This window comes from Rousettus aegyptiacus, unplaced genomic scaffold, assembly GCF_014176215.1.
Source record: "Rousettus aegyptiacus isolate mRouAeg1 unplaced genomic scaffold, mRouAeg1.p scaffold_m13_p_2, whole genome shotgun sequence".
Classification (NCBI taxonomy): Eukaryota; Metazoa; Chordata; class Mammalia; order Chiroptera; family Pteropodidae; genus Rousettus; species Rousettus aegyptiacus.
This window is the reverse complement of record NW_023416295.1, coordinates 117,670,200-117,731,147: the sequence shown is the minus strand read 5'-3', so window position 1 is coordinate 117,731,147 and position 60,948 is coordinate 117,670,200. Positions and strand designations below refer to the sequence as shown.

Here is a 60,948-nt window from a genome sequence, read left to right as displayed (position 1 = left end):
GATAATGAGGTTTAAATGAGGTCGTCTTGGTGGACCCGAATCCAATGACCAGAATCCCTATAAGAAGAGAAGATTAGGACACAGACATACACAAGGGAAAGACCATGTGAAGACTCAAGGTGAAAAAATCATCTACAAGCCAAAGGGAGATAGCAGAAGAAACCAACCCTGACAACACCTTGATCTCAGACCTATTCTCCAGAAAAGTGAGACAGTAAACTTTTGTTGTTTAAACCACCAGTCTGTGGTACTTTGTAGTGATGACCTTAACAAAAATACAATTTTCTAAAAAAAAAATACTTGCATAGATTTACAAGGCAAGTGGTTGTAAAATAGTACTCCGATTTTAGACTTTTAGACTTCAAGGAATCACAGTACTGTAATAGACACTATGAGTGCCCCTCTACCTGCCCCCCCAACCTAAGTGCACCCCCACTGACTTAGGACAGAAGCACCTGCTCTCCTTGGCCTGAGGGTTTTCTCATCCCTTCCATGGCAGAAGTTGCCAGGAAGTCGATGCTATTGATGTTCATTCACTTTACTCCTCATCCCAGCATCCTTCAGCCAGTAACCGATGTGAGCTCCCACAACCCTCAACGCCTGAGATAAGCACTCCCAGAGTTTTCCCAGCTGTACTAAGCTCCCGTTAGTAATAATACACCTCTTTAGTGGCTACTTCTCTGACTAATCTCCAAAGTAGATGCATTGCTATAGCTATTTTCAGTATGAAAAGCATCCTCTTTCTTTTCTCTTTTTTCTAACTTCTCTTTCAAGTTCCATTCAGGTGGGTGGTAGAATGAAGTCAGTGGAGAGAATGCTTGCAGTCCAGACAAAAAGGTGTTGATGTGCTGTAATACACCTGTTGGGGTTGGCCCTCCGGCCCTTAGGCCACTGCCCTAAATTCCTGTCCCATTTGCTAATTAGAATTTCTTAAAATACTAAGTTAAAATAATTTTATTCCTTCTGGTATGCCTCATCTTCTTTAAAATAAAGCAATTTTAGGAAGTAAGGTGGAAAATAACAATAATAGTTACAATTATTGGGCTCTATATGCATAGTTTCACATGCTTAAAATTATTTAATTTTCACAATAACCATTTGAGACAACATAATTATTATCTCTATTTAACATACACATCAATTGTAGCTCCGAGTAGTTAGGTAACCTGGCCAGGATCACAGAGTTACCAAGTGGCAAAATCAAGATTCAAACATTTTCTTATCTGACTCAAGGGTTAGCTCTGTTTAAAATGGACACTTACAATGTCCTTTTTCAAAGTATCTTTGTGGTCTTGTTAAGATTCTTAAAGAAAATCCATTGTAGAAAGATGTGTGAAGACTGACTCATTCAGCCCTAGGAAAATATGGTAATATACTCTAACACATTTGACCTTGTATCATCCCCAAGTCTGAGCGTGAGATGTTCAGCAGAGGCCATGGAAAAATGAGTTCTAGAATTACCCGGTGCCTTGGACCCATGGGAAACCGAAAGGCAAAGACAGAGCAATGTTCTTTAAAGCAGGTTCGATTTGGCAGAGGGAGAAGCATACAAGATTTGTTAAATATTTATTTTAATTTATGTGAATAAAGAAACTGAAGTATGTGTTGTGACACATGGTATTATTAACACACATGCAAACATGTACCCATGCACACACATGAACCACACATATAGCATATTTTAACTGTGACTTAGATGAAATTTCATTATCAGAGACTAGGAGTTTAAAAAAGGAACCTGACACAGGGAAAAGGAAGACTTGCTGGCTGGCTATGCTGCTCTTCAGAGAGAAGACAAGGGAATTAGTTGCCACAGAAAATTTGAAAATCATTGAAGAATGAGCGGAAAATAATCTTTCTCCTTCGATGGAATTAATAAAAAACAATAGCTAAATGTCTAAAAAGTTATTTTGTAACTTGTGACTGACTTGTTTAAGATTAAGTAGACCTGAAGAGAACTAAGATTAATGTGTTGTGCATAGCAGAAAATATCTGCAATTTTTTGCATGCAATTTTTATGAATGAATGAATGAATGAATGAACATAATCATTAAAGTTGCAAAATGAGGGTTGGGTTATCATATGCTTTTTCTAGAAGCTTCTCTAAAGTATTCAACTTCTAAGTTTTATTTTTATTATATTATTTAAGTAGTGACTAAAGAAAACTGTACATATTGATATATTAGTCTCTACTGTCCTGTGTTTTTATATTTCTTTAAATTATAAACACAAATCTGAAAGAAAATTTTTTCCTGGTCCCCACATTTTGATTCTGAATGATGAAAGAAACTGACATGTTCTTAGATCATGAATCTGTGATGGTTTTAAAGTCTTAGCAGCTGAAATTAACAGTAATTAATTTAAGTGTTCAGGCTAGGGTGATCGCTTATGCCAGGTTAAGATCTTTAATTAGTAAAGCACTTCAGATGTTTCATCTTTGTAAAATTACAAGCTAAAGTTTATAACATTACTGGTTCTTTCTGAAACTAAAATGTGAGTATTGTCGTATAAACCTATTTTCAATTTTCTTTGGTTTCTCCAGAACCTGTATGGTTTTACTTGAATAATTGTTAACGGGAACATCAAATGCTAAGGTACTTCCTGTGGGCAAAATTTTCCTGAGTGACATACCCAAACTCTGACTATAATTGAATTTATAAGGGTAAAGCTTCTATATTTTTGCATAATGTGTGGCATTTTGTATTTAGTTTACATTTTCTTCTTCAAATTACAAACTCTGAGTTTTACTTAATTCATCTTTTTAAAAAAGTAACTTGAAGCAAAACAGGTATTCTTCGTTATTGGCTGTATATTCATTCAGGGACCAATCTTACTATCTTTCCTTTTATCAGTAATTATGGTGGGTCCTTTATCTCCACATTGCCTGACTCATACCTGATAACATCTCCAAATCATGGTTACACTAATATAGCTTGCATATATCAGGTAATTGATTCCACCTTTTAGAGTCGCTGAGTCACAACACTGTAGTCACAGACTTTTTTGCTTTACCGCATAACGGAAGTAGACAAATCATTTCAGCAACCTTGCCCTAAACTGTCTCTGTGTGAGCTGAATGTAGGTCATCACAGATAGGGCTATGATGCAGGATGCCATGATTTCAGGATACACTGCCTCCTGCTTTCCAGATTTAATCTTCATCTCTCTAAAAAATGCCCTTTTTTCTCATTATTTTAATGAAAATTCACCTTCAACATAATAGAACTAACATTTTGAATTAAATACTTTTGAATATATGAAAATATGAAACACCTTTACAGACCTTAAGCCATTGAATCTTAAATTTCATAGATAAGAAACACAAGCTCAAAGAAGCTTAATCAGTTTGCTCAAGCTTATTATAATCCAAAGCCAGTGGTTCCCAGACTACATGAATATCAGAATCACCTGGAATCACATATAAATTTTCAGGCCCCATCTCTGGCTAGTTTCATGGGTGGGTTATGGGTAGTCTCCCTCTATAGTCTATTATATGCTATTTGTGGCTTGTTTCTATTTTCTAGATGAATTTCAGCCAAGAAAAGAAATTAAACCCAAAGCACTGTATTTTTATAAGCTAAGGAAGATGTGAATGATACAATAAATTTATAGTAGCTTATCTATGTGAATGATACAATAAATTTATAGTAGCTGCCTTTTTTTTCTGAAATGGATCTTATCAGAAAATGATATGGAAAGAAAAGCAAAGACAAGTGTAGTGACTGCAGTGGTAGGTTTGTAAACTGTCCCAGGGAGGTAAACGGAGAGGAAGTACTGATTTATCATAGCATTTGCTGATTTTCATGGTATAAATACTCCCACATGGCCAATTTCAAACTACTGATGGATTAATAACCTGCTCACAAAATTTCTGAATATTTAATAATTGGCCCCAAAACCAGCTCCAGCATACTACTAGATGTAGAATATATTGGGGAGAAATTGAACTATTTCCCAACATCTATATTGTCCTTTAGATGGTTCAAATTGGTTATGAACTCCTCAACTTCATTCTGTTGGCCTCATGCTCTGACTTCCAAAAGGCACCTGAGTGACCCCCAGTCTTCATCTCTCACTCAGTTTCCAAGGACATACTCTGATAGAGGTCAGGGGCACAATGAAGGCATGGATGGGACTAGCAGATGAAGCATTTAGTGGAAGAAAAGTGGATGTCATCTTTAAAATGGCTGGTCTTTCCCTCTTACCTGCCTTATAGCAGGAGTAGTACTATGAGAGAGTTGCCTTCTGCTTGAGAGAGGCTGCTATCCTTCACAGGCCTGGCAGGACTACAGTGGGAATGAAATATGAAGTAAGGTTTAAGGAAGCTTGGCTCTTAACCTGAGAGAGTAAAAGGGCTGAGTCTTTCTGTCTTTCCACTCATGATAGGAGAAAGACACACACAGTAAAAAGCAGAGTGCAGGTCAACATTAACGTGAAGCTGAGCAACAAAGGGCTGAAAGTACCACTGCCCTGCTTTTTGACCACAAGTTAAGCTGGAGGGACAGACTGGCTTCTCAGAGCTCCCGCATCACCAAGTCCAGTGGAGCAAAGCCGTAGCTAGTCCAGAGACCATGATTTTCCTGGAGTAGCCTTTGTGTAGCCAACTCATCTAGGGAAACTGAGTGACGAAGGCAGTTTGACAAAGCCTAGCCCTGAGCGTGCTAACATGTCTAACACCACCACGTGTAAAAGTACCAAAACACATTTCAAAATCAACATAAATGATTCCAGGATCACTTGCATTTTAGATTATTTGTTCCTATGATAAACTTCCAGAAGTCAGGATAAATATTTTCTGGGTGTCTACAACAAAGGAACAAAATCCATCCTTGAGCTTCCTGGATAGCCAACCACAACACTGCTCTTTATAAGGGCAAACTTGTTTTGAATAACTCACTTTCCTTCTAGTTGCACCTATTTGTACACTTTGTCCTGACTACAAAGGTAGGTGTTTCGTTTATCTTCTAAGAAAACAAAGTTAAAATTTTAACTCCCAAATGAATCAACCAGAGAACTGAATCACAGTAAGACACGATTTTAGCATGCCAGAGTAAGGCAGCGTGGGTAGATTTCGAGTAAGAAGACCTAGATTTAATTTACCAGCCATGAGAGCTTGGTCCAGTCATTTAAGAGTAGTTTCCCATCTGCAAAATGAGGATATTTGTGCTTAAATTTCATAACATTTCCTACCATATACTAAGTAATTTATCATGTTCTTTAAATCTCAAAATCACCCTTCGAGGCTTAAGAATTCGGATTCCCACATAATCAACCAATGAGAACAGAAATGAACACACAAAGCCTCCAAATGTGTATTTGTGCATTTTTATCTGGGTTCTCAACCAGAAACACAAGGAAATCTCATCATATTGGGTGAAGATAAGGGAGAGGCAGTAGGTGTGTGCATTTTGGAAAAAAAACTTCCATTGTGATTCTGATATTCTATCTTCAGTCCAGCTTGTGGATATACCGATTTCAACAAAAAGACCAAACCACCAGTTTATAATATTGACTTGGATGTATACTCTATGGAGGGTTGGAATGCACTACAGGAGGATATGAAACTTTTATGATAATAGAAATACAACGCATTTTGGTTGTGGTGTTGGTTTTACAAATATAATCATTCTTTCCAAACTCATTGAGCTGTAATTTTAATGATTGCAGTTCATTGTACATGAAAGTATACCTTGGAAAAATTGATTAAAACATTGAATTAACAATCCAAACTCCTAAATGCTAACAAATCTCATGGAATGCTTCTCAAGTAAACTACTTATCTACTAATTCAAGTGCATATCCTTTAAGTTGCTCTTAATATAAGTGATGAAACAATACTGATCCCTCTCTCTTCCCTGGGCCACTGAGTAGGGCTTTCAAGATACAGTCAGTAGTATACTACAAGGATAAACTGTCAGATACTAAGTTAATGACCTTGACCTCATGAGAACCATACCCTAATCCATCTTACACCCAATAGGTCAAGTTCATGTGAAGTGAATTATTCCAATGGATGAACTCAGACTTTATAATCTATAGCTTAGGTAAGATAGACTGTGAGTTATACAGTTTCCTAAAAGCTACTTATAATTCCCTTCTATACTGTAGATCATTGGTCAGTCATCGAAAACTCTGTCCTAACCTACTAAACTAATCAACTTTTAGTTCCAAATTTATTTCACAACTAATATGCCTCAGTACATATTAGCACAGAAGCCAAGACAATTTATGCTCTAAAATCCAATTATACAGTAATTTCTACCTTTTATTTCTATCTTCAGTGATGTCTTTATCAGCAATTTTAAAATGTCAGTGGGATGTATGCAAATACTTGTATGCCCACAGTTCTTTATAACCTCGTAACATTAACAAACTAATATTGTGAATCAGATCTGTACAAGCACTTTTGACTTCATTAAGAACTTTAGAACAGATTTTCCATTTGTTTTCTAACCAATAAGCATGAATATTCTATATATTTTATTTATAGTACCTTCTATATATTATTATAAAAATTGTTATGTATTGTTTTATGAAATCCATTTTTTAAAAAATTAATCATGATTTGCAAGACAACAGACTATAGCCTATGAGTATAGAAGTATAGTTAAAAGTTTGCATTAAATTTTTTAAAAACAAAAAAAATAAATTTTTAAAATATGACTCTGTCTTGCAAATTCTTGCAAAAAATCCTACATTTGTGCAAAATATTGTGGACTTAGTTTCATTGCATTTGGATTGCTGCAAAAGAAGTATAACACTTCACTAACTTGTTATGAGTAGAATGCTTCTAAAAGATAAGTATTTGTTCCATGTAATAACATTCTGGAGAAGTCAAAACCTTGAAATAAACAGAATTTAAACACTTGATCAATTTTTATTTTGAAATGTCTACAAAGTTTTAGTTCTCCATTATACAAATAATTTTTCGAAATTTCAACATTATTCAAATATAAGCCAGTCCTTATACAAATAGAATACACACAAAGATCAAAAAATACATATTCTCTCAGCAAACTTTGTCACATAAATAATAAAAATATATACAGCTGGCACTTTCAATCTAAAATAAAATTATATTAACACTGTAATCACATATAGAAGGTACTAAAAAAAACACTACAGAAAAAGTTAAAGGAACAAAAAGTTCATTTTATGATCTCTACAATTATAAAGCTACATAGAACCAATTTTAGGGAAATATATACTTCTCACTTGGATCTTAATGTTTACTTCACTTTGCTCACTTTTTAGAATATTCTCTGGATAGCTGAAATTCACAATTCTACCAGCTATTCCTGACACCCAATACAAAAGAACATGTGAAAACTACATAGTCTAAGTCTTTCTACTTTGGGATGAATGTAAAAAGAATTATCTAAAAGTTAAATTTGTATGAACCTGTGTTAAAATTTTCCAAGTAAACTAAATTAGCTATTGAAAATCAAATAATTCTTTTTAGTAAGAAATGTTAGAAAAAAATCCAAAACTTGAAAAGTCTTAACAGAGTAAAGCAATAAAGAAAAACTGTGCCAAAGGTTCCCTAGATAAAAGCAACTCGACTAGGTTTATCTTTAATTATGTTTTGCCCCAGAAATTCTCCTTCCTTTTCTGAGCTCGTGCTAGAGTTTGAAAAGCTCGGAGACTAGAAGCTGCAGAGCGAGCAGAAATCTCGGATAATCGGTCCTCATCTGCAATGAAAGAATTACAGTCAGTGCGAAAAATCTGTCTTCTAAAAATATTGTTTCATAACATTAACAAAAGAAAAAGCATCAAGCTTTGTAACATCAGTGTTGACTCTGACAGAAAAAAGTAATCTATTAAAATGTAAGATATTAATTTTTCAGGATAGCTCACAATAATTTTCCAAGTTTACAATATTCAGAAATCAAACATTTTAATGTTAAATAAGCATTCTGTTTCCTTCTTGAAATCCCACAATGCCATTACCTCAACACACGGCTCATGAGTTCAGTATTACTTGGAAATACTTCATCATCATACTGTCTTGTCCTACTTTAAAAAGCACAGCTGTTCTAAGCAAAAAGCTTCTTAAAACTTTGTAAAAATAAAATGCCATAACTTAACATGGTACTTACATCACATTTCTAAAATAATCTCACTTAATATGTAGAAATAATATTCAACTTTAATATGCTGCCCTTTATTGCTGAAATTGCTTGTTCTGAGTACACAAATCTATTATAAGATTTCTTGTAAACACTGTTCTTCCATTAAAAAAAAATAGAACTGGATTCAAATTGTCAAAATATTTGCATTTTAAAACAAAAACTTTTTTAATTCACTAAATTCTGAAAAAAGTCTCAGACTTGCTAAGAGGAAAAAAAAAAACCTTTAATGTGCATGGACTTAAAATACATAGGTATTAATTCAAATTTACTTTCAAATTCAAAATTTTTACTTCAGTATTGTCATATTTCTAAGAATGAATTAAAATCATAATTTCATTGTTCACATCAAGATTCAAAATTCTTCCTGCCACTATTGGAAGCAAATGGATTGTCAGAATGAAAACAGGAGGAAAAAAGTTCATTTCTCATAATCATATATTTTTTTGAGTTGAAAATTGGCAAGTATAGGCATTTAGAACAAATGACTGATATAATGCTAGGCCAAATTCCTGAGCCCACACCTGGACAGGGGGTAAAAAAGAAAGAGTATTAAACTTGGTGTGATGTGAGGCACAATCTCTTATCATCTGTTTGCCCTAGAAAAGATTTTCCAAGGCTTTAGGTCCCAGTTTATTCACTTATAAAATGGGGATAATTTCACCCCCTCAAAAGATTTCGAGGACCCAATGAAATAACATCTGTGGAAGTACTTTGTAAAGTATATAGTGCTAATCAATTATAAGATCATTATACCATTATAAACTACCATATAATAAAACTGCATACTTTTATGTCATTTCACTATGGAAATACCTTCATCATTAAAGGCTTCATGCTGAGATAACTGGAAGTTGTTCTTCTTTGCTTTTCCCACTTAAAAAAAAAAGGCAGACAGGAGGTGAACACACAATATAAATATTATGCTTGACTGTTAAAATGTACAGCTGAAACCAGATTTTGTTAACCAATGCACCATAAAATAATTAATTTTTTTAAAAGACAGAAGAAATTATCTTTCAAAGGTACTCAAAAGTATATCCTACTTATAGTAAACCCTAGTAAAAGAAGGCTGTCAAAAATCCTATTAATTTTAAATACTTAATAGAAATTACTATTAAAGGACCATTCATTAATTTATAATTTGCTTATTATTAACAAATATGTAAAAAAACAATGGGTAACCTTCTCAATGATAATGTTGATCTATTCTAACCTTAAAAGAATGTAGTAGGTTTCTGTTTAAAGATGGTAAATAGAATGCATACATTTATAAAAATGACAAAAACCCATAGGAAAGAAAATGGGAGACAGGAACATAGCAACAAAATTTTGGAAAATGAAAGGGTAGTGAATGTGTTATTATTATGATATGGAAGCAAGGTGAATCCTTAAGCAGGGAAGGGAAACCAAGAAGGAGCCACTTTGTTCCTCTAAGGGCTCAGCATTTGGGAGTATTGAGTAGTACTGAAAGTTGGAGTGAATGTAAGACAGGATCAGAAAAGTGGTTTAAAGCCTTTTTACAAACAGACTGTCAAGTCCTTCTTTAAATTTGCACTGGTGGGTAATTGCCCCTCTTTCACAAAAGGAATGGAGGTTTTGTCTCTAAAGGTTTATCAAAGCTACTCTGACTAAAGGACACCAGGTTCAACTGAGGACAAAGGTACCAGATTCAAAACAGGGAGATTATACATATCATTTACGTTCTGAAAGAGATAAAACATGCCATTCGTGAAATAAAAACAGGATGCCACACAATGTAATATATATATAAATATGCCTTACACTAAATTGTACACCTGCAACTTAGACTGCATTTCATTAACCAATGTTACCATAATAAAAAAAAATTTTTTTTAAATAGAAATAATACTTTCTGAAAGAAGGGGGGTAAACAACAGGATGCCGTATAAAAGGAATATGCAGTGTTAAAAAAAATGCTTAGAAATTAAAAATATAGCAAAATTATTTTTTAAACTAAAAAGAATAGGTAAAAGATAAAATTTAGTAGCCCTTTCAAACGAAAATAAACAGAGATGGCAAATAGGAGAAGTAAGATAAGAAAGTAAAACCATGGTCAACATGTCCAACATTTGAAGAATGGGAGTGCCAGAAAAAAAGGAAACAAAGTGGAGAAGAAATTACTGACAAAATAATTCAAGAAAATTTCCCAGAAGCGAGAATCAAGTTTCCAGACTGAAAAGGTCTACTGAGTACTAGCAAAATGAATAATAAAAAAAGAGTCATTGTAAAATTTTAGAGCATTAGGTATAAAGATCTCAAAAGCTTCCAGGAAAAAAAAAAAAGCAACATATAAAAGATCAAAAATAAAAAGAGCATCAGACTCCTTAACATTAAAAGTGAAAACTAGAAAAGAGCAGAGTAATGCTTAATAAAACTAAAGGAGAATAATTTATGACCTTTAATTATACATCCAGACAACATTTGTCAATGTCTGAAGACATTTTTGGTTGTCTTCAAAAAGGGGTGCTACTGGCATCTAGCACATTGCCTATAGGTTTATGGGAAAGAACTTGAGAGACATCTCATTTATACAAAAGTGAACTTGGGTATAGCATAACCAACTGTTCCAAAGATGAGATTTTTTCCTATTTAAAGAGATTTATTACATTAACTAAAAAACTAAATAACATAATTTATTAACATATAGTACATACTTATAGCCTTTGTACCTCTCAGTATAAGACTTTCATTTTAAAAGACAAAAAATTAAAACCACAATAATTACCATTATGCTGAAATTCTGGATCTCTCAGAGAGCCCTGAATTCGGCGAGAGGGATGCCAGTAGGAAGAAGGACAGGGTGGAGAAGGAGACTGTACAGGAGTGTTTGTTGGATATTCTGGAATTTTTGAAACTGGAAGAGTTGTCTCAGCAAATTTGGGGTTATTGGTTTCGGAATCTTCCCTCAAAGGCAGGGGATCAATTGTTTTTATACCAGCAGCTGGAGAAGTCAGGAGGGCTACTGCATGACTTTCTTTCTAAATGAAAGAAAAAAAAAAAAAGATGCATATGCATGTGTGCATATACAAATAAACCAAAGATTTAAACACAAAAAAAAGTATTATAAAAGCAGTAGGAATAAGTATGGGGAAAACTTATGTAATTTCTATATGGAGATTTTATAAGCCTAACAACCAATATAAACATATTTAGCTATATAAAATATATAATCATTAAAAAAAAATCAAATGAGAAAAATATATAATTTGTATGGCTTATCATAAATTATCACTGCTACATAAGTATTCCTTTAAAATAATAAAAGACAAATCTAATTAAAAAGGAGAAAAAGTATATCTATAAGCAATTCATATACACACAAAATACAAGTGGCAAACATTCTACCTCGCTTATAATCAAATAATTTCAAAAGAAAAGCAACGAGAAACTAATTTTTCACTTCCTAAATTACACAGATTACTTTAAAAAAAAAAAAAAAAGTATAATACCCAGAGCTGGCAACAATATAGAAAAACTGGCACTACAATGTCGTTGGGAGCCTAATCTTTTGGGGGATGTGGAAAAACACAGCAAAAGCCTTTAAATTTTGTGTTCTTTGACATCACAATAATACTTGAGGAGTATTTACACAAGAAGAGATAATAAAAATACGAACAAAAATGTAGCTAAAGAATGAATTTCAAAATAGAAAAATTAAGAAATAGCAATAGGCATGTAGTTTTTAAAAATAGATTTCAACAATAAGCATCTGATTAAAACAACTGTGTTATTCTCCATTAAAAAAAAAAACTATGGTATAACTATAGATTGTATATCACGTTGTCATTAAAAATTTGAAAGAAATGGTATTTAATAATATAGAAATGTTTACAATACATTGCTAAGTGAGAAAAATTGATTATAAAATCTTATCTACAGTGTAACAAATGAATACACTATATACCTAAATAATTCAAAAATTCAACAGTGGAAGTCCCTGATAGTAGGTGTGACATCATTTTTCTTTTTTATTGTGGTATTTTTTATTTTCCGCAAAGATAATGTATCATTACTCTAAAAGTCCCTGTGTACAGTCTTACTTTTTGAGACTATAAACAAGTAAAATCAAATAATAGTCCCAAACTTTCCTGATTACTTGTAATTGGTGCTTTTAGTTATTAACTTTGAATTTATCAATGCGATATTCAAAACACTGCTTTCTGACCTTAGGCATAATTTTCTGCATCTTCACTTTGAACTTATTGCTTCAAAGTGAAGATGGTCTCAGGTCTTATCCAACAACCATATTTTAAAATCAAGATTTAAGATAAAAACCACAAATCTTTCTCTTGCTTCCCTTTTTAAGTATCACTTAGGACAATTGTTCTGATTTTTTATTTTTCTACATTATACATACAGCATTTGAGATCTCTGTCAAATTGGTTGTACTATTGTTAAAAAGACCTGAATGAAATCTGTAGAATACTTTTAACACAGAGGATTCCCAGGTTTAATTTAACTGACTTTGTGATCTATTTTTGAACTTAAAGCCTTATTGGCCTCACTACTTCCACTCTCTCCAAGTACAGTCCATTCTCCACTGAGCAGTGAGTGATTTTATTTACCATGTAAATCAGAGATTTATAATTGCTTTGTTGCTTCAAATCTTCCAAGGGCTTCCCAGTGACATGAGAATAACATCCCCAATCTTTACCCAGCCTCCCTTTTCCAATCTCATTCCCTACCCTCTCTTCCCTCTCCAGTCTCCTCCAGTCACACTGGCCTTTTCACTTTCTTTAAGAATTCTCACTGTTGTACACTTACGCTGCTGTTCTTTCTACCTGGAAAACAATCTGTGCCCCAGATCTCTTTGTGGGCACCTCCCTCATTAGTCAGGCCTTAGATCAAATGTCACCTCCTCAAAGGTGCCTGTCCTGATAGCCCAAAGTAAAGCAGCCTCACCCACCCCTTGGAACTCATTTGTGGTTTTAATTCACAGCACTTACTACTATCTGAAATTTTCTTTCTTAAAAATTATTTGTCTATTTCTCTCAATGAAAATATAAGCTCCACAAGGACAGGGATTTTGTCTTGGTTACCAATAAATCCCCAAGCCCTAGACCAGTGCCTGGCACATACTAAGAGCATATTAAAAGCTGAATTGAGTAAATGAAAATGAACTCCTGATACTCCCCTCAAAGCCAGTTCCTGTCCAGTTCTCTTACTCAGTGAATAGCACTCCCTATCAATCCTTTTGGGCAAGCCAGAAACCTATAAGGCATTCATGGTTTCTTGTCCCCTTTATCCAACCGAACACCAAGGCTTGACATTGATTCCCTTACACAATTCTTCAATTCCATCCACTTCTATCTATGCCCACCCTCCTTAGTCCAAGCTATCAACATCTCCTACCTAGACTACTGCAGTGGCCTTTTACAGGTATCCACAGTCTACTCTTGTCTTCCATGGCAGCCGGAAGGTCTTTAAAATAATTTCAATGGCTTGCCACTGCTTTTGAGATGATGATAAAAATTCTCAACATTGCTCTTTTCCAGCCTCATCTTGCACCTGCTTCCTGCCACACACTATACTGGTCTGTTTCTCACAACCCTGCATTCTTCCTCTCCACAGGATCTTGGCACATGTGTCCCCACCCTTTTCACCTGAGTAACTCTTTCTCTTCCTCTCTATCTCAACTAAATTATGACTTCGAGAAGCTTCCTGACTTCCAGGACAAGGTCATTTCCTTCCAGAACAATACTATACATATCTTTAAAATTCTTATTAGTTTTAATTTTACCTTTTTTGGGCTGTAATTCTTTGATTAGTGTGTATCTCTGTAAGTTCTGTAAGTTCCATAAGATCATATACCATGTCTATTTTTACTATCATTACTGTATGTGTGTAAATGGATTGAAAACATCTGAATGAATGAATGAACGAACTAACAGACACTGGGTTTTGAACATCATTTATAAAATGTGTAAACAGTACTTGATGATTAGAACAATACCATGAGACTGCTACTCTAAAGTTTTGAGAGACAGTATTGTTCAGGGGTTAAAACTGTGGGCTCTGAGGACAGACTGCCTGGAGCCAAATTCTGCCCCACCATTTGGCAGCCAATCAGAAAAAAACAACTCAATGCTTCTGCCTTACTAAAAATATGACAACAGCATTGTCTCTACACATGAAACACAAAATTTTCTAAATTCTGAACCTATCATTTATTACATATGACTAAAATAATCATTTCCTGAAGAAATGTTTTTCCCAAAAAATATAAATATTTACCTTCCTAAAATCACTCTTTGAAATTTCTAAACCATCCTGAGAGGACATTCTTTTCCTCTGTTCTGGGACCGGAGGCTTCACTTTAGATGGAGACACTAAAACAGCACCACCTGGAAAAATGCCCAAGATGATAAGTCTCAATTAAACTAAACTTTCATGTAGAAAAGGCAGGTTAGATAAGGACTACACAGTGTTTGCCTATTACCAACAGTTGGAGTGGTAAGATCATGATGAGTCCTTTGGATTCCACCACGTTCTCTTAGCTTCGGAGTGGGAAGCCTGCCTCCTCTTCCTGAGGATACAGAAGAATCCGACCTACAAATTAAAATAATCTATTATGATGCGTTTCCTCCAGGAAGTATTATCAAAAATACTTTGCCATCTTTATGCAATAATAAAGTATGAAACTTTTAAAGTAAGGTCATTTTGTTTCTAAAAACATAAACAAATCCATATACACATAAGAGTGACTGAATATTGGAAAAGAGGGAAGATCACTGCAAGTCAGCAACAACAGAGCAGAGGATTCGTCCATTAAATCAGGGCCTAAGTTCCGTATTAGCTCAAAACTCAAGAATGTGTGATAAGGGATTTGGACTATTGACAAAAAGCACCATTATCAGTGTAGATGTAGAGAATCACTCCCCAAAGAAATCTGCATACAACAAGAATTAGCTATTTGCCAAAATTACTTATTTTAATATTATAAAACATTATCTTTTCTTTCTTCTTTGATATAACCAACTGGTATTAAAGAATAACAGCCATTTTCTTTAAATCATAAAGAAAGTCATTCTTCTAGACACATTTAAAAATATAGCAAATTATAATTAGCAAGATATAAATGAAAATAACACTGACTACTTCTCCCCAAGTAGCTGTGTTCAAGAATTCAATTACCAATTAGTGATGATTCAAATACCTGACTGAATCAAATTAGAAACCATACAGAATGCCTACTTAGTAACACTGAAGTAAAATCTGCTCTTTATTAGTCATAAAACCAAAAGCATTAACCATTATACTTAGTGACAAAACAAAATACATATTAGCCATGTACAATTATGTTGCTATATACTGATTAATTCAAAACTCTCACCCTTCTTTTATCTTGTCTGCCTTAGACTTTTCATGTACTTCCAGCTTCTCTAACTCTCCCACATAAACCTGGCTGTCCTTTTCTCTTTCCTCTTCCTCTTCCTTTGGCGGTTTCTGTATGTCTTCATTGGTGTTCTCTGCATCCCAAGCCAGACGCCTTCTAACAGGTATGATGGGAGCATCTGACACGCCCAAGTTCTCTGCGTTATTTTTCTGAAGCTGTTCTTCCAAGACTGGTCTTTTTTCTTCTAGTTTTGTAGGACATTTCTGCAAGGTCTTATGGCTTGTAGGATCTCTGCATAACAAAATAAGTTTTATTTTAAGTTTAAATAGTCTGTGGTTTCTAGTTGATATTAATTTTAATGAGTCCATCATTCTCTTCCATTATTTACAACTGTATGTTTTCCAGATATTGCCTTGCCCAGACAATGAAGAAATCTAATTAAAAGTTCAATTTACAGTATAACAAAAGTTATGATCTGGAGTTTCTATTAAAATACTTCAAAATAAAACATATTTATCTCTTCTTACTACCTTCACGCCTGCTCCACTACTGACTCATATGTATCCCCTAAATTGGCATTTATGCACATAAACTTGCACCCCCGCTCCCAGGTTTAACTTGTTCGGTTACTCAGTTTGTGCACAAACTCAAGTGTACTTATGGATCTAGTAAGCTGATTCACATTTTACACTTTAGATAATCTTTTCCAGATATTGTTAAATTGATTTTGTGATGAACTTTTTAAATCAGATGCCACATAATTAGAATTTACAGTTCAATTTGGTATGTATGACTATGCTAATATACTGTAACAAAAAACTTTTATTTGCTACAAATCAGTGTGCTATTTCTCTTATAATTAAATGGTGTTCACTTTAAAATCCGTAACAGCAGAGAACTCTCCCACAAGCAGGACCTAATTTCCACAATAACCATGAAAATTATGAATAAATGATAATGAATATGTACTAATAGCTTACTTTTAAAGTTCTTTTACAGTTACTGTACAATCATCCATTTTCTACTTTTGTTAACAAGGATATTGTAAAATCCAGTCTTCCAGAATTACATTATTATTATTTTACACACGATTGTATAAATCAAGTATGTATAGCTTTCAAAAAATAAACTAAAAATAATGAAATATAATAAATGCTGGCATATCTCCATTTGACTGGAAGACAAATTTTGAGTGTCATGTCATTTTCCTACATGATCTACATAAGCTGCAACATTTCTTTTCACCATCAACAAAGAACATCTTACCCAGCAAGATCCAATGCTCTAATGTTGCTACTAATGGTTCCTTCTGAGCTTGTGGTGGAGGAGACATCCCAACAGAAGTTTTTATCAGACAGAATCTGATTCAGATGGTCCCGAGAAAAATGTGTTCCCTGAACTCGTTTCCTATAAAACTCAGCCTTCTCTCGAAGTTCTTTAACCTATAAAAGAGAGGTTAAGACATCATGTATTACTGTAAACGTTCCTTTGCAAATATCACCAAGTAGCTTATCAAAGACATTGCACACATACAGCCAGAGACTAAGGAGAAATGAAGGCAAAAATAGCCACATACATTCATCAAACTGTGCATTTTAAAGCAGAAATTAAAACAGTCAAGCTAATGCACAATGCAGTTATTTTATTTCAGGCCAGCAGGCAGGAAGAAATATGTAGCAACTAAGAAAAATACTGACGCCTACTTATTTCAACTGAAATTACACAAGTACTCTATGCATTATTAGTTTTTTAAAAACTCAAAAGCAACCAACCTCCGCATACCACATGGCATTTAGAGAACCCTAGGGGAGGAATACAAAAACACACTTAATGACAGGTTAATGCCATAATTGAATATTAATGGAATCAATGAAATACCTTATTATTCCTTCTAAACATATACCAAACTTGTCAATCAATTTTTTTAGTATTGTAGTAATATTTAATTCAATAACCAAGATATCTTAATATTATTTGAAAACCAGACATATTATTGCATAGCTGGGATGGTGTCCATGACAGGTAACTTAATTACTATTCCTATTTCCTTACCTCTGGAAGATTACTGGCAGGTCAGAAATCCCTAGGCCCAGTCTTAATTTCCCGGTTTTATATAGAGCTGCTACTAGAATAGAAGCCCCCACTGAGAGAGTCAAGAGGCTTTCCCTTCCAGATTCCTCAGCATTTCCTTGGAATCAGCAAAACCTCAAATTTTAAAAAATGTATTAAATACATGGTAATTTTTAATCTCACAAAATAATAATTGTAATTCAGTCAACAGTGATAGAATCCAAAAAAAAAAAAAAATGTTCTGATGAACTATAAGGTGATTTGAATTTCCTAATATGCAAATAACATTTTCATGTGAAATGGAGCCTTCTATACTAATTTGAAACTTTCATTTTATGCATCATACTGCCACCTGCTGGCTTCCCTAAATATAATTCCACAATGTAAAAAACTTACATTGCATCTTAAAATTCTGTCTAAAATAATGTTATAAACTGAAAAATTTAAATAAAATAATCTTTATTCTCAAAAAAAGTATAATATTTTCTATCATAAAGATGGAATATTCACATTAAAAAGATATCTGGACACTGCTAAAATTCCTTTTCTTTCATATAAAGACAAAAAAGCAAATCCTGAAACTTGGCATTGCAAAAGCAATTGGAGAAACATGTCCTCGGCAATTTAAGACACTATTGAATGCAAAGAAAAAGTGCTACAACTCTAGAGAATTAGCCAAAGCAAAGAACAGCATCCACCATGGCAATAAGAAACCATATAAACCTCTCTAAAGGACCAAACCTGGAACATTCCTAAAGGATAATTCAAAATATTGTTTTCTTCACTGCCAAAAAAACTGAGCCATGTTCATTTATTATTTCTGTCAACTCCTATACTTTAAAGAAAGTTAGAGTACTGTAAGTTCTCAACTAATATTTCTTTCTTTGCCTTTTCATATAACATGATGAGATGCCGTAAGAATGTAACTCTTATTTATATCAATTAGCCTAAGGTAAAACTGGTTTTATTATATGAGTTTTTGCTTAAAGTTGCAGAACCTCTGAACAATATTAGGTGAGTATTTCCTATAGTGTTTTTTAATTTAACAGGTAGAACTGAGACACATGGGTTGACTCGAACTACTAACCAAAGTATCCTGAATGCATGGGAACCTTGTTTAAAGTGCCTTGCTATAATCTAGGTTTTTTTTCTGACACATACCCCCATGTTTCAAATGTTTCATAGCTACTCCACCACCTACAATGACAAAACCTGTAAGCCCTAGCATTGCTTCTTCCTTTGTGCTCTTAAAGTCCTTCTTGTATATATCCATTAGTACTTATTTCATCCTACTGGAATGAATTGCTCACGTCATTCTCCCCTATTAACCTATGACTTGAGATGAGGAAGAATGTAGCATTTAAACACTGTTCTGAGGGTGGACTAAGTGCTAAGCCTGAGCTAGAAGGCTGGTAGCCAAAGATAAGCAAGAAAGTCCCTGATTCAATATGCTCACAGTTTGGTAGAAGAGGCAGACCTCTTCTATGATAAATTGTTATCATAATATTGGTATGGTTTATACCATAATAAACAAATGAGATACAAGTTCAAAAGGGAGGTCTATCAGTCCCGTACTGCACGTAGGGTGGAGTGGAAAGTGAAGGAGACTGCATTCTATCCATGTGGAAGTACCTTGCTGTTTTATAAATGACAAGATGAACGAATATCCCCTCTACATGCCAGTAATCCAGTTTTAACTGACATCAACTTTTGCAGGATGAAAAGGAGATACGGAAATACTGTAAAACTTTGGTTTACTCAGTTTTATAATGATGTTTGAAACAACATTTTAAATTTGCTTTATCAGAAATTTTTATTAATAATCTTAGTTCTAATATTGTTTTATAAATACATAATTTTAAATTTCTATAATCCTACACTAAGATGAAAAATTAGGAGGTTTATATCTCCCAAAGTAAGGTGTTCTACTAGAAAGAGTAAAAAAAATGACAGTATGAACTCAATTATTAAGAGCAATCCCTACAGCCAACAGCCAGAGCCATTAAAGAGGACATAAACTACTCTAAACTCAAAAGAACACACATACCTCTTTCCAGGTAAAGTAATGTCATCAGATTATATTATATAATAAGCACCACAAGTAGAATGTTTTCATTTATGAATTTCTTTTCCCAAATTAAGAAAATTAAATCATTTAAAATGTATAAGCAGAAAATTCAAACTCAGAAAATGGGGGTTGGGATAGAAAAACTCATTTTTCTCAAAAATCAACCTCCTAAAATGAGGAGTCATCTTATACCTAGTAGTCCTTCCAATGTCTGTCAAATTACAGAATGTTTCTTAAATGTGGAACTTTATCTTGAAATAAAGTCCTATTTGTGAAAGACGCATTTAGAAAAAAATTACCCAGAGAAAAAATTAGTGGTCATGAGATGGGAAGAAGGTTGCGGGGATGAGTGGAAAAGGTGAAAGGGATTAAGAAGCACAAATTTCCAATTAAAAAAAATAGTCACCAGGATAGAAAGTACAGTAGCAAAGGGAATATAATCTATAACATTGTAATAAAATAACTGTATGGTGTCAGATAGGTACTACACCTAACAGGATGATCAGCAGATAAGGTACATAAATGTATAATTACTATGTTGTACACCTGAAACTAATATAATACTGTATGTCAACTGTAACTGAACAAAAATTTTTAATTACTTCAACCAGTGTAGTTTAATTAGATTATCTAACAATTATGAAAAAAAAGAAATTTAACACAGATTCAGTAGTTAGTCTGAGGATGACACCTAACAATTATAATTGCTGATTACATTTAAAACAATCCTTTAAGTGAGCATTTTAAAAAGCAATAATGCCAGTGATTATATTATGGAGATAAGAAATATACAATCACTGGACAAATAAAACCAACCACCCAAGTGTTATATGACTAGGTACTTGGGACTTAGTAAAAAATACCCAGTGACTAGACTATAGATTTTCAAAGTACAGTATCTCAAACAACATAGAATGAAATGAAGATGAAAAGTCATTAGAAAACTCTAACATGACTTGAAAAATGGGTTAATTCTGATAACAAAGTCATTAATATCCAACTTCATTTGAAGAGTGTGAATAATAATCCTTCACAAAATGTTAGGAATGGGAAAATGGGGGAGTACCTTATATTTAGATACTTCATAAGCAGCAACACGCAGTAAATGTCTTCCAGAAAAAAAAATCTAAGACTTAAGTAAAACATAGCCCATATTAAATGTCTATGATCCAGGTCAACTAAAACTGTTATCATTATCAGTGATCACTGACCTCTTTACTAAAAGTTCTTATTCTTTTCTAACTTCAATTTACTTTTTGAATTATTTTGAAGTCACGGCAAACCATACCACTACTTTAAATATTTATAATCACCAATAGCAATGAATAAAACAAACCCCCAAAAGTCACATTACCAAGATATAACAGAAAATCTTGAAAAGACAGGTCTTAAATTAACAATAACAAAAATGTCCTCTTCTATCAGAACAGGATAAGGACTGTCCCCTTATAACTTCAGATACTGTCAGTCCATCAACTGTTTTGATATGGGATCTAAATATCAACTCACCTTAGTTTAAAGAAGTCTCAGAGACTGAGAGATAATTTTTCCACAACAAGGAGCTTCTAAAGAACAAACCTAGCGAAGCACCTAAACAGGACAGGCCATTTATTGGCCACACTAGCCCTCTATGGCCACAATCTGTATCCTGTCTTTTCCCCTACTTTTCCTTATTCCCCATCAGACTCCTCAGACACAGAGCTCCTTGCTAAGGTCTGGCATGGTCATAAACTGCTCCGAAGTTTAGCTGACTCAAATCATTTCTTCCATCATGGCTACTTTTAATGTTCACATTTATAACTTGAATTTTGCCCCAAATAATATCTAGAACAGCTTTGAGCTTTGTCTCTTACTCTGCATATACTGCCTCTGAGCCATGCTCAAGTAGGAAAGTAGAGAGGACCAAGAGCAGCCACGGAGGAAGAAATCAAGCAACCTCCTTAGTTTAGGAGCACAGGAGTCACCAGGACATGGGTCTGAGATCTGCCAGTGCAAAGAGCAGCAGCGCAAAGTGCCAGTGACTTCACCCAGAAGCTGATTACATGTAATTGCTAGCCACGGTTTTAAGTATGGAGCTAAATAAAATATTCATTCCCCATTCAAATTATCCCTCTCTTTACAACGTTAAGGGGAGGGAGTGTTTACTGTTGTCTTATCTAAACTGTTTTAATTTAGCTAATCCACACAGAAAAGACAGAAAACCATGAAGATGTAGTTTAAAAGATGCTAATTATACAATTGCCAAAAAAGCTCTACTGTTTATCCCTTGACTATAAGAAGCTAATACTAAACACAAGGATTATCCTTTCCCTCAAACCTTTCTTTAGGATCCTCTGAATTTCCCCCATATGTCAAGGTGTCCCAACACTGTAACTCAAACTTCCATCAGTACAGGCCACTCCTTCCTTGTACTTACAGACTGTAAAAGCACACATTGACAGGGGATACCACTGTCAAACAAACTAATCATGAAAATTAACTAATCTTCAGTTGTAAGGGTGGAGGTCTGGATGTTATAAAATAATCAAATCTATCATGCTACAATTCTAAAAATTGACTTTATTAATACAACCAAATATTGATTGTAAAAAAAAAATTTAACTTTAAAGACTATAATAAATATTAATCTCTAATATTTTAAATAATCTAATTCATATTTTTAAAAAGTAAACACACTGATAAATTATATCCTAATACATACAACTTTAAGTTCCTGATACTTTTAAGGTTATTATTGTATTATACATCTTTAAACTGTAGTCTCTGTTACTCAATTAAGCTTATTGTGAAATTAAACTGACATAGGCTCAAAGAAAATGGGGGATTACTAAACTCGTGTCGACTCACCTGATTTGGTATGTTTTCCTTCACACGTGTCCAAGCCCCAGCTTTATATAAATACTGGGCTGGGCTCAGAAACTTTGCTCTATATTCAGAATTCACCTTCCTAGCAGAAATGAAATGAGAGTAAATTACACTAAACTATTTCAACATGTCAATCATCTAAATACTATGCTTTTTATCTTATAAAATACATACCCAAGCCTTTGATGTCTCCATGAAGTGAGCTTCTTTTTAGGCTGGTTTAAGTCTTTTGATTCCATCTCTGCTTCTAATTTTAAAGGATCATCTATCTTATTACACTAAAATGAAAATAGTTTAATCTTTTTATGCTTAAAATATTTTATACATTAAAGTGAAAGCATAAATGTTATAAAGTATACTTAGATACTGTATTACAATTCTGTTTGTAGAATTAAGCTTTAACAACTAAAGATAACATGGAAATCACAAGAAATCAACAAGCAAGTTTTGAAACTAGTATATCTAGTTAGTTTTTTGAAGTATAGCTCAGGATATAGGTTTATTTTCTAACAATAAAAATTTTAGATCCTTGTTAGGAAAAAAAATTTTTTAATTAACAAATAAACATTTAAATAAACTTCATGTTACTACCTACTGAACATTGATCTAACATTTGTCCTTGATATTCTACATTTGCATTTAATTGTGTTACAGTAATTAATGTAAGGTCCCAACGAATAAGTTACCACTTTGATTTACTGAATAACAACTCTTTTCTCTAAGAACATCATAGGTCTAAAAATATATATAACATTTTACTTTTAGTCATAATTTCTATTTTTAGAACCCATAAAATATCAGGTATGACATTCCAGGAGATTAAAAAATAGGACTTATATTTACTTATAATTTACAATAATTTTAACCTGATATTGTAACTTAAATAGCTATAATATCACACAGAAGCAAGTGTTTGTATATCCTAAGGTAAATCATGTGAATTATAATATGATCTGACATGCTAAAACTTTTATACATATGTGTATGTGTATTCATGTTTGATTTCCATTATTTGACTTAAAGTATGTATTTCTGTCACTACTGTTACCCTGGAGCTCATATTACTGTAAGGCCAATCATTTAATATTAGATAGAGCAGACTTACCTACTATATTTGCTAAGCATTTATCACACTGTATTATATTTAGTTATTTATATCTTTGTCTCCCCACTAGCCCAAGAGCTGCTTAGGGCTTAGTGTGGTTATCATTGTACTCTAAGTACTTAACCAGTGTCCAGCTCCTATTGGGTACTCAATGAATACTTGGCATTTAATGAACTAATTAAAAACAAAAATCTCAAGCAGTGGTAAATAAAAGAAAATGAGTAAAATCTAAATTGAGGATTTTGTTTTGTTTAAAGAATTAATAAATACCTTCTTTTCAGGAGATATTGTTTCAAAATGTCCGTTCTCTTTCAAATCATTTCTTAATTTTGGTTCTTTCACTGGAGATAAACCCTTGAAATTTCTTTTGTATTCAGTTTCATGGATGATTGAGTTACCTTTGAATTGTGGAACAAATTTGCTTTTATTGTGGAAGACCTTCAAACAAAAATTACTGTAGTTTAGTTTTTTGTGGGTTAAATACAGAACTTAGTTTTCCAATTCTTTAAAAATGCCAAATACGAAGTTGAATAAGATATAAAAAGGCAAAATTATATATAACTGCAATTTTACTTCACATGACCAATTAACATCCAAAGGGCGACAAAAGCAAAAATAACAAATGGGACTGCATCAAACTAAAAAGTTTCTGTACAGCAAAGAAAACAATCAACAGAGTGATGAGACATCCCATGGAATGGGAGAAGATATACGTAAACCTTAGATCTCATAAGGGTCAATGTTCAAAATATATAAGGAACTCAATAGCAAGAAAACAATCCAATTTAAAAATGAGCAGAGGCATAAAAACAGACACAATGATCAAAATAATGGAATAGGGAGTCCAGATATAAACCTATGCACTTATGTATGGCCAATTAATTTACGACAAAGGAGTCAAGAATATACAATGTGGAGAAGACAGTCTCTTCAATAAATGGTGTCTGGAAAACTGAATAGCCACATGCAAAAGAATGAAACTGAGCCACAGTCTTACACTATATACAAAAATCAACACAAAATTAATTAAAACTTTGAATGTCTAAGACCTGAAACCATAAGACTCCTAGAAGAAAACACAGGAGATAAACTCCTTGACACCAGTGTTGGCAACAATTTTTGGATTTGACATGAAAAACAAACGCAACAAAAGCAAATATAAATAAATGGGACAGAATCAAACTAAAAAGCTTCTGTATACAAAGGAAACCATTGACAAAATAAAAAGGCAACCTCTGAAATGGGAGAAAAATATTTGCAAACCATATATCCAATAAGGAATTTATATTCAAAATAATAAAAAACTCATACAAGAGAAAAACAACAATCCAATTAAAAATAGGCAGAGGAACTGAATAAATATTTTTCCAAAGAAGACATATAATGGCCAGGAGGTACACAAACAGATGATCAACATCATTAATCATCAGGAAAATGTAAATCAAAAACACAATAAGATAATCACCTCACGTCTGTTGGAATGGCTATTATTAAAATTAGAAAAGATAACAAGTGTTGGCAAGGATATAGAAAAAAAGGAACCCCTATATACTGTTGGTGGAAATGTAAATTGTTAGAACCATTATGGAAAAAGCACAGAGGTTCCTCAAAAAATTAAAAACAGAACAACCATATGATTCAGAAATCTCACTTCTGGGTATATTTCCAAAGGAAATGAAATCAGTATCTCGAAATGATAGCTGCATTCCCATGTCCATTGCAGCATTATTCACAGTAGCCAAGATATAGAATGAATCTACGTGTCCATCTATGGATGAACAGATAAAGAAAATGTGGCACAAGTACACCCACGCATACACTAGAATAATATTCAGCATTATTAAAAAAGAAGAAAATCCTGTCATTTGCAACAACATGGATGGATGAACCTGAAGAACACTTGCTAAGTGAAATAAGCCAGGCACGCAAAGATAAATACTGCGTGATTTCACTTTATGTGGAATCTAAAAAAGTTGACATCATAGAAGCTGAATAGAATGGCAGTTGCTAGAGGCTAATGCGTGGGGGAAATGGAGAAATGGTCAAAGGGTACAGTTTCAGTTATGCAGGCAAATAAGTTCTGGAGATCTAAAGTACAGCATGGTGATTATAGTTAATACTGTACTGTATACTTGAAATTCACTAAGTAAGGGTAAATCTTAAGTGTTCTCACCATAAAAAAAAAAAAAAAAAAAAGGAAAGGAACTATGTGAGGTGATATGTTAATTAGCTTATTGTGGGAATCATTCATAATGTGTGCATATATCAAAATATCACATTGTACATGTAAAAATATAATTTCTATTTGTCAATTATACTTCAAAAAAGCTAGAAAAAATTCAAAGGTCAACTTTCTAAACTCATTATTATGTTCTGAATAATAGTTATTGTAGTCAAATAATGCTTAAGACATAAGAAATAATGAACCATTATCTTTTCTTTCCAAAGTTCCCTACCCCTCTCCCAGTCTGGTAACGAGATTAGTAGAAAAGGCATATTTTAATAATATGAACACAAACATTAGCTTTACGAGGCAACTCTGTTGTCAGCTCTACAGGTTTTTTCCCTCCTTGACATGAATTTTTTTCTTCATGCAACAACAGAAAATAACATTTTGAATATCTGGTATGTTCATTTGTTCAGTTTTTGTTTCTCTGCTTGCTTATTTTTAGATTAAGGCAAGGAAAAATTCAGATAATTATGGTTCTATGTTTAAATGATTCCTTTTATCCTTAATATTTCACAATATTATTTCCATTTTATGGTACATTACTACTGATTACAAGGCAAGCAAATGAAAAAAGATGGTGCTCAAATAAGGTACCTTATTGCTTGATAACTATGAAGAGCACATCTTCATACAGATAAAATCCAAACGGTATAATTCAAGTACTTTTCTGCCAAAAATTGCTCCAATTCTTTTACAGATTAAGACATCCTTTCAGAAAATGGGTATCTGGTAAAATAAACTGAACAGCTCCTTTCCACGTTCCCCAACAATAAGGATTCAAAGTTTCTGCCACAGAACCCTTCAATCTACAGACCCTGAAACTGATATGCTTTGAACCAACAAAGAGCATTTTTCCCCCCAAAATTTCTTTGAAACCCTCACTAATGAAAGCAATAAAACTACCAGTGAAGGTATTGCTAGTGATTTATTTTATATCATACTTCTGATCCTACAAAAAGAACATTTCTATACAATACTTTCACTGAAAAATGTAAAAGTTGTCAAAGGGGCTTTAATTTGATTCAGCTCTAAAAGTTGAAATACTCTATGAAAACTGAAGAATTCATAATTTTTAGGTCATAAGAATGTTGCAGGTACTATCCAAGAATACTTGTAAGCCAGCGAAAGTACTGATTCTATTTACTAGGTTCATAAAGGATATGTATCACCACTTAGTTATTTTATATGTTCCTAAGATGTTATATAAATTTCAGTTTTTAAAAAAGCTGAATAATGAGTAAGCCCAAAGCTTCCACAATGTTTAGAATCACTGGTATTGCCATCTGAGTATAAGATGACGGATGTTCTTGCCTTGCTGAATCTATTCTCCCAGTCCTTAGGGGCATATAGTGAATGTTGAGACACAGGAGAAATGAATGTGAGGGTGTGTGAAGGTGTATATGGGTGCATGTGCATATGTATGTATGTGTATGTTTATAAAGAAAAACAAAAATATCAGAAAAAACAAAAATCTAAGCCTCTGGGGATATTTTAAATAAAAGTATTTCTTACGTAGGCCAAGGAGTATGTTTAAGAACATAAATGAGAGTTAAGAGCCTAAGAACTATCTAGAGGAGGATAGTTGTAAAACAGAATATTTATTAGTCATGGTAGTCCAATATTGAAATTGTGCAAGGGTGCAATAAAATCTAATATCACATTTAGTTATCATTATAACTTTCAAAGATTATATAGTTAAACTGTCAGTTCCTATTACTGCTCGTTTGATACAAGGACAAAAGAATATATCTTGTGTTCCTTTCAATATATTTTGTAGATATTAAAATAAATATCAAAAGCAGTTAGAAAACAGAAAACATGTAATACATTAGTCAACTAAACACATTTTAGGAGAAACCAATTTAATAATTTTTTAATAAATAAAAAATTCACAGTATGCAAAAACTTACCTGTCCCTCAGTTTTCTTTACCCTGTCTCATATTTAGTATATGTGATGGATCTGGCAACAATGATCATCAGTAGCCTAGGACAGTATAATATTACTACTATAAATCACAAGTAATAGGATGACTTTAGCAAGACTCTAATTCTCACTTTCTAGAACCTACCTCCAGGCCTGCTTGAGTATCTAATTTCTTTCAGCAATTAGTTCTATGTAAATCTGCATGACTAGATTAGATAATGATATTCAAAAATGTATTACATCCATTAAACTACCTGATTGGCTGCAAAAACTGGAGCAGTTTCTTTAGGGGTTTTCCAAACAAACTGCCTTTGGTATTCAGAATTTCTCAAGATATTATGTGAAGGAACAACAGTCAATCCAGCTTTCTTCTGCAGAAGTCTATCCAACTGTTAGGGAAAAAAATCCCACTCAAAGTCATTAAAAATTTCTATTCAAACTTGATTTTACTGTGGTAAAAATAACACAACATGAAATTCCCCTTAACAAATTTTTAAGTGTACCTATAACTACATACACATGTTGTACAACTTTATTAAATTGTTACTCTCCCTTTAAAATTGTCAAACTAAAATTCCTTTCTTAATATTGTCAAGGAGTTATTATGCACCCCAGAAAAAGATTAACATCATCTCAGTTCTTTCCTACCAACTATTCATAACTAATTCTATTATTAAAAGTCAATAGCACCTTGCCTCATCCACACTTTGCTTCTAAGAAACCCCCCTCCCCTACCCACCAGACTTACACATCACCTTCCTTGATTTCCCCTATGCCCCTGGCTTTCACAAGCCACGGGTTCTTCTCCGACACTTCTAAGTGCTTCTCCGTGGTTCCATATGAAATGGGGAAGCACAGTGGAATGGAGAAAAATGTAGGAGGGAGTAAAATGTCTGCACAGATCCCTGCAGCCTCTGCTTATGTGCTCACGGGAACCTTCTGCAAGCCAGCTATGACATAAGAGAGCAGAACTGCAAGGTCTTTGAGATCCAGCCAAAACCCTCCTTCCTTTTGCATTTCGTCAATGGAGATTCTGTTTTTTTGTTGCTAGTATACAATAAGAAATTGAAAAAAGCCTAGGAAGAAGTCAGCTCACCATCCCTGCCAGAGGTAATGGCCTACTCCCCTTCTCTGTCTCAACTTGATCTCTCCCTTAGGACTCAGGTGCTGATATATGATGAATAAAATCCAGAAGCAGGCTGTCCACCCAATGAAGGGATACCTTAGTATAACAGTACAAAGTGACTATTAAGAATACAACTAATTCACAGTAACTAAAGTCAATGACCTCTTATTAACTATTCTATAGACATGAGAACAGAAAACAATAGAAAAATTTTAGGCACAAAATGAAATATTACTGAAATGATAAAATCTGCAAAGAATTCTATGCTTTCATAACAAAATACAATGAATATACTTACCTTATTATCTGTGTTTCCTGAGGGAAGCTTGGTAGAATGTTCCAGTTCCACATTTTCATTAACTGGTATACTGTTTGCTATTACATCCTTATTATTTTCCACAGCATCTGAAGCTCCTTCAGCCTTGGAGTCTGCAGAGTGAGATCTGGTTCTCTTGGGCACCCTAGAGGCTTCTAGTGCAAGGGCTCTTTCTTGGTTAACATCTGTTTGTTCTGCCTCTTGTGATTCTGGTCCTTCTGGTGCTTCTGGGGCTTCGGGTTCCGGTGATACAACCACATCGTTCTCTGAGCTAGCTCCATTCCACTCAAGATATTTTGAAATCTGTGGGTCATGGTAAGGGACTCTTCTTTTTGAAATAAAACTTGGCTCTTTTGTGATTCCTACAAAATATAGTATACAAAAGTAGCAGCTACCAAAGCACAAAGTTACAAAGACTACTTATGACAATACCTATGAGAGAAGAAATGGAATTTAAAATTCAGTTGAGATACACACACAATATCCTTCAAATTACAGGATAATAAAATAACTAGTTTTTCAAAATAAAATCTTTAATTTTGCTTTAAAGAAATATTAAAAGTTTGACCATAAAATAATTTTTAATTGGGTCACAATGTTCAAATTATCCTCATACAAGTCACTAGGACCACAACGTGATGGGCCTGGCAAGCCAGGCAGTACATGCTGCCTCCGTTTCTAATTACTTTCCTGTGCTACTTAACAAAACAATGGGCCCTGGTACTGTCAAAATTTGGAACTTTTCACAAAGCTTCTCTTATGCAGAGCAGACCAAGATGAGAAGGGATGAGATGTCATTATGCTGAATCTTGGTTCTACATTTGCCTTGATTTCCTGAGAATTAAAAAGAATGAACCCTTTTAACAAGAGCTAAGATACTATTTCTCTATATTTCTGTCTGGCAAGCAAATGTCCAAAAAACTTAACCTTCTAGCCAGGTAAGAGGAGATCTGTGGAATGACAGCCACTAAGATACTGACCCAGTTTGGGGCCATTCTTTAAATAGAAAGAAGACTGTGCAGAGTGGGGAAGAAAGAATAAGACTAGAATTGAAGAGGAGAGGGAAGACAGACAGAAAATCTGGCATGAGGTAAAACCCAGAGTTCTCTAGCTTCTATCATGGATGTTTTAGCCACTGAACCCAGCGTCCCTACCCTTACAAGGTTTCCCTAAATCAGTGGTCTTCAAACTGGGTGCATATGTGTCTGGAGGCACATAAAGACATTGTGGGGGGAAGGGAGGTACACAGAAATGGGCAGCTTAAACGAATCATTTTCCAGATCCTAACTTCCATATGTGCTATTTCCTGACACTGATCTGCCTACGAGATGCATCTGCCATCTGTAGTTTTATTTCCCACCACCCCCTTCATAATCACTTTCCCAGTTCACAAAAGACATCTCCCTCAACCAGCCCCATGGAATTGGGGAAAAAAACTCATAGGTGAGAAGGAAAAACAAAGAGACCATTCAAGAAAGCGTAACTCCTGAGGGAGAATATCTGACAGCAAAGAAGGCAAAGATTAAAAATAACAAAAGAATAGAACCTTATTTCATCCAGCTCCACACCTTTTCCATCTACCCATCTTAGATTTAAAACTCAGGTCTAAGAGTATCGTCATTTGAAATGCATGCATGCATGTTAACACATTTATTTGGATTGAGAAAATTAGACCATTTTTCTCACAAAAAATAATTTTGATTAATTTTGCCAAGGAGGAAAAACTTTACCAATTACATCTATGATGAACATTTACCATAAATTGAATGAGCTAAATTGGCAGCTCCAAAATTTTAACAAAATATATGTAAAATACATATACAATTTGCGATATACTAGAAATCACATCTTTAGATTTTTTTATACTTATGTTTTTATACTTATGATTAAAAAAACACTAAATATCAACTTAAAAATGCAAAGGGATACTAAGACTTTCTAAATTCTTTTAGGGGGTTCGAAAGCTAAAAATGTGAAGACCACTTCCCTAGACTTCTCTCTGTTTTAATACAGAGAGGGACTTCTGGCAGAAGAGCAAAATCAATGGGGAAGATTTTCAAGTGACCTGCCCTTCTCTCCCAGCACCAACAAAAATACATTATGGGAAAAAAAATACAGTATAATAACAGAACATCCAGCCATTGCTAGGTAACAATGCTGTTGTACCTAGCTAGCCTCCCACCTCCCCTTCTGAACATCCTAGAGTTCTCACTCTGGCCCTCCCTCTCACCTAAAATTGTCCGTTAACATGCCTCCCTTAAACCATTCCTACTTTTGTAATGTACCATTCTCCAGTGGCTTTGCTCCCATGGTCTCATTTCGTCTCCTCTCTACCCTCAAATACAGTTGATCTAGACTAAAACGTCATGGAGACAACTATCTGGTTACCCAATTCCCCAGTATCATAATATCCCACTCTAGGCCTTCATTGGCGTATCTAAACTATGAGATTTACTTTGGATTCTTAACCTAATGGAGCCTCAAATTTGCAGAACTTCTGGTCATTTGAAGAGGATTATAAGCACCACCATGCAGGGATGCCCAGTCTTTGAAGTCAGGCTTTGGGCAAAGGATCCTGATGCTTCAGAGGAGCCCTAAAAGAGCCACCCCTTTAGCCCACCCTTCTCTTTGTTCTCCAAACACTCTCATTTTACTAATTTCCCAGGTTTGGCACCCCGCTCATAAGCCTTTTATTTTCCTGGCTTCAAACACCTAACATTTGAGGAACTTATATACCAAACATCAGGCACTCTCACAATTGTCACATATGAAGCACCAAGCATTCATCTGTATATGTATGAACCTAGCCCTTAACAGACAACATCTCATTTACTCCCTCCCTGCAATCCTGTGCAATGGGCTTCCTAAGTCCCACTTGGTGAAAGACCCTAATTTGTCCAAGGTCAAACCACTAATGTGGATGCAAACTCAGGTTTATTCATTCATTCAGATATTAGTTTTAATAAGCACTGAAATGTGTCAAGACCCTGTATAAGGTAATGGGTGGGAACAAGGTGATGAAGATTAACAAAAAGAGCCCTGCTCTCAGAGATCTTATTCTCTAGCAAGGAAGAATCAAGCAATAGGTAGAATAAAGTTAGTCTGTCTTTCTTCCCCTCTACCTTGCTCTGGGGAACCTTGGTCCAGGGCTGTGAATTCCCTGGGATACAGGAAGGAAATATGTATGATGACAAGAATGTAGCCTCTGAACTCATGGGTTTTGAACAATACAGATTTGATTTCAAATTATGGTTCTGTCATTTACTAGCTGTGAACCTTGGGCAACTTATTTAATAAACTTCCTGTCTTCAATACCTTGGGAGTACTCCTCCCTAGGCTTAGCTACTCTTAGCTTTCATGTCCCAGCTCAAGTACCAAATCTAAAGCATATTCCTCCGATCCATCCCTCCACCAAGTTATCTATCATACTACAATTTTATATAACAACCTGAAATCCCCTAGCTTATTTGTTGAGTAACTTGTTTGCTGCTCTTCCCCATAATTACGGGTCTTTGTCTGGCTCAAGGCTATATCCCTAAGAAGCTGGGAAAAGTCCTGGCCTAAGGCAAACCCTCAATAAATATTTGTCAAATAAATGAATGAGTAAGTCAACCAAGCCAAACAAACAATGCTTCACAATTTTTTAATTATTTTGCAAACTTACCCCAAGGTTTATTCAAGTTATAATGATGATTAGTTTGTCCAACTTACCTAACTGATCTGATCTAAGTCCAGCCCATGGGTACCTTCGCCCCACTGAGGAATTACAGGACTCTGACAAATATGACTTTTTCCACAGAAAGTTCCTCTGGTATTCACTCAGGCCCTGTAATGCAAAATACAAATTCAGTACAATGCAATTAATGAACATTGTTTTAAAACAGGTATCAGTAAAAAAATAATTTCAGAACCTCTAAAAAGGGTTGCAAGACTTAAGAGTGATCATTAAACAAAGAAGAGCTCCTTAATGATAGCTACTATTTGCCCAGCCCTGTGCTAAGCCGTTCACACATTTATATCCTTTAATCCTCAGTCACTTGAGGCAGCTGCTAGCAGGAATCTGAAGCTCAGAACATCTACCCTTCTGCTGGTCGTCTGATTCCAATGCCTGAGCTCTTGTCTCATAACGGTAACAAAGTAAATCCTCATCCCTATAATTATCCTAATTATTCTCACCGAGTACACATTATGTATTATGCCTAGTACCTTTCAAAATTTTGTAAAGTCAAGTAAAGAAAGACAAATTCCCTTCCCATTCTGGATACAAACCCTTAAGATAAAAGGCTAAGATAGTCAGGGCTTGTGGAAAGCTGTGGTCAACCTTTATGTTGAAGAGCGCCTGACCCTGTCAGCTACCAGCTACCTAAACTTCTAACGAACTCTAAACAAATACGACTATGAATAATGTGTATTTCTTATACCCTGTCTTTACCATGTTAAGGTCCCATTTCTCAAGCCTTTAAAAGTCATATGCACTTAAGAATTTTAAGGGGGGAGGAGTGTTAAATGCTAATCTGTGAGACGCGCCACAGATGTTCTAATCTGAAGCCGCCTTAGTTCGCATTATAAAGTGCTCTCCCTCCATCTCCACTCCTCTGAGCCTCCCCGAATAAACCTATCTCAACACCAACAGACACGGAAGTGCGTGTGAGCGGAGAGGGCGCTAAGTAAGAAGTGAGCATCTTCCAGGACCTTGGCAGGCAGGATCGGGGCTGACAGGCTCTGCGAGGCCGAGGGGTGCGGCGCAGAAAGCCAGCGAGGCCCGCGCGCCCCGCTCCCGCCCCGCCACGGCTCCCCCCATCAGCCTTGGGCCCGGGGAACCCGGCCTCACCTTGAAGCGCACCGGCATGTCGCCCGGCGCTGGAGCCCCCGCCACTGCGACAGTTAACCAGACAAAAAGCCCCGAGGGGGCGGGGCAACAACAGTCAGTTCCCTAGCAAAACCCTCGGCCTGGCGTCCTGGACTACGCGCCGGCGCATTCCGCGCTCCCTTCCTTGAGCTCCGTCGTCGTCTTTCCCCGCCCACACTTAAGCCTAAGAACCAATAGACATTCGGAAAACTGCTTACCGTCATTAAGATTCGACCAATCAATGCCCGAAAGGGGGACGCCCGCCTCCCGGGCCAAATCCTGAGGGTTAATTGAGATGGCGGGCGGAAGGCCGACCAATGAGGCTCCCGGAACTGGAGTGGGCGGTGCCACGCGGGAGCTTCGTCCTGAGGAGAGCACACAGGCCGCTGGTGTGGCGGGCTCCCGCGCAACAATGCATCTCCGCGCCGGTGGAATTCGCTAGGTCAAAGGTTTTGCTGTCATAAAACGGGAAAGTGCGTTCTTAATTCCAAAACGTGTGACAGAACCGAATATTTGTTTTTCTAGAGTGAAAATGTTCAGGTTTCTTCTGAATACAAGTTCCTGCAACCGACAGCAGTGTTAATGCACTTACTGTCAGCATTGAAAGCGATAAGCCAAAAATAAACTTAGGTAGGGCAAAAAAAATTTTATTGAATCTTGTGAAAGACAAACTGTTAACTTCTAGTAATGTTCTTGCTTCTCACGCTCCCAAAAGTGTGTACATATAACTCAGATTAGAAAACATTAATGTTTATGAGTGTCGACTTGCAAAGCATTAGCCCTATCTCCTCTCACGTTTTTTTAAAATAAAATTCCATCTGATTTTAATAGACTTGCGATTAATAACTATTTCTTGAGAGTCAACCATTGACAGATCTCTGCTGACCCTGAGAATGGAAAAGAAATCAATTGTCCAGACAGTTTTCTAATATACTTGAGAATAAACATATATTTATTCAGTAATGGTATAATGTATCATGTATGAAATTTCCAAATTTTATAAATGATAAGGGCTTTAGGAATTGGAGGAGGGAGCCATCCCCTAAGAGCAGTGATGATTAGAAAAAGCCCCCGGGGTGGGGGGGGGGGAGCCTCAGGAAGAAATATTCAGATTCAGCCTTGAAAATTAGAACTAAAAAAAGTAAAGAAGAAAATGGGGCAATCAAAGGGCAGGTGTCTGAATGGAATGCTGCCAAGCTTTTTCCAGGAGCAATGAAAGCATTGCCTTTTACTTTTGTCATTTGTTGACTAAGGAAAACCATACCCTCTTTTCAACTTTCAAATATTAATACCAATTCTTGCTGCTCTTTTTTAAGCATGTTCTGCAAAGGCTTGTCTTCCTGAATCATAATTGATGTCTCTGTTCTTCGTCGTCACTGAGATACTTAAAAATTCATTTGAAGGAGCCACCTGATATCTGAAACAAAGAGAATATTAAATTAGTCCCAATTCGCCATGCATCCAGGGGGCCCTTGAAAAATGTTAATTGGTGATGACAGCATCTCTATTGTGTAAATTAAGAATGGCACGAACAAGACACAGTGGAACATGAAACAAAAGTCCTCTGCAGGAAGGCAGCGCAGATCTTACAGGGTAAGAAAGACACGGCTCTGGTTGAACACAACTTTGTGACCATATGATGCTATGGTGAGTCAGTAAAAGCAAGTGTGTAGAATATAGCCTGTCTGCTAAACAAGGGCAATGATAACTGCAGTAGAATTCTGCTGAACAGGGAATAGAAAAACCAAACAACAGATGGTAAAAATGACTGAGTCACAACCTGAATTTGCCGAAATGTGTTATAGAAAGAATATTTTACTTTGTTATTTTAAAAGTAAAACCTACCCCAGTTTATGATACAAAAATGTAAAAATGAAAAAAGGAACAACCTTAGCGAATAAGAGTTTGTAGCCAGTGTTTTATCAGCTCTTATACTCTCTGATACTGCAGGAACAGACCCAGTACCCTACAAAGTTCCACCCAAGTGTTTAGGGGAATCCTAGGAAGTGTCTCACATGTGCTTATAGCATGTATTATGCCCAGCAACACTGCCAATAGCTGTGCTATTCTAATAGCCATGTATCTGTAAGTATCACTCTTGCTACTCGCCACCACAGCCACATGTGCTAGAAACTGAGTCTCCACTGGAAATAATAGCATGAAGCCTCCTCAGACAGCCCAACCTTGCTGGCGATCTGTGGTAAAAGATCTCCCTCCTTTTCTGTGTGTTATCTTTCATTAAGTAAATACCAAAATATACAAGAGAGCTTTTGCATTTGTATTTTAGCCTCCTTTCTCTCCAAAGGGCTCAAAGCGAAATCCACTGAATTTAGGCCAGAAAGTAATTCCTCAAGTGATCGATCTCATTCTGTGCTTAGATTAGCTTCTCTCTCCACCTTGTTCCTCTTATTGAGACACGAGTGCCATACCTGGCTCCCTTTTCCCTAAATTTCTGTTTACTCCCTGTGAGAGACTAAACTGGTACAACCTCTATAAAGGGTAATTTGGCAATCCTTTTGAGACCCAGCAATTCCACTTTTAAAATTTTATCTTAGAGATATACTTACTTACCTATATGTGAAAAATATTTATTTGAGGTTGTTTACTTCATTGTCTGTAGTAGTGAAAGTAAGAAACAACTTAAACGTCCATCTGCAGAGCACCAGTAAAACACATTACCATTCCTTTAGGACCCAGAGCAAGAATAGGCTGTGTAGCATGTCCACACTGCAGTGTAAGCTGCCGTGCTCCTTCAAGCCTTCTGACCTAGCAGATCCAGGGGTGGACCCCTGTTGAGTTGGATCCCCTTCAGGTTTCAAGATCCAAGATTGTCCAACCAGGAAAAGAGAAACTAACAGAAACATTTCAGCAAAGAAAACAATATAAGCTATTGGCTAACAACTTATTGGAGAACTTTAAAAAGCTAAAAGAAGAGAGGATTGTAATTCCAGGAAGCAGCTCACACCCCTGAGGCTGGATAAACAGAGGGAAATGATGATGTTGCTACAACAGAGATTTGCTGGAGAGACCTTATAGAGCTAGTCAGCCCTGAGAAGGAGTCACTGCCTGGCTGGTGCTGGTGCTGGTGCTTCTGAGGGGCCAAAATGAGGCTGCCTTTGGGAATCCAAAAAAAGAAGGGAAGGCGAGGGTGGGAAGCTGAAAACTGCAATGAACTGCCTGCCATGGAGCAAAAGGTCATTACCAAGGTGCTACTGAGGAAAAGAGAGCATTTCATCTCTAGTGATCTCTCTTAGTGGATCTAACAGGGAGCTAGTAGGGTCCAAAGGGTCTGCTGAATCCAAAAGGTGAGACTGGTACACACCAATACAACCCTTACAAGGAAAGAAGCATCTTGTCATGAGATAACATGGAAGGATCTAAAAAGAAAAAAAAAAAAGTATATAAGAGTGTCATTCTATACCATAAGTTGGGATAAAAGAAAGATGAAGAAAGAAAAAATTATATCATATAATGGCATCATTCACAGATACTTTCCCCACATTCATGAGTCTAACTCTGTTAGCAGCAGCTATGAAGATGCAGAACATTTGTATTCAACTTATGTATAAATCTATAGAAACTTTAAGATATTAGTAGCTATTAGGGCTATCCTCTTTTCATAAAATAACTCCATTGAACCTTTCTAAATTCACTTTGATGTATCTATATTACTTTACATATTACAATATATATATTACAATAAGGCTGTTGCATCTTTTAGAGACATAAACATACCAAAATCCTTTAAAGCAACTTTTATTTGCACCTGAAATATAAATATACCACTCATTCTATTAAAAATAAGAAGTCAATCACTTCACAAATCTCACATCTCTTTTCATTTTCTCCATAGCAGTTGAAACATAGGATAATTTGTATTTTCCTCCAATTATATTTCATTTTACTTAACAAACAAAAATGTATTATATATAAGAAAAACCGTCAGACAATAAGGGTTGAAGAAAAGATACAAAGATATGTGAAAAGATACAAAGACACAGCCCTTGCCATAGAATTTAATTACAATCAATTTGGAGAGACAGACACATACACAAAGGCCACAGGAAATGAACAGAAATAAGGAAGCAAGGAACGAGATAAATCTGAACACCCTTCTATTCTGAAGATGCTTTTAAATCTAGTGCCAGAAAGTTTGATCCAAGACTGAGGACTAAAGAGCAGACGGGATAAGGGAGCTGCCTTTAAACTACATCCTGGGAAACACCTGATCTGGAGGACCTTTCAGTTTCTCTTTTGTTCTGCTCTAGGTAGCTGAATCCAGGCCAGATGATCCTGGGGAAGATTTAACTAACATTTGCTCAAGATTGGTTCCCAAAAAGGTAAATTACTTGCTGTCTGCTGTCTCTTTTATTTCCTCGTTGCCTCAGAAATTAGAATAAAGCAGTTTTAGAAACTACCATTTTCTCAACATAGTGATATTTCAACCTGTGGTTGCATATGTATAATTTTGTCTGAAATAGCTTACAAGGTAACTTGAAATTCCAGTTCCCAGGCTTAGTAATGCTCTTGAGCTCTTCCTCTCAGATCATACTTAACATGGGCTTTCCTTGTGGTAAATCTTGAGCTCAGCCTTTGCCAAAAAGCAATCAGTCTGACAACCACTTTCTTTGGCATTTTTCCATAGGTATTAAGTGCTTTATCCTCATATGAATAAGTTTCTGATTGCACGACTGGAAATAAAAAAGAAAAAGACAATATTAAATCAATGGATTCTGTCTCAGAAGCAAAATTGCTGATTCTGTACATTAATGTCACTAAGAATAAACTGGGTCTGTGATTAAGACTTACCAATGAGCCAAGTGTAATTTGCCCTCCAGACTCTTAGCCATGGGTTGCCTTTGTTGACAAAGAAGTATCTGCCTTTTAAATCCATAGGACACCTTTTGGAGAGACTCCAGGTTTTCTTGTCAGCATGGACTGTGTGTGTGTGTGTGTGTGTGTGTGTGTGTGTGTGTGAGCCTAAGGGACTCGTAGCCGTACAAGCTATGGCTGAATAAAGTATTTCTCAGTAAGGTGTAAACCACTGCAGTCCTCACATACCATAATAATATGTTGTGCCTCCACTGAACAAGACACAGGGAAGAAAATTTGGGACATAAAATTCCTTTTATTTTAATGCTTTCACTGCCGATGATTTTTTCTAAGGATTGGCTTCCATTTTCTTCAGATTATTCATTGCCTTAAATTACCATCCCTACAAAAACACCTCCAGGGACACAGATTTTTCTAGAATTGACAACTCTACAGATGTGGAAGCATTCCTTCTCTGACCACTTAAAACCAAATGTCATGTCTTAAGGTCAAATCAGAGGATACTACCTGCCTGCCTTCCTAAGAACCTTGTAAATCTCTATCCTACCCCAAAATAAATTTTGAGATATTCTTTTATCACATAGTTAATGTATATGCACCTTAATAAGTATAAATCAAGTCTAAATATTTGTGATTATTCTTTCTGAAATCATTGTTCTATAAGTAATGCTGTATCGAATATCAATAAGGGACCCAGAATTTTTCAGAACACAAATTAGTTTTTTTCTCGTTAGTGATTTATGATTGTTAGTTCCCTTAAGAAATTTTTATCTAAATTTTGCTGGAGCAATAGGTTCATGAAATCTTAGTACTATGTTTTTCATCCTTCAGTCTCACAACCACTATTAATTGAATTAATGCTGTTTGACAGTATAAAGTCTGATATGCTCTATTGTAAAATACTGCACATATAAATTTAAAGAAATTATTTCAATATCATTGAGCATCTATGGAATAAGTTTTAGGAATCAAGCTCATTTTAGTTAATCATAACTGTGGCAGATACTCAGGCTGACTCACTACAAATTTATTCCAAGCTCCTCAAGTTCTGTAGACACTAGAAAGCTAAAAATCCCTGTGGTCCTAGACTCCTTTGTGGCTGAAGTTCAGATGTAACTTACATTCTGCTGATGAGAAGCACTTGTATAAAGTGAATTAGACAGAAGAAAGGCATCTGTTGTGATGGTGTAAATCATGGCAGTAGCAGCAGCAAAATGGTTCTGAGTTAGCACCTTCTGATCACAGCAGAAGTGACAGCGTTCTGGAGCCAGGTCTTGTAGCAGTGGCTTATCAACTTAGCGGGGAGATTCCTGGTTTTTCAACTTCATGACTCATAAGTCTGATCTGTGATGTGGCCTTAGGGTCTACTTCTTCAGCCCTCCCAATGATATAAGCTACTTGTATCAGTTACCTGTTGCTACAATAATGCTGTATAACAAACATCCCCAAACACGGCAGCTTAAAACAATACCACTTATTATCACTTATGAATTGATGGGTCAGCTGACCAGTTCTATTGGTCTAGGTTGAGCTTGGCTGATCTCACTGAACTTGTTCCTGTATTTGCAGTCAGCCGATGGGTTAGATAGAGGCTGACTGGTCTCAAATGGCCTGAGCTAGGACATCTCATCACTGCTCCATGTAGGCCTTCATCTTCCAGCAGGCTAGCCTGGAGTTAAAAGTGTGCAAGACCTCTTAAGGATTAGGCTTAAAAATGGCACACCATTTCTAGCACATTCCATTAGCTAAAGCAAGTCAAAAGCCCAGCCAGGATTCAAGGGGTAGGGAAATAGATTCAACTCCTAGATAGGAGGAGTTACAAAGTCTCATTGTAAAGAATGAAAAATTGGGGCTATTGTTACAATAAATCTGCCTCAACACTGAACATAATCTTTCTGTTTGAAATAGCTGGAATAAATTATGGTCTCTGAAATTTAACTCTTACTAATACAATCTCTATTCCCTCTTAAAACGCAATAAAATGAAAGTAAATGAGTAAAACAGGTATTAACTAGTGATGTCAAAGAGAATGGCAGGGGAGAGAACTGCAAAATAGAGATATTGACAGATATTGGTGATATTGAAAGCAGAGTCTGTTGCAGGTTGGGTTGGGAAGGAGACTCCACAATGAAGTTGAATGTGCTGAATATTTATTACCAAGGGCCCTTGAGATCAACACCTGTGAAAAAGAGAACAAGAAAGAGGACTGAGTCGAAGAGGTCAAGCTGCAAGGTAGGCCTGATAGTCTCAGCTGACCCCATAGGGCATCCAGAACTAAAGTCGCCTGTCAGAATTGTCCTGCATTGGGCTGTAAGGGACTTAATTAGGAAGGGCATGCTCTTGGGGATGGCAGCTGTCTGCTGTGGGGATAAAGGCAGACAGCAGAGAGCATGCCTCGTAGCTATCCCTGAGGCAGGATATGGACAGTGCACCATCATAAGTATGTTCCTACTAAGCAGTCAAGTGTTGCTAACAAGCAGCTTGTATTTGAAGCCATAGCAAAAGTACCTCTGTTCCCACTGGAAGTTAGTCTCAGTGCAGCCCTTCGGGTCTTAGTCATCAAAACTTTAGGAGTGAAAGAGGGTACCTGTCAGCACCGGTGCCTGTCCCTGGCTCAAAACCCCAGAGACAAAACACTAGACATGATTCTTACTGTTCCCTTTCCCTTTCATAGGCTGTCTTCTCCACCTCACCATGTGGCACAATGTTATGCTTTGTCCTGTGGCAGACCATCCACAACCTTGTGCTTCCAGAGCTTCTGGTGGTGTCGGTACCATTCAAACAATTAGAAAAGCTGGATGCAGGGGCCAGCAGAACATTTTTTTTATTAATTCCACAGGCAAAGGAAGGATGGGAATTGGAGATGAGAAGATCACAGGAACCCTAACCTAGAGGGGAGCAAGGAAAAGGAACTGGATCTGAGGAGCTGAGCCCAGGTTTTGTCTTTGTACCTGTAGATGTATAAAACACAGTATTATGGAAAATTATCAATATCAGTGAACCAAGAAGAGAAAAAATTATTGCCTCCCTAAAGTTAATTCCAAGTATAGCCATTTATAAATTGGGTACTACCATGTGTCTAATTACTATGCAGTAGAATAAGAAGTGTATATTTCATAAAGTATGCATTTAATAAATTGGTTGGAAATCTACTAACCCCTGCATTATATGGACAGCCATTAGGGTTTGTTACTTCTTCCTTACGATCCAAGGCTCCCCCCATAATGCTAGAGGGCACACTCACCAGAGGACAGCTTCATTCTCTTCCGATGAGAGAAAACTGAACAAATACATGTGTCAAATAAATGTTCTCTTTACAGTATAAGCCATTTCCTGTTGAATCGTGATGCTCTCTTGATCGTGGGCTTTTATTGTTAGAAAAGCAAATGTCCATTTCCAATTTATGCTTAATCTTAGCTAAGCTCAGTACAGTATATGCAAATACTTTGTGAATGGAAAAGTTTTATAGAAATGTGAGCACTTCTTTGTATTAGTATTAAGAATGGTCTTTTGTACCACTCCTCGTCTTTGCTGTTCTTAAATGGTGGAACATACATAGTTTAACATTATTAATCTATCAGTTTTAAATTTATTATGAACAGTACCTTTCTTCTTATCATCTAATATTTGTCTACATGTCTTAAGACTGTATGTGCTGTTTCAGAATGGTTCTGTTAGGAAAACAGAGGCACTGCGAGTGGAATAAGGGGTTTCATATGTAGAAATGACAACTTACGTGGATGAAAGAGGAGCTGGGGAAGTAAAAAATCTAGAAGGGATCAGCCAGACAAGTGAGGAAAGAGTCACTGATGTCTTTAGTCTGGAGCCCTGGAGTATGGATGGAGATGCTTAGCTCCTGGTGGCAGAGTTCAAGAATCCTGCCATAGCTACAGAGTCAGAGCTCATGGAGAGGGATATGAGGCCGTGTATGGTAAACCCCTGATAAACCTTAGCAACCATTATCCCAAAAACAATAGTCTCTCTTCGCTTCTGCCTTCTAAGTCTTGAACAAGTCACAAACTCAGTCTCATTCACAAACTCCAACCTAGAACATATAAAAGGGGATTCTGGGGAAAAAAGTTTCCAACTTTAGATAGGAGTGATGTTAATGGTGCCAGGTTACCAATAGGCAATGCAGCATACAGACAACTCTAATACCTAGGAGTTAACATTTTTGACAGTAAAACCTCTGAGATGTTCAATAATTTGCCTGAGGTCACACACTAATAGGCAGAGCTAAAACTCAAACACAGGTCTGTCTGATGCCCAAGGTCATACTTTTAACTAATGGCCCTTCAAAATCTACATAAATGCTGATTATCTGTCATAATATTTTTTAATATTATTTCCTGACTCTGTGAGTACCAGAGGCATATGTTTTGACTATGCTAGGACACTGTGGCTAAGAGATACAGATTTCAAAATTAAAGTGATGTGTTAGGGATGCATATCCCCTTTGAGGCCAAGCTGGGACATTTGTGCTGCCAGTAGTATCAGATGAAATGTGTTAGGCGACTTACAGAACTGCATTTCACAAAGTTCCTTTTCTTCCTCTGGTTGGAGAAAAATTTATATCTACACTGTTCGGTTCTCTAAACTTTCCACATACTGTGCCCTACACAGTGCTACCTTGAACCCTCCTTTTGGAAAAAAGGATAAGTATGCCTTCCATTACCTCAAGCCCAGTGAAAAGAGCTTCAAGGGAACATTTGGAGAGCCTGACACATATTCCCTGGACCTTGTGAAACAGAAAGGCTATTATCTAATTCCTGCCTGAGGAAGCACAATGATGAATAATTACAGCTAGAGTTGCTGGTTTAATGGCAGAATGAAGAGAGGCAGGTGCATTAGGAACAAACTATACTTCTGCCCACAGTAGGACAAAAATGTCTGAGTTTCCTTATAAGTCAAGTTAGACAGATGGGAAGGGAGCCAACTTGGGGTCATGTTCCTTCCTACCTAAAAGCGTTGCCTAGAGGGGAAATGTGACATGCTGGTGGACTGCCAGAAGTCCAGGTGTGGAGGGTGGGATCATAGTGGCTGCAGTGGTATAGTCCCACCCACCCCAAGGAACCTACAGTCAGAAGTCTTCAGTGGGCACACCTCCAAAACATCCCTCAAGGGAAAGAGCCAGCAATTGTGCACCTGCCACCTCAGAGGAAATCATCAGATTACAGACTGCACAAGCCACAAAAGATCTTTTTCATTAATCCCCTCTCCTTTTGAGTCTGGCCCTAGGAAGGTCAGAAATGGCATCTAGAAAACAGGGGGGAGTGAAAAGACAAGGTAAACCAAGGAAGTAGAGAGGTCAATTATGCTTCTCTCCCCAGTCAGGTATAATTTTGTGGGGGAGGGATGGCAGAAGGAAAGGAAAAAGGAACTGGATCAGAGTTTTGTACTACATGGGAACTTAAAAATCACCAATAGAAGGCTATTCTTGTAACTAAAACTGACCAAGGAATTTTTTTCCCCTTAAGAGTAACTGTAAACGTCACTCTTCTATAGCTCCATTTGGCAGAAGACTGCTTTCCTTATCCAATATCTGAATCCTCATTGTTGTGCATACAAATAAATCTGCTTCTGCATTATAAAATTTTTACAAAAAATTTTATAAAAAGGAATGGAATTTAACAGGGAGAGATGGGAAAGAACTAAGTTTATTTCTGCTTTACCCTATTCAGTCCAGCCTCTAAGTCACGTGATTTGATTATATACCAATATAATATGAATAATGGGAGAACATAAAAGAACTCTTAGCAGCTAAAAACATTATAGCAGAATCTTAAAATGTCACATAAACATTAAAAAATAAAGTCGAAGGTACCTCCTGGAAGTTAGATCAAAAAGAAAAAAAATCCATAAAAATAAATAAAAGACAAAAAAAAATCATAGTCATTGAGGAGGTCTAAAATCTGGCAATATAATAGGAGTTTGAGAAAGAGAAAACAGGAGCAAAAATAATGTAGAGAAATGAAAGAAAGAAAAGAGAGAGAGAGAAAAGAAAGAAAAGAAAGAAAGAAAGAAGAAAGAAAGAAAGAAAGAAAGAAAGAAAGAAAGAAAGAAAGAAAGAAAGAAAGAGAAAGAAAAAGGAAGGAAGGAAGGAAGGAAGGAAGGAAGGAAGGAAGGAAGGAAGGAAGGAAGGAAAAAAAGAAAGAGAAAAAAAAATAATCTCAGAATTGAAAACACAAGTTTCCAAGTTAAAAGTGCACCAAGCATGTGCATTCATTCATTCAGTAAATATCTAAAAGCACCTTCTATGTGGTAGGCTCTATTCTAGAACTATAGCAAAGACTAAAATTCCCTGCCAAAGAGCTTGCATCTTTCTTGGAGGAGACAGTTAATAAACAAAGAAGTAATGACATATGGCAGATGGTAATAGGTACTATTAAGGAAAATAAACCAGGATAAAGGAATATGAAATTATAGGATAGTAGGAGGGGATTGCTATTGTAAGTCAGCTGGTCGGGGAAGGCTTCTCGGATAAGGTGGCAGTTGGGCAGAGGGAACAAGAGATGTAGACTTTCTGGAAATGTTAAGTACAGCAAGGACAAGGTTCTTTGTCTACCTTGTATACTGCAGACATGCTGGTGGACTGCCATAAGTCCAGGTGTGGAGGGTGGGATCATAGTGGTGGCGGTGGTATAGTCCCACCCTCCCCAAGGGAGCTACAGTCAGAAGTCTTCAGTGGGCACACCTCCAAAACATCCCTCAAGGGAAAGAGCCAGCAATTGTGCACCTGCCACCTCAACTACCTAAAATATTGCCTGACACATAGTAGGCACTCAAGAAACATTTGTTGAATGAATGGTTCAAGGCATGTGCAAAGAACTGAGACTAGAACATTTTTGGCTTGTTTAAGAATGCCAGTTTAAATGGAGCAGAGGAAGCTTGGAGAGAAATGGTGAGCAATGACTTAACACAGCATGGCAAGGATGCTGGATTTTATTCTGAAGTAGATGAAAATCCACCGTAGAGTTCTGGACATCAGAAGGTCATGATACGAATGACATTGTTACAGAACTACCCTTGCTTTGTGAGGCAGGTAGACTGTAAGGGGACCATAGTGGGAGCAGAGAGACCATACTAGTCCAGGCAAACATTATCAGTTGCTTAAAGTAGGGTAGTGTTAGTGGAGACAGTGAGAAATGATTGAATTACCAATAAATCTTAAAGACTTGCGGATGAATTAGATGTCATATGTTAAGGATGAAGCCAAGGTTTTTAGCCCGAACAACTAGAAGGATGGAAGGCAACACAGATGTTAGGTGCAGAGGCAAGGACCAGATACAAGGGTGAGAAATTAGGGATTGTTTTGGATTTATTAATTTTGAGATGCCTGAAAGACATACAAGTGGAGATCCCACATGTATTTCTTTGCTAAATAAATTAATTTAGGGGAAAAATGCATATTCAAGTGTATCTTCCACAATACAGTGCATCTATCTCAAGGGCCAGATGAGTGACCAGATTTTAAGGCTCATTTCCAACCCTGAGTCTTGATAGTCCAATAGTCCTTCTCACAGCTAGAGTAAAAGTTATTGATGCTCTTCTTTTACAACTTCTATGGGATCTTTTCTACCTCACTTGCAGTCCCTTCCTTTTCCACACTGCATTCTCCCTCTCTCTTCTAGCTTCTTGAGGTATAGGTCTCTCTTATTTGGGAAGGGGTAGGGGGGAGAGAGAGAGGAGAAAAACCCTTCATTTGACCATCCTGTCCTTTCTTCATCATTTTCCTGACAAAACTTGGTTACTTCCCCCTCCAGTCTGTGGTGAAGCTTTCTCTTCTTAACCCTGATTCCCATCTCCAGACCCCTCTCCAAACCAGTGCCTTTCAAGGCCAAGCTTGCATGTAGCCTGTTCTCTGATCTGTTCATCCTTACAGGCCAGGGACCAGCAGGCTGGGCCTCTGCACCATTCCCTGTGGTTGATTTCTCAGTGTGGACCTCCCCTAGGATTCATTCTTGGCCATCTGCTCTCCTTTCTGCATGTTTTTCCCCTCAGAAAGCTCATCTATTCCCATTACTGCAATTAACACCTGTTTGCTGATGACTCGAACTATTATTTTCAGTCTTGACTTCTTATCAGAGTGGACTTCCTGAAAGTAACTAAGTGGAGTAGTGATCTAGTAAAAGCACTGAAATTAGATGGCTTAGATTTAAACCTCAGTTTAAATTATAAAATATAACCCTGGGGTCATATTCAACTTCTCATCCTTCAAAAAATGGGAATAAACACATAGTGTCAGACATATTGTAAATAAATGTTAGCTATCGTTACTGGAGATCACACTATCACTGCAAACTCAGTTTATACAACACCAAACTCATTTGCTTCCCTCCCCTCTTAATCAGTTCTCCAGGTTTCCTTTGATATTTCTAATTCTCAGACCCACAGATTTGAATATTTGTAATAATCTTTGATTTACTCTCTAGTTCAGTTTATTTATCCAGTCAATTGACAGATCTTGCTAACTTTTCTACTAATTTTTTCTTGAAATGCCACTTCGGTCTTTTTCTTTCCTCTTCATCTTTTACTATGCTCCAGCCCAGCCCCACACCTCCTCATACTAACACAACCAGAGCAACCACTTCCTCACTAATCTCCATGGACTCAGCCTCCAACCCCAAAACCACAGAAATCTTCTCTGAGTTTCCTTCTATTGTTCTCTCCTTCACTCAGAAATGTTCAGTTCCCTCTGTTTTATTCCCATCAGATGAAAATTCCTGTAAGTACAGAGAACTTTCTAGAACTTATGTAATACAGCTCCATTCTGTGCAATGTTATTTCATTCTGCTCACCTGCTTTACCAGCACTGTTTCCTCACTGCCCCAATACCATCTCATGCTCCTTCTGGCCTCTCACCTTTCTTGCATGTTCTCATCAGGAATGACCCCATCACTTTTCTCCACCTATCTCAACCCTAAATGTTCTTGGACCCGGCTCAATCTCAGCCTTCTCTCTGAAGTGTATAAACCCACTTGATCTCACTCTTTTTATTACTACAGCACCTGAAATCAGCATTTGATCCCAGTTACATACTGTAGCATATTATTCCATGTAGTTTCCAATATATAAGTCCTTTTTCACAAGTCCTTTTTAGATTATAAGATCCTAGAAGATTGTAATGTTTCCTAAACTTTAGTATGTCTGTTCCACTACTTCCCCACTCTGCACCTAGGAAAGCCATAAGTAAATGGTAAAGACACTGAAAAATTTAATGATAATATAAAAATAATAGTAATACACACTATATACTATATGCCAAGTACTAACCTAAGGAGCTTTATGTATATTAATTTATTTATTCCTCATAATAATTCTATCAAGTAGAAATATTATTGTTCCCATTTTACAACTGAGGAAACTGAGGCACAGAGATGGTAAGTAACTTGCCATGATTGATAAATGACTCAGAGTAATCTTCACATAGAGATACGGGAAGGAATGCAAAATATAATCTAGGAAAACCGTATCATAAAAAATACATTAAAGACCCAAGGAAATGCTATCTCTCACTTTAGTGATACAAAATAACTTTTTCTGGGCTATAAAGGGAAAGGAATAAGTAGGGATCACATTAAAAAAAAAAGATGCAATTTACCATTTATTTCTCTCATTCTAAATGAATCACAGAAGAGACCTAAAAAACATCTGGTCCTACCCCCTATACCCCCACTCTCATTTTATAAATAAAATCACTAGAATTGCTTTGAGAGCTCACCCTGCCCTAGAAGGAGATACATGAGACATGGTACGCTCCGAAAGTCTCATGCTCTCTTTACCTTGTCACAAGGACCGGTGTTGTTTATGCAGAAATAATGACGTGCTGCATTAACTTGTGTCTGTTTGAAAATCAGTCAAGTATTCCCCACAAATAACAACTTGTCCACACCTACCTAAACTCTAGGTCTTCACTCTTTAGAAGTGAGTGCCACAGAGCTGAGTGGTCCTTTGATGGCTGGCTGAACAGGCTGCACTCTTTAACACTGAAAGCAACAGCCCCAAAAGCTGGGCTCTCTCCTCCAACACTCATCACCTCCCATGAGTGAAGGAAAGAGTGTAGCTGACTTCAGCACATGACTAATGCGGTGAGTTGAAGAGTCGAACAAATCAGTCACTTTCCTGTGGCCTAAGTACCCCTTGGCTTTTTGTTAGAGAAAGAGAGTAAAAAGGTGGCCTGTTACCTCAGAAAATTGCCCAGTAAGAGACTGGCCCTTCAGAGTATCTGCCCTGGTTGCCTCACAGAAGTTTTGCAAATCTGTTTTAAAAGTTCTCGAAATATCCTTGCTTACAGTAGTAGTTAAGAAAATGAAGTGCCAATTAAGAAAATTTGCAATATAATTAACGTTTTATACCACCTCATTTGTATTCAAATGTTTTTTCTAAGCTCAGATGATCTTCATATGGGTGGAAGACTTTAGATTTAATTTTATTAAAGACAATTAACATCATTTGGAAACAGTAGTCATCTGTATGTCAGTCTACCCCAAGCAAAATATTTGTGTGTGAGGATGTTTCAGCTGCCACACACATTCTTGACTGGTATTCAAGTAGATCGTTAGCTGTCTTGCCCCTAGCATCTATTCTGCCTTAATGTAAAAGTTTCGTCTAAATCTTTTGGCCTTGATTATCTTCAGTTCAAAATAGTCTGCATGCAAAAGTGGCACGTTCTGGGGAGACTTGTTTGAACCTCTTCAGCGTCTATCCTCCAACACTGCTGAAAGTAACTTGAGGCACTACAGATTCCAAAGGCAGCCTGCCAGATGAAGCAGAAAAGCTGCAGGAAGCATACATTGTGAGAGAAAAGCGAGTACAGATCCCCTGAGATAGGTGTGCGTTAATGTAACCATGGTTTTTAATCTCCTCAGATGCTCTCCCTGTTAACCATACATGCCTTGTATAGTATGTTCAAAAGAAACATGATAATAGCTAACAGCTGGACTCTTTCTAGCACTTTCTTATCAAGTACCTTCTAGTTTTCAGCTTCCCAGAACAAAGAGTGTGTCTCATGCTTAAGCCCAGAAGCTTGATTTATAAACTTAGTATAATGAACCCTGTCAAAATTTTTATTACCCATTAGTTTGTACCATAATATATGTATGGAGCAGCTATTATATATAAGGATGACTTATTCTGATGCACTAGAACTTTCCATTTGTTAACTTTCTCTTAGCCCTGGAAATTATAATGTCTCCTTTGTTTTTGTTTAGATAGTTGCCTTTAGCCAGCTGTCCTAAAGATAGCCATCTCCATCTGATTTCTTTGGAACTACAATTCACATATTAAACTGGAATCCATATCTTTTATCCACCTTGGGTGGTGAACAGAAAAGATCCTGTCTAACAATTGGTCTAACATCTGTGTGTTCTCTCTCATGCAAGCCAATCCCAAGTTAAATCTTGGACTTCGTGTAATTATTATAGTCCTTCTGGAACCCATGAATGCCAAGTCATTTGTTCCACAAGACGGCCTGGAACCAAGATGTAATCAAGGCTTTCACTTGTCCCACTGGACTGGACTATGAATCATCTCCCTTTCTTACCCACCTGGCACAGATAAATAGCAACTGAACAGCATTTTGTATCCTGAAGAGGATAATGTCCTTAAATTACCATAAGGTACTAGCTGTTGTGTTCACTTGCAGCCTTTATAAAGCCAAACATATCTCAGGAAGGCCAAACTAATCTCAGGAAGCAGCCCACATATGGAGAAATCCCACTGCAAAGTTCAAAACCTCTTAAGGAGATGAAGTAAGCAAAATCGTCCTCACAGTCACCTGCCTGGGAAACCTGAGCCATGGCATCTAAATAGCACTGGGGCTCCAAGCAATGACACCACCGTTTGTTCTCCGGTTAATTTCACTTCCTACATCCTTCTGTCACCTGCCTCTTCCCTAGGGGCAGAGCTAATAAAAGATTGTTACATCTATCAGCAAGTCCATCTGGTTCACTGAAATTTCTCTCACAAATACCAGCTAGTCGGAAGATGGGAAGAGTAGCACAAAGTGGTCCCCCTAACATTGTGAAAAAAAGCACTAGCTTCCCCTTCGCTGCAAGCAGCAGCCTGTAAGGTAATGGATCCCTTCAGAGCATTCAGATATGGCCTAAATTGGGGCTATATGTCGACGGCTTGTTCCTGGTATTCTATTCAGGTTAAACGTGCAGTGCTTCATTCTTCCAGTGAAATGACTTTCTTTCTTAATCTTTATAACCTGGAGGGAGTACAAATAATTTAGGCATATACAAAAAGTAACAATGCATTGACAGCATAAACAAAGAACAGAGAAATCTTTACTCTTGCCTGTAGATTCCTGCTGAATTTTCTAAGAGTCAGTGGGGATTGTGGTACTTATTCATGTTTTATCCCTGTCACATTTGCAGCACTCTCCTCCCCTAGTCTGTGGCTAGAACAGAATTTCCCAAACTATATGCTATAGTAGTAAAGAAGGCAGACTCTGGAGCCACCTGCCCTGGTTTGTATCCTAGCTCTAGTACACGAGCGGTGTGTTTTTAGGCAAATTACTCGATCTCCACGTGTCTCAGTTTCTCATTTGCAAGAGGGAGACCAATAGTGCCTACAACATAAGAAGATAGCAAGGATTCATTTAGTTAATATAGGTGAAATAATTTAATATTTACTGGCTAATTATTAAGTGCTAGATTTTATCATGTTCCACAGAGCACTAGCTCCGAGAGATGTTCCTGGGGAAACAAGAGTCTGTAATCAAGTAAGATTGGAAATGATTCACACTAACATATTTTATCAAATCTATAAAGCTATCGATTAGCTACCATTAAGAAAGAAAAAGCAATGACAAACTAGAACATGATGTTCTCCCAGAGATTTGGCAGTTCCCCTTATTTCACTTGCATTGCTCTCTTGGCATGTGGTAGGCATTCCTTTCGTACCCCCTCAGTAACAACATATAGCCTCAGCTACTGTGTATCTTCCTTTCTTATGTTCTATCAAGCACTTGGTTATTGCTTTGCAAGAAAATATGGACTTATCGTTAACCCTGCAATAATGAATTTTTGCTGCTCTAACGTCATACATACACTCAATGTTTCCATACCTTTGGCATATGTAATAACTTTTCATTTCAATGCCAAATCATGCTGTGATCTTTATGAAGATGTTTTAAAGCACAATTAAACATCACATGTGTAGATTTAACTCATTCCAGTTCCTTTGTCCAAGCAAAACCACATGAATTAAATGAGTCTTCAGCCATGCTGGCATCTGCTCATCTGCCCCCTGCAAATGCTGGTGTATGGCAGAGAAAAGCAATGACTTATTTTACCTTCAGCTTGACATTTGGGATGAGAACCAGCAATAAGACGATCATTTCTCAGGGAGAGAGAGAGGATGCATTCAGGCATGAGAAGTTAGGCCACAGACAAAAGTCAACTCAAGGCTTTCACTTCCAGCCCCAGAATGGTGGCAAGCTAAGTGAAAGATGGCACCTCAAGTACTGCCTGACAGTCCCACTGGCCCTCTGAATTGGGGGCCATTGAGAACTCTGTGAGATCTTCAGGCCCACTCTCACTAGAGTTAGAACCAGACTAGGTACAGAGGTTTTAAATACAAGGGTACTATCCTCAGGGTACCCACTTCACAGCCAAGCTTTTAATTATTTCTCCCTGTCAAAGAGGCTCAGCCAGCCACTCCAGCTTTGTAGTGCTTCTCACATACTCACAGCCACTCGGCAGCAAGATGTCAGATGCTTAGATGCTTAACCTCCTGCTGGGAAAGAAACGAAAGTGAAGGAGAATGTTTTAGATGGGATTATTTGGAGGATGAGAAAACTATTAAATCAGCATTCTTCCCCTGTTTTTTTTCTTAAGTGACTCAAAAGGAGGGGAGGGAAAAAGAGGGACAATTCAACACTGGCAGAAAGTTGCAAGAAAATTGGTTATGAATGTTCTATACAAAGGGAGATGCTGTTTTCTGTTACTCTAATGTCAGTCTCACTGTCTTATTTTGATAATTAAAAGCTATTTAATAACATGGAAAACCTTATTTATAATATTCACTAAGAAATTCATATGATTCATCACTCCAGATTAAGTGTTATGATAAGGATAGCTTGTCTTTATGTGCCAAAATCTCTCAACAAAGAGTATCAGATTTTCAAAAATCTAATTGAACATACTTACAAAATGTTAACTAATACAGACAACCTGGTATAATATCCATCTGATACCCTGTACATGATAACTAGTGTTATCGATTTGATTTCACTTGTCTTCGAGAATTACAGTTAGAGCCGTCCATTTATGGTGACTTCTTAATAATTGAAGCAAACACTACAGAGACATTGAAACTTTAGTAATTGGCAGCCATAACACAATTGATAAGTTTAAGTTGGCTTGGCTTCTCCATGCAGACATTAATAGAGATATGAAATGACTTGTTGAATCAACAAAAGTTGTTCCCACATGCAAGGAGTAAAGTAAGAGCAAGCTAGAAGAGAACAAAGAAATAGTAAAATACACCTCCCAGAATCACAGCCATGACAATGAGCATGGGATAATACATAAGAAGAAAGATGTAGGTGGAGATATAGAGATGCATTCAAGGAAGAGGTTAGTAGTAGAGAAGGTAGCTACAAACCAGTGAAGGAACTTAACGATGGTAAGAAATAAAGCTAATCTTATTTTTGGGGAAGCCTCTGGAATTGCCTGGAGAATGGAGAGAGGCCCCCGAAAAAAGGTGGCATATATCATTGGTTTCCATGGTGATGACTAAGTGTCACCATCAGAGCATTATGACTTCAGAATAGGAACAAGGATATAAAAAATAGCATGTATACTGTACTAGCATATCCCTTTTAAAGCATTCACCAAGCTCTTAGTATTTATTCATTAATTTTTACAATGTCTGTGAAATAGGGAGTATTATTCATTTTATTTCAGAGATTAAGAAGCTAAAATAGGAGCAGTCTAAATGGACATAATGTCCGAAAAGATATATTGCTACTAATCTTTTACCCTACAGTATAAACTTGTGAAACAATCTATATGAAAGACTATTTCTTTGGTTTCATGGTAAGTGATAGGAGTATGCTGAGATAATCATTTTTGGAAAATGTACTAGCATTGTATGGAGGAAAAACCATTTCTAACAACTATTCTTATGCTTCTCCTTTGCTTACAAAACAAGAAACAGCAGACATTTCAACCTTTTCAACAACTCAGCATCGCTTGCCAAACTTTTTGCGTCAGAGATTGCTGGTCCTTCTTCCCTATGGGTTACTTTTATTGCAACTGGCATTCTTTCAAGCTTTTTCTATTTTTTCTAGGCTTTTTTCACTTCAATCTTCTATTCTGTCTCCTCTCCCCCATTTCATTCATCTGTCTAATAGGCCCCTTCAAACACACCCTCAAAACCAGGAGTGGGACTTCTGATTATATCACTCTAAAGTTCTTAGAACACTAATTTACATGGAAGGAAGTTTGGATAGCTGTTAAAGAGGCTTTGGAATCAGACTAACTGAATTCTAATTCTGCCTCTGCCACCTACCAGGATGGTGACCTTGGACCAACTACTTCTCTTACTTTAAAATAAAATTATGTTAGTATATACTTCACTGGATTGTTGAGGATGAAGTTAGACAATGTATATAGAGCATTTAGTAATTTTTACCTTTTTTATTGAGGTATATTTGACTTCTAACATCATACTAGTTTCAGATGTACAACATAATTCAATATTTGTGTATATTGTGAAATCACAATAAGTCTAGTTAACATCTGTCACTATATGTAGTTACAAAAATTTTTTTCTTACGATGAGAACTTTTAAGATCTACTCTCTTAGCAACTTTTAAATATACAGTACAGTATTATTAACTATAATCGCCATGTTATACATCCCCATAATTTATTTTGTAACTGGAAATTTATATCTTTTTACCCCCTTTACCCATATTGTCCACCCTCCAACCCCCTCACCCTCACCTCTGGCAACAACCAATCTGTCTCTGTTATCTATGAGTAGAGCATTTAGTAATTATTCTTACCAGAGCTATGAAAAGCCGGAAGTTCCTTCCTAGGTGGCTGTCCTTCCACTTTCTCTTATCCTATTTTATGTTCCCCATCATGGCTCTAAAACCTTTTGAAACTAACCTTCTTTTGGAGGTTTCTCTTTATTCATATCTTGAAGACAAAGAGAAAGAATGCTCAGAAAAGCAGTCGTCATGCTCAGCATCTATTAGGACCCCAGGAAGTAGCTGAGGGTCAATAGATCCAGAGACCAAAGTTAAACTGTGATTATCTCTAGGGTGTGTGGTGTATGTAATATGTGTTCATGTGTGTATGTGTGGTTTTCTGTTTTCTAAGCATTCTACATTGACCATGAATCCGTTTCCTTTTATGGAAAACTGAAATTAAAAAAAAAATTTTTTAAAGACTATAGTAATTTTTTTTAAAGTATTATATGGTGATTCTTAGGTACATAAAGCATGACCATGGAAGAAAAGCAGTAAAAGCAGCAGGGAATATGGAAAGAGGAAGAAGCAGCCAAGCGAGAGGAAAAGAGGTCAAAGAGAGGACATTTGTTAAGTAGGGGCTAAAACTCAGAAAGAGCCTTGTCTTCTATTTGTTCTGCAAAGCCTGTGGGGATACAGAGCTGTGTCCCATCCAGGCAGGGCACCAACGTTCAAAGTTCACTGGGGAACAGGGCGCCCCTCAGCTTCAGAGCTCAAGTGGCTTTGAACCACCCTGTCCTTTCTGTCTAGGGGCCACGGAAAGGGTGATGTCCTTGCTTGCTTACGTAAAAGCTAAAAGATGACCTGGATGACCTTTCAGTGTGGCTTTTGAGCCTTGGAGACTTTGATTTATTAGGGTTTGATTTACTCTCCTCCCCTGAGCAATAAACCAAAAGTGATCACCACTAGGTGGCATGCCCCAAATACGATTTTTCTCTGACAGAAAAGGGAACCACAAACACCTTTTAAGTCAAAAGCATTGTTTGAGGCTTGAAGACCATTTACGGTTTTCAGTTTCTCTCTGTTAAAAAGTAATAATAATAAATTAAAACAATCACCACCACCACAATAAACACTCCTCTCCAGAATAATAAATTCAGTGTGTTTCTCATAGACACATCCGAGAGTCTCCTTGGAAGACTCGTCCCCCAACCCCATGTTCATCAATGTCTACAACCAACAACCCCATTCTTTGCCAACTAGAATAAGTTAAGTGCCCCATATAATACAAAAGTGGAAGTAGGTCTCTGGTGCCATCACAGAATAAAGTCCAGCCATAGATGTAACATTAGTTGAAGAAGACAAGAAAAGTCCCCATCTAGAATCTGTTATAGTGAGGAAGGACTAGAATAGTATTCTGCCCAAAATGAATATACTGCTTTTGATCTAATAAGCTTCTCTTTCTAAATATCGGTGCTACTGCCAAGACCTCTATATTTGGCTAGGGCTATCAGTCATTTACACCTTGCTGTGGATTAGTTTTCTCTGATGTCTTTTCTCCTTAAAATTGCATGCTATCTTGTGAGAATAGGATTTGTGTCAGCTAAAGAGAGGGATAATTTTGGATCCCATGAAAGGAGAACCCAGACAGGATGAGACAGGGTGGGACCTTGAACTTGAGAGTTCTGCATATGGCTGCTGAAACTCACTGGACTCTTGGCATTTTTGAGTGAGGAGAGAAGAGAGAAGATGGAGAAATAATTAAAGGGAAATGCTGAAAGAAAGGGATGTGGCAAGACACATTTTGCATAATTTGCAGATTTGCCTAGGACTGTCTGGATTATAAAGCCCAAGTGATGAAATGTGAAGAAATATAGGCAATTTCATATTTTCCTGTTTTTAAAAAATAGATATATGAGCTGTAACAATAAATATAAAGACAGATTTTTTTTTTTTTTATAGCAAACACATCTGTATACACATGAATGGATACTACCCCTTTCAAAGTAGAAACCTTAGGAAGCTGCCTGATCACTCATTTTAATGATGCAAACCATTTTGGGAATGCCTCTTTTTAAATTGATTTTAGCTACTGGTACATATCTTTTGAAAAACCACAGTGCTAACAAAACATCATTCTTTTTGAAGATGGATTTCATTTTGTTGATAAAAGCAAAAGTCATTTGGAGCTAAATTTGGCGAATAGGAAGGATGATCAATAAGAATTTTCATTTCTGGTCAAAAATGTTTGGTTAGAAGTATATGTTCTAGTATCAAATTGGGCCCCAACCCCCATTCTACTATTTTATTAGCTTTATGAATATAAGCAAGGAATTAAATCATTCTGTGCCTCAGTTTTCTCATCTACAAAATGCAGATGATAATAATATCTACCTGATAATATTGCTATGTGATTAAGTGAAATAATGCATATAAAATACTTCCATGGTGCTAGTACATACTATTTACTAAATAAATAGTAATATTGGTAGTAGTGGCAGTGCAATAAAAGTAGTAACAGCCACAGTAACATGTGGCTAATGAACTCAAAGGGGCATTTAAAAAAAGTATAGTCTCCTGAAGTAGCAACTTTCAATAACCACATTAATTTATATATGTTCTGACATATTTTTAATCTTTTTTTGTTAATCAGCCAATCCTTATTTAAACACAGGAGGTGCGTATTTTGCAAAGAGCTCCTCCAGTCAATGGAGAATATTCAAATAGGCAGTTTCTGCTTCAGTGGTTTTAAATTATTGTACCAATACATTAGAATTAATTAAGATGCTCTGTTCTCTAGACATGTCAAATTGTATGTCTTTTGTTAATTCACAATAAAGATGTACCTAGCTTATGCAAATCATTTTTAAAAACTACTGAAATAAATCTACTTGGTCACTGAATAAAATAAATCTAGTCAGTGAACAAATAATTATTGACCATGAATTTTGGACAGTATGAGCTGGCCACTGCACCAGCCACCAGAGAGATACAGATGAACCAACAGACATAAGAGATCAGAAAGAAGTTATTGGATGCTTAAAACTATTTCTAACTAAGGTGCACGCACGCACATGCACAAACATCCACATGCACGTGCACCCCCCCACACACACGCACACAGAGCTTCATCTCTGTGAGAACACCTAAGATATTGGCAATAGCGGTTGCCTCTGAGGAGCAACCATTTTTTTCATTTTGTATTGCTCGAGTTACCATATGCATGTATTCATTACCTTTTCAAAAAGTAAATAGAAACTAAAATTTAAAAATTACATTAAACAAAAAATTTAGGAGTGAATACCTATGATGAATCCATTTATTCTAATTATGTGAGATTTTTGTGCTTTCCTCTCAACTCAGAAAGAAAATTAAATCCCTCACTGCAATATAGTACTGCTATTGATCCCCAGCCCATTAATTACTCCTAATTTATCTTTAAGCACACAATAACAGCTGTGCAATCAATCAGTCCATGTGCCACAGTGGTGGCCTGTGGAAATGCCTGTTAAATGAATTTGGTCTTGGTGAGGTTATCAGGATCTCACTGTCTGGCGGCCACCGCTAGCCAGCAGGGTCTGCAACCCACACAGCAGAGTCGTCCTCCGTCTAGCAGCATCCTCATCCATCAGCTGCGTGTCTCCCAGAGGCTCTAAGCAGTGACATTCCCCACGAACGCTGAAGCTCATTTTCCTCTTTGAAGCTCATTGCTATGTGCTTGACTCCAAAGAGCAGTACGTCCTTCAGCTTTAACCTTGCCAAAAAATCTGTCAATCAACCTATCAGCAAACATTTATTAATCATCTCTTATGTTCAAGGCACCATGATGGATGCTTTGGGGTGATGTCAGGAAATATAAGATGTGATTTCTAATCTATAAGAGTTTGTTGTCTAGTTTGAGAGAGAACATGTAACAATTCGAAAAGTAGACTCATAAAAGGTAGAATATTAAAAGCAACACATTAAGAGGTGAAGGGAGAAAGAAATCTGACATTTATCGAATGCCTGTACACTGTGCAAGGTGCTTCACATATGCTTTTCATTTAATCATCCTACCAGCCTGCTTTTAACTCCATTTTATAGACTTAAAGATTGAGGTTGCCTAAAATCACACAGATAATGGCAACACCTGCATTAAAACTTCAGGAAGTCTGATTCCAGGGTTCTGTTCCTCTGATTCCAAAGCCTTCCTCTTTGCAGTATGCATCATAACTCTCCATAGAAGATAACTGCTCTAAGAATTCATTGGAATGAGTTATCACTCATAACATAAGACATCTTGAATAGGTGATGAAATTTGAGCAAAGCTCATTTCTACTCCCCTTGCATTGCTGCAGTAGCCCCCTCACAGGTCTCCCCACTTCTGCCCTTGCCCTCTAGAGTCTGTTCTCAAGAACATCCAGAGGGATCATGAGAGTGCCCTGCTCAAAACCCCCAGTGGCATCTTATTCCACTAAGAGCAAAAGCCAAAGGCCTCTGTATGGCCAACGTGGCTCACACAATCCTAACCATCTCCTTTGTTCTCTCTGCCTTCACCATTCCCCAGCCACATTTGCCTTTTTGCTATCTGAGCAAGATAGGCACCTCCTTCCTCAGGAGTCTTGCATTCTCTCTTCCTACTTCCTGAGGTACCCTTCCACCATTCATTAGCCTAGCGTCACCCACCCCTCTCCACATCGTAGCTCAAATGTCGCTTTTTCACTGAGGCCTGTCCTAACTGAAGCCCCAACGTGCCCTGCTAGCAACATCTGACATAGCATGTGTTATACTTGTTCATTTTCTACCTTTCTCCACTAAAATGTTAGTTCTACAAGGGCAAGGATTTTTATCATTTTTTCCCCCTCTCGGCACCTTGAACAGAGCCAGATATATAGTTGGCAGGCAACAAATAATAGTTGAATGAACAAATCTGGTAGTCTTTGCCTCAAAAAAATTTTTTTGTCTTTTGTTTTTATAAAGCACAGATCAAACTAAATGACCTGCCAAGAGGCAAAAAGAAATTGCCTTTAAATAAAATTTAGAACAAGTTGCAGAATTTTTATAGTATAATCTCTCTTTTTCTTAATTATATGTTTTGGTGCATATTATTGAGCACCAAATGTTTCCTAGCAATTTGATAAACATACTATACATAGGCCATGTAATACACCCTTTATAAATGCTCGTAATTGTATGAACAAAGTTCTGGGAAATATATACTAAACTACTGAAGAGTGAGAGTGAGGTTTGAGGGAACAAGAGATTAGCTTTATGTTATACACTTTGCCATTAGTTGAATGATATTAAATGAAAATTTATTATTTTAAAATTATAAAAGAAAACATCTGAAGAAAATATCAGCCTATTTGTACTGAAAACTTTCCATTTTCATTTTTAACTTCTCACAGAACGACTTCCTTTGGATTTGGGGCCTCTGCTAATTTACTTGGTTGTACTCTCTCAGGAATTCTTTCTTGGATGCCATAGAAAATAAAACAACTGTTGGTACCATCCAGAAAGCAAGGATCATTTCCTTTTTTCCTTTGGGTTGCAATTTTTTTCAAGATTTGTTACAATTGGCATGGTTATATAATGAGAAATATTGCATACAGGATTGTCACGAGCCCCATTTCCAGCCTATCTTTATGTTCCATGCATTCTTAAGATCCCTATCACTTCAGTATATACAGTTTCCACATCTGTAGCATAACAGCATGGTGCAATTGCCCTTTGCAATGCTGCAGACCAACAGCAAGATGCCTTCTGCAGTTTCCCAATATACAGGGTCTTTCCACTTCAGCAAGACAGATGCCCAGAAAGGCTAAGCAGAGGATTCTTAAGATTTCTATACAGAGACCAGGCCTGTCAGAACCGAAGTGGCTCCACACAGTCGGCAAGGGACATTGCATGTGGGGCAGTCTGCCGAAGTCCCTCTGTCTCATGTTTGCTGTTTAGTTGGGCAATTTTGACTGTTGTTCACAAGGCAGCAGAGCTACTCCACCACCTTTCACATCTGAGCTCTCTCTGCTACACTTATGAGAAAGACTTCTGCCTCAGTGACCACGCCCTTTCCCAGGCTGGGCGCACAGGAAGTCGGGCTGGGAGGGGAGGAGGCATTGCGAGTTGTGGGAATCACACAATCTCCTGCACTGCTGACCGAGATCT

General features: G+C 36.6%; 1 protein-coding gene across 7 annotated transcripts; it reads right to left on the bottom strand.

The window, feature by feature from the left end:
• Window positions 1–6,857: 6,857 nt before the first annotated feature.
• MDM1 (Mdm1 nuclear protein) lies at window positions 6,858–34,176 on the bottom strand. Of its 7 annotated transcripts, XM_036236983.1 has the most exons (16): window positions 34,026–34,173; window positions 32,906–33,020; window positions 29,177–29,556; window positions 28,007–28,141; window positions 27,738–27,812; window positions 23,868–24,035; window positions 22,667–22,770; window positions 22,475–22,574; window positions 17,262–17,291; window positions 16,756–16,931; window positions 15,487–15,780; window positions 14,593–14,702; window positions 14,388–14,497; window positions 10,879–11,131; window positions 8,946–9,005; window positions 6,858–7,691 (listed from the first exon to the last, which is right to left on the bottom strand). In XM_036236983.1, exons 7-16 carry the CDS (start codon window positions 22,729–22,731, stop codon window positions 7,579–7,581), a joined length of 1,311 nt encoding a protein of 436 aa, XP_036092876.1. In that variant the 5' UTR covers window positions 22,732–22,770; window positions 23,868–24,035; window positions 27,738–27,812; window positions 28,007–28,141; window positions 29,177–29,556; window positions 32,906–33,020; window positions 34,026–34,173; the 3' UTR covers window positions 6,858–7,578. The 7 variants fall into 7 exon arrangements, with proteins under 7 accessions (XP_036092876.1, XP_016003958.2, XP_036092877.1 ...); XM_016148472.2 differs by lacking the exon at window positions 27,738–27,812; XM_036236984.1 differs by lacking the exon at window positions 28,007–28,141.
• Between the last annotated feature and the right edge of the window lie 26,772 nt (window positions 34,177–60,948).

Bases quoted from the DNA above. Each gene is read 5' to 3' on its own strand.
- MDM1 (XM_016148472.2), bottom strand. The intron at 16,932-17,261 runs GTTGGTTGCTTT...TCTCTTTTATAG, and splicing joins ATGCCATGTGGTATGCGGAG to GTTAAAGAACTTCGAGAGAA. The intron at 9,006-10,878 runs GTAATTATTGTG...TTTTTTTTTAAG, and splicing joins TCCAGAATTTCAGCATAATG to TGGGAAAAGCAAAGAAGAAC.